This window comes from Ananas comosus, linkage group 21 (assembly GCF_001540865.1).
Source record: "Ananas comosus cultivar F153 linkage group 21, ASM154086v1, whole genome shotgun sequence".
In the NCBI taxonomy this organism is placed as follows: domain Eukaryota; kingdom Viridiplantae; phylum Streptophyta; class Magnoliopsida; order Poales; family Bromeliaceae; genus Ananas; species Ananas comosus.
In genome coordinates this window covers 3,380,924-3,453,012 of record NC_033641.1, presented here as the reverse complement: position 1 = coordinate 3,453,012, position 72,089 = coordinate 3,380,924, and the positions used below count along the sequence as shown (strand labels likewise).

The 72,089-nt window shown below is 38.3% G+C and overlaps 2 protein-coding genes across 4 annotated transcripts; one reads left to right on the top strand and one right to left on the bottom strand.

Moving 5' to 3' along the window:
• LOC109726765 (serine/threonine-protein phosphatase 7 long form homolog) lies at window positions 1,061-3,265 on the top strand. Its single transcript, XM_020256556.1, has 4 exons — window positions 1,061-1,371; window positions 1,920-2,016; window positions 2,095-2,525; window positions 2,614-3,265. Exons 1-4 carry the CDS (start codon window positions 1,061-1,063, stop codon window positions 2,654-2,656), a joined length of 882 nt encoding a protein of 293 aa, XP_020112145.1. The 3' UTR covers window positions 2,657-3,265.
• LOC109726495 (lysine--tRNA ligase, chloroplastic/mitochondrial-like) lies at window positions 12,732-70,357 on the bottom strand. 3 transcript variants are annotated; one of them, XM_020256106.1, is made up of 14 exons: window positions 69,906-70,353; window positions 54,160-54,372; window positions 53,638-53,749; window positions 52,410-52,455; window positions 51,331-51,388; window positions 50,705-50,773; window positions 48,931-49,038; window positions 42,274-42,366; window positions 41,714-41,818; window positions 39,332-39,538; window positions 38,060-38,154; window positions 18,516-18,606; window positions 13,461-13,634; window positions 12,732-13,074 (listed from the first exon to the last, which is right to left on the bottom strand). In XM_020256106.1, the coding sequence occupies exons 1-14, from the start codon at window positions 70,149-70,151 to the stop codon at window positions 12,982-12,984; spliced, it is 1,710 nt and encodes a 569-aa protein (XP_020111695.1). In that variant the 5' UTR covers window positions 70,152-70,353; the 3' UTR covers window positions 12,732-12,981. The 3 variants fall into 3 exon arrangements, 2 of the variants coding, with proteins under 2 accessions (XP_020111695.1, XP_020111694.1); XM_020256105.1 differs by having other exon boundaries at window positions 52,410-52,518; window positions 69,906-70,352; XR_002220536.1 differs by lacking the exons at window positions 12,732-13,074; window positions 13,461-13,634 and adding an exon at window positions 27,036-27,260 and having other exon boundaries at window positions 52,410-52,518; window positions 69,906-70,357.

Below are 72,089 nucleotides of genomic sequence, written 5' to 3'. Positions count from 1 at the left end.
GGCGGCATTTGATAGAGGTCGACGCTTCGGCGGTTCGAATGACTCAAATATGTTCCGAGAGTTTAATGGGGGGTCTTAAGGGTATCCGTTGCTCTTCCCAGTAAAACGCATTTGTCGCCGGAAACTTTTTACACAACTGAATAGTTATTTTGTAAAGCGTCGATAAAATGGTGAAAGTCTTACGACACGTATAGCACAAAAATACAAAGTTGGATTACGATGAATATGTGACGGCGCGGGAACATGTCATTCGATTTGGCGACTATGTGAGTTGTGAAGTCAACAAGGACACATCGTATTCAATGTTACCATATATGGAACAGACAGCGGATTGTATTCGGGAGAATAAGCTCAACGGGCATACCTTGCTCGCGATATTTTGGGGGGGAGTAGTTGCCGAGTGATATTCACAACTTAGATTTAAGATTATCACTAGTCTTTGTTCCATTGGTTACTGGTAGATGTGCTTTTGGTATCGCCAGACATACGCACCGCTTTCCATCAGTTTCCAGACGGCCGCTACTGCGCCAACGACCCTGGGCCCGACCATTGTACCGCCTCCAATTAGAAGAAAGAAAGGTCGACCACGATCAATCACTATTCGTAATATAAGTGGACGCACCAACCATGTGGTCGACGAACAAAAATGCAGCATTCTGTAACGCAGCCGGTCATTTATAGACAAATTACCTGGTCCACAGAATACAGGATGAGACCAATAGGACGTCGATGTAGGATTTGTTACTAACCTTACTGGTAGTATTTATAACTTTCAATTATTCCAATATTCAATACGCTATTTGCCTAATAGTTACTATTACAAATTCTTTAAAATTCCAGATGGCAGATCTAGAGGAGGCGGAGACCGAGTTTGATGCAGTCCGTCCTGACGCAGCCAGCATCTACATAGGTCTTTCATATATTATCCGACTGATGGTGAAGTAAGAATTTATTTCTCTATAAATTTGTTTAGTATTAATGAATATTAAATGTTGTGCTAACTATTTTTTGTCAACTGTAGGGAATATCGACGCGATGACCGCTTCGAGTTCGATAGAGCATGGCGCAAATTGAACCAGTTGTGGAATATGGATTCATCCAGCGGTGCTTAGATTTGCTTCACAGTCAGGATTCTACGGCATTTCTCGACTTATCTCTGAACGTCTGCCCAGCTCGATCTCTCTATCTGGGACTCTGGTCGAGAGATGTGCGACGGGAGAGACCACAGACCTTTCCCACTTCTTGCACGGAGAGTATGCCGATTACACTTCAGGACTGTGGCCGGGTTAATTTCAGGTCTTCGTGTCGATGGAGCGCCTGCACGGGCGCTACACAGCATCCGCGGATAGAGATTTGTCAGGAGCTGTTGAGGTCTGTCGGATGGCATCCGAGCCTGCTGTCAGGATCGATTAGCTTGGATCTACAGCATATATATACATTGGATGCTCCGGCTGGGATTAGTTTGCAACCACAGCCCGTGCATATATCGTTATATCAGATTGGCTGTAGTCTGTTTCCAAACCCACCGGTATATAGAGATTCATCTTAAGTGGGGCTACCACTTTTGGCGGATTTTGACGCATGTGGTGGTTTAGCCTGGGGCGTCGCAGCTTGGCCTATCTTTATCGCGCATTGGGACGGCGTCATTAAAGGACAAGGTTCGATGCTGTTGTTTTCGCGACATTAGTACAGGTAATATATAATAATTGTTATATAAAAATTCTCCTATTTAAGTTTACATGTCTAATTTATTGTAATTTATTATAGATTTGGGCATGGGACCATTCATGTCGGCCGACCTACTGGCGTTGGAGCTATTGCCGACTGGCTGATTGCCCTTTAGGTTGCGGTATAACAATTAAATTGATACATATTACATTTCTATAAATTTTGCAACTAACATACTTTTCAAATATCAGTTGGACGAATGCCGGCGGTTTACGTTTTGGGGCCAACGTTAGGACGACCGATATAGAGTTCTATAGAGATGAGCTAGATCAGCAGCGAGAGACACAGGTACGTATTAATGCAACCATTATTTCAATATTCAACCGTATTAATGCATTCTGCTGACTATTATTGGCTTTTTCACAGATTACATGGCGGCCGTACACAGATGCTGTATTAGAGGTGCTACCAGCATTCTGTGTACAGGGCAGTGAGGTATGGCGATCGCGGACCACGCTGATTTGTTTTCATATCGTCGAGCTTCACGTGCCCGATCGAGTCCTTCGGCAGTTTGGTCTCCTGCAGCATATACCTATTCATGTGGAGACCATCCGTCGCTTCACATCTCAGGGGCGGCCAGATGAGCATTGGGGCCACTTTCATGCTGCACACATCGAGAGATGGGAACAGCGATTACAGGCTATTATTGACCAGGATCCGATTGTCAGTGATGACCCGGTACAGGCGACCTCTATATATATGGAGTGGTATTGGCAGATTACGAGAAGATGGATTTCTCGTCCAGTACAGCGTCTACCATTGACATACACCCTCGCGGCCAGACCGAGAGAGCACTGGTATGATGACTCATATGTTAATTTTTTATATACATTATCTTATAGTTAATATATAATGCATCTAATGAGTTTTTTTTCTATAATGCAGGTGGACGCATTACAACAAGCTCAAATGGGCATCAGCGGGCTAGTTCATGATCGACCTTCTTACGATGCGATGATAGAGACATTAACGAGCATGGATGTCCAGATTGAGTCAGTACTGGAGTACATTCCTTCCATACCTGTCGCCGCTGATGTTGGAGGTCGAGATTTTGGTCAACCCTCGACATCGGGTCATCACAGGAGACACTCACCGACATCGACTGGATCATACTCGAGATCGAGCCTACGAGTATCACCATCTCCATCTCCTAGTGATGTTGCAGATTTGCCCGCCGCCCCTAGATTTACTTTATTGCCGCTGGACTTGGACTCACTTCCGCCGCCAGTCTCTCGAGAGCACTTTAGATCAGTCTACTCTCGACGTCATGTCGCGTCATCATCACAGGCCCGCCTAGCATCTACACCGGCCATTATCGAGGGTGATCGACCTGAGCCAGAGGATACTCAGGCGATTCCGGAGCATATCGAGGGCATTATCATTGCGGATCTCGATGAGATGGCCGGTATCGAGGCTCTTGATGATGTACCTATTGCTGAGCTCGATGTATAGGGTGGCCGTAGACGTGGACGTGGACGTGGCCGTGGCCGTGGCCGAGGATGTGGCCGAGGACGTCGAGGGAGAGGAAGATCGAGAGACTGATTGTATTTTTTTTATTTTGAGAATATACTTTGTATAATATTATATAATACATGATTTAGTTCATATTTGTATATTTCTAAGTGTTTTGTTTGATATTTTTATCCAGTTGATTGTATTTTGTTATTCCACTCGTGATGTTGTGTTTCTCGTTTGAATATTTCTTATCGTGAAAAAACTTGCCTCGAACTTGTTGAAATTGGCAGCAAAATTGAGTTTGCCTCAACCTGGTTCTGTTTGCTTCATATTTGTATATTTGTAAGTATTTTGTTTGATATTTTTATCCAGTTGATTGTATTTTGTTATTCCACTCGTGATGTTGTGTTTCTCGTTTGAATATTTCTTATCGTGAAAAAACTTGCCTCAAACTTGTTGAAATAGGCGCTAGAATTGAGCTCAACCTGGTACTGGTTACACTAAAGGCGGTGAATGGTTCACCGCCTTTAGTGCAAACTCCAGAAACCCGAAGAAAATGGCTAAGTCCTGGATTGGGTTCTTTTACACAGATAAGATGGTGAACCATTCACCGTCTTTATGGCAGTACAGATAAGACGGTAAACCATTCACCGTCTTATCTGTAGCCCCACCTTACTCTAAAGACGGCGAATAGTTCACCGCCTAATTAAGACGGTGAACCACTCACCGTCTTATCTGTGTTTTAGCCCCACCACGACTTGGCCAAATTAGGGCAGGTGGCAATTTACTCTAAAGACGGCGAATAGTTCACCGCCTAATTAAGACGGTGAACCACTCACCGTCTTATCTGTGTTTTAGGCCCCTTCTCGAGGACTTGGCGAAATTAGGCTGGCTAGAATGGCTTATCTGTGTTTTAGGCCCCCTTTCGAGGACTTGGCGAAATTAGGCTGGCTAGAATGGCTTATGACAAGATAAGACGGTAAACTATTTACCGTCTTTGTGAAGACGGTAAACGAGTGACCGTCTTCTCTAGCCACCTTGCGCCACGCGGGGAATTGCTGAGAAGGCGGTAGGGTGCGCGGGGAATTACTGAAAAGGCGGTATGGTAGGCCTTGAGAAGACGGTGAACCATTTACCGCCTTCAAGAGTCCTCCTTAAAGACGGTGAACGAGTCACCGTCTTTATGAGAAATGCTGACCTGGCGGCTGAGGTGGCGAGAGGAGGGTTAGTTTCACAAATAAAATTTTCACAGGGTTAGTTTGGCAAATATGAAATTTCACAGGGTTATTTTCGAAAAAAGTCCCTTCTAAAGTTTAAAAATAATGGCCGGCCGACTTGCACAAAACATCTACCAATTTTGAGATTTTATAAAAATAGGCCACTCTTTGAATTTTACAAATTTAGTGCGAAATTTTAGTAAACAAATTAAAATATTCGTTATTTCTTTTTTCTCTCTCATTTTCTTTTCGCTAGTTTATTTTTTTTCTTCCGTTCTGGTTCAACTTTGTTCTCGTTGTTTCTTCCTCTCCTTCTCCCTTTGTTTCCTCTCCCTTTTCTTCCTCCTCGACTGCCCCACATCGACGCCGCCCTCTCTCCTTTTTTTTTTTTTTTTTTTTTTTTTTTTTTTTTTTTTTTTTTTTTTTTTTTTTTTTTTTTCCTTCTGCTCCGATTCATCTCCCTCAACGCTATTTCTATCTCTCTCTTTTCCTTCTGCATCTTCTTTCTCCTCCTCCTCCACTCCTACATCAACGCCATACTCTGCTCTCTTACCTCACTCTTACCTCTGTCGATGCTCGCTCGGATATGGTATAGATCGTGGAGGTGAGCTTGCGGTAGAGCGCATGGCTGCGGATGGCAACGGCGACAAGGATACCAAAGGATTTAAGAATGAAGGGAGAGCGCATCGAGCAGAGGCGGTGGTTGTGGCAGATGGCGAGGAAGAGGACGTGATAGCGAAAAAAGATGTAGAGGGTCGAAGAAGAAAAAGAAGAAAGAGTAAAATGAAAAAATAATAAAAAATATTTGCTTTTCATGTGTCGTCGCTACTACAAGAAAGGCCAAAAACCAGAGAAGAAAGAAGAAAGTGATGAAGTTACACAGTTTGAGATAACAGTTGCACTCTTTGAGGCAAACATTATACTATTTGAGATAAAAATTACACTCTTTGAGTAAAAGTTGCAATGTTTGGTCAAAAATTATACTTTTTGAGCGAAAGTTGCACTGTGTGGTTGAAAGTTGCACTTTTTGAACGAAAGCTATACTCTTTAAACGAAAGTTGTACTCTTTAAGGACGACGGGTGAGCGCATCGGGCTGGGGCATGGCTGCGGCAGAGAGCGAGGAAGAAGGCACGATACTGAAAAAAAATGTAGAAAGTAGAAGAAACAAAAGAAGAAAGAGCAAAAATAAAAAATAAAAAATAGTTATTTTTCATGTGTTGTCGCTACTACAAGAAAGACAAGAGAGGCCAAGAATCAGAGAAGAAAGAAGAAGATGATGAAGTTGCACAGTTTGAGATTAAAGTTGCACTGTTTGAGAAAAAAATTATACTGTTTGAGATAAAAATTACACTCTTTGAGCGAAAGTTACAATGTTTGGCCGAAAGTTGTATTCTTTGAGCGAGAGTTGCACTTTTTTAGCGAAAATTGAACTGTTTGAGAAGAAAATTATAATTTTTGAGTGAAAGTTGCATTTTTTAAGACTAAAATTGCAGTCTTTTAGGTAAAAATTGCACTGTTTGAGATGAAAATTATATTATTTGAGTTAAAGTTGCACTGTTTGGGTGAAAGTTGCGCTTTTTGAGCGAAAGTTGTGCTCTTTAAGAAAAAGTTGTACTCTTTAAGGACGATAGGAGAGCGCATCGAGCGGGGGGGCGTGGCTGTGGCAGAAAGCGAGGGAGAGGGCACGATAGCAAAATAAATGCTGAGGGTAAAAGAAACAAAAGAAGATGAGTAAAAAGAAAAAAATAAAAAAAATTTATTTTTCATGTGTCGTCGCTACTACAAGAAAGGCCAAGAAGCAGAGAAGAAAGAAGAAAATGATGAAATTGCACAGTGTGTGATATACAAGTTGCACTAGACAAAAATTATACTGTTTGAGATAAAAATTACACTTTTTGAGTGAAAGTTGCAATGTTTGGCCGAGAATTGCATTCTTTGAGTGAAAGTTGCACTTTTTAAGCGAAGATTAAATTGTTTGAGAAGAAAATTATAATTTTTGAGTGAAAATTGTACTGTTTAAGACTAAAATTGCAGTCTTTTAAGCAAAAATTATATTTTTTGAGATGAAAATTATATATTTGAGCTAAAGTTGCAATACTGTTTGGGTAAAATTTGTACTTTTTTAGTGAAATTTGTACTTATCGAGTGAAAGTTGTGCTCTTTAAGTGAAAGTTGTACTCTTTAAGGACGACGAGAGAGTGCATCGGGCGGGGGCATAGCTGCGGCTAAAGGCGAGGGAGAGGGCGTGATAGCAAAAAAAAAATATAAATGGTAGAAAGAAAAAAAGAAGAAGAAAGAGTAATAATAATAATAATAAATAATGGTTATTTTTCATACGTTGTCGCTACTATAAGAAAGACCAAGAACTAGAGAAGAAAGAAGATGAAGATGAAGTTGCGCAGTTTGAGATAAAAGTTGGACTCTTTGAGGCAAAAATTATACTGTTTGAGATAAAAATTACACTTTTTGAGTGAAAGTTGCAATGTTTGGTTGAAAATTATATTTTTTGAGCGAAAGTTGCACATTTTAAGCGAAAATTAAACTATTTGCGAAGAAAATTACAATTTTTAAGTGAAAGTTACACTGTTTAAGACTTAAATTGTAGTCTTTTAGGCAAAAATTGTACTGTTTGAAATGAAAATTATATTTTTTGAACTAAAGTTGCACTGTTTGGGTGAAAGTAATACTTTTTGAGTGAAAGTGGTACTCTTTAAGCAAAAGTGGTACTCATTAAGCGAAAGTTGCATTGTTTGAGAAAAAAATACTAACTTTCTCTCAAAGAATGTAACTTTTGTTTTAAATAGTGCAACTTTCACTCAAAAAGTGCAATCTTTTTTTCAAATAGTATAACTTTTACTTAAAGAGTGCAATTTTCGCTCAAGAGCGCAACTTTCGCTCAAGAGTGCAACTTTCGTCCAAACAATATAATTTTCGTTTCAAAAAGTGCAATTTTTATCTCAAAGAATATAATTTTCGTCTTAAAAAGTGCAACTTGCTTATCAAACAGTGCAACTTTATCTTTGTTTTCTTTCTTCTCTATTTATTAGTCTTTCTTGTAGCAGTGATGAGACATAATGATCTTCTCAAGAAAAAAGATAATTTTCTTTACTCTTTTCTTTTTATTCTTTTTCTATTCTTTTTTTTTCTTTCATCATCTACAACTTTTTTTTGCTATCGTGCCCCCTCCCTCGCCCTTCGCCGCAGCCACCGCCCTCGTTAGATGCGCTCTCTCGTCATCCTTAATCCATCGGTATTCTTGTCGCCGTTGCCATCTACGGCCATGTGCCTCCGTGATTTATACCATATTCAAGCTGGTGTAGACAGAGGTGTGGAACAGGTAAGAGAGCGAAGCGTGGTGTCGATGTAAGGATGGTAGAAGGGGGGGGAGGAGAAGGAGAGGAAGAAACGACGAGGGAGATCAACTAGCATGGAAGGAGAAAAACAAATAAGCAAAAAGAAAAAAGAAAAAAAAAGAGAGTGCGGCGTCAATGTGAGGGCGGTGGAGGAGAAGGAGAAGGGAGAAAAACAAGAGAAGAAGAAAAAGATGAAAAAAACGAGGACGAAGACAAACCGGAACGGAAGAGAAAAGGAAAGAGAAAAAAAGAATAAGGGCATATTGATCAGTTTACGGATAAAAAATTTAAAAATTCAAATTGAGAATATAGAAAAAAGAAAATAAAATAAATTGGAGTGATTAATACTTTTCTTTAATGACTAACCATCAAAAAGGAAAGGAAACAAAACTATATTGTTCCCTTGTTTTCAACAATTTTTTGAATTAATTTTCAAAACGAAGAGATTCTAAAATCACTATAAATTGGACCAGCGGATTCAAAAAAGGATGAAAAAAAGGAGAGAGAGGGGCCTTAGGAGGAGGGTGCCTGCTCCTCCCTCTCTCTGGTTCGCACAGAGAGAGAGAGAGAGAGACAGAGGGAGTTAAGGTCCCTCTCTCGGACCAACAACATTTGTTAATATACACTACCTTTTAGAAAATATTAGCTAAATTAATACAAGAATTACTTAACCAATATATACCGCCTTTTAGTAAATGCCCTTTTAAATTTTTGGGTTAATTACACTGGTAGTCCCCAACCTTCGCACAAATTCTCACTTGAGTCTCCGACCTTTTTTCTATGCAATTGAGTCCCTAACCTCTTGATTTTATTACAATTACGTCCCAACCGTTAAAAAAAAGGTTAAAATTAACGGAATTGCCAGGTCAGTATCTATTTGGCAACCTTTTGCATTTCAATTTAGGTCCCTAAACTTTGCACTTTTGTCATTTTAGTCCCTAAAAATAAATATTCAAAAATTTAAATTTAAATTTAAAAATAATATTAAAATTAAAATTTTAAACTAACGAGAAATTAGAATTTTGAATTTGAATTTAAAGTCTAATTAAAATTTTGAATTGAAATTCAAATTTTAAATTTAAATTTTTAATTGAATCTAAATTTTGAATTCAAACTTAAAATTTTGATTTTGATTTTGATATCTCAATTTACATTTAAAATAAAAGTTTTGAAACCGAAATTTAAATTTATAATAGGAATTTAAATTTAAAATCATATTCAAAATTTTGATTTTAAATTTTAAATTTGAAGAAATTTAAATTTGAATTTAAGATTTAATTTTAATTCTAAATTTGAATTTAAACTTCGAATTCAAATTCACATTTTGAATTTGAAATTTCAAATCGAAGTTTGAAATTAAATAAGAATTTAGAATTCCAAATGTGAATTTGAATTTAAAATTAAATACAAAATCGGAATTTGAATTCCAATTTAAATTTGAATCCAAAATCAAAATTTAAATTTAAAATTTAAATATTAAATTAAATTTTTTTTTGAATTTATAACTTTAATGGGTTAATTACACCATTTGGTCCTTAACCTTTGCTCCGTTTTTCAATGTGGTCCCCAACCTTTTTTTTTTTTTGCAATTCGCTGACATGGCGCCACCGTGGCGCTGACATGGCACCTCCGTGGCACTGACGTGGTGCTGACGTTAGATTTTTCGTCAATTTTAAACAGTTATCTAACGGCTGTGACTTAATTGAAATGAAATCAAAATATTAGGGACTTGATTGCAAAAAAAAAAAAAAAAGTTGGGAACCAAATTAAAAAATAGTGTAAAGGTTAGGGACCATTAGCATAATTAACCCTAAATTTTTTCATGTAGCAATATTTGTTAATTGTTGCTAATTTCTCAGCATTAGCAACACTCTCTTCGTATGTAGCTAAAAGATTCTACAATATGGGCATAGGCAACAGTAAAATTTAAGTATTGCTAAAAGATTTAGTTTTATTTCTTACTCATCTAGCAATATTTATAAATGCAACTAAATCTAAACTTTCTTGTAGTATGGGTAGCATACTACCATTCTCTCCAAAAAAAAAAAAAAAAAAACATTTGATATATAACACACTTTTCTTAACATTTAATATATAACACAACATTTCTAATAGCAAAAAAGTTAAATTTTTAGAAAAATTCTCTTCTTATTGTAGAAGAATTTGGAATCCCATAGAAAAGAGAGATGTAATTTGGCGTGAGATGATCTCATTGGAATTATTTTTTTTGCTCGGTCAGATTGGAAGCTAAAAAGTTAAAAAAAATTGATAAAACTTTATTTAGAAGGGTTTTTTTTTGGTAAGGTATTAAAAAGTTACAAAAAAATATATAAGTTGACTTAAATATTGGAGGAATATATTAAGTTACTTTTAAATTTTAGAAGGATACGCTAGTATTTAACTTTATATTACTTATATCTAATTATAAAAATTATTTAACTTTATATTTCTTATATCTAATTATAAAAATTAATTATAATATTTTATTTATACTAGTTGAGTGCACGTGCAAATGTACGTAACAATTATTTTAATTTATTTCAAATCACAACCGTTTGTAGAATTGAATTTATAGATGTATAGTTCAAATTTGATATCAAAAATTAAATTTAATTCACGATTTAAACTCAAAATTTTAATTTTAATTTATAAATAAATTCAATTCCCGATTTAAAAAATTATCCAAAATTAATTTAAAATAGTTGAATAGGAATGCTATTTTTTCGATAAATTAAAATTATCCAAAATTAACTTAAAATAGATGGATATGAATATTATTTTTTAACAGATTGATGATAACCGTTCATTTTTAATTAATACAACTGTTCGTAAAATTGGATTTATAGATAGATAAAATTATCCAAAATTAATTTAAAATAGATAGATAGGAATGCTATTTTTTAACTATTGATCATAACTATTCATTTTTAATTCATTTTTAATTGACACAACGGTTTGTTGTTATTTTTAACAGATTGATAATAACCGTTTGTTCTTATTTGAAATTTTTTTAATAAACCGATCATACTTGTTTGTAGGGAATATTATTTTATTCTTTTTTAGATTTCGTTTGTCATTGTCAGAATTTTTATACTCTTTTCATATATAATATTGATTGATACGTATAGATATAAAACATTGCTTGTCCCCGTTTTGTTATCTCCTTCACTTTAGAAGTTGCTATCGCCCACTGCCCGCCCAATTTTTTGGTAACCCGCCGCCGCCCGCCATTGCGCACAAATTCCTAAATAAAAATTATCATTTGGCAACACAAATTTTATAATAATATTATTTTAAAATAACATAAGTAAACCATAAACTCTAAATTTTTAAAATTCTAACTAAACCCTAAGCCCTAAATTTGGAAAGATAGATTAAATTATAATGAAATTTTTGAAAACTTGGGGCATTTCTATGTAATAGAACTTTTTCTTATTTTTTGATTAAACAGGAATATAGCTTATTTTAGAAAAGCAAAGAGTGGCACCAGTCCAATTTAGTTCGTAACAAGTACATAGCTCAACAAAACAGTGACTAAAAAATCAAAAAAAAAAAAAAAAAAAAAAAAAAAAAAAACAACAACCAAGAAGACTCAACTCCCTAACACAGAATTCCATAGCCCTACCGTCCGTGTAAAGAACTCTTCTTTCCAAATTTTCGCTTTGGCAAAGGCGGTTGTTGGAAATTCTCATGTTCTGCTGCTCATTCCATACGTCCTAGCACGCTGTCATAAAACAGAGATCAAATGTTGTTTTGGATTGCCCTGGCAGTGCCATCGTCTCGACACCATCGATCTGCTATCGCTCCAGCAGAAATAGGCATCAGCTGCTGTGCGAGTAGGAGGATACTTTGGAGCAGCCAGCTCCACAGGGACTTAGCATAAGAGCAGCGAAAGAGTAGGTGATCTAGGGTATCTGCATTTGAGTTGCAAAGCACACAGATTGAGGCGCCATCCCAGCCTCGCTTAGTTAGTGTCTCAGCTGTCAAAACTCTATTCCTAATCCTCGCAGCTAGCCACATGAAAAGTTTGATTATGAGAGGAATCTTGAGTTTCCAAAGGAAAGGGATTTTTTAGAATCATTGATACCATCATAGATTAGAGCTCTGAACTGAAAACTTCTCTGTATTGGTCCATCGCCAAAAGAGCTGAGTCATCAATAGAGTCGGGTAGCCAAGTGCTGTGGATCAACGCTGCGAGCTGCTGAAGTTTATCCTGCTCCTCAAGGCATTTGAGGTGGGTTAAAACCCAGGTTGGCACGTGAAGTGAAGCGCTGAATCCATTTTTGTGACAGAGAGATGTTTAAGGGTCGCTACAGCATATAGGTTAGGAAAGCGGTTTCTCGGGGCGAAGTCCCCATGCCTTCTAGCATTCCAAAAGGACGTTACCTTTCCGTTGCCAAGAGAAGAGTTGACAGAAGCGTGAAATGGCGCCGCAAGGGTTGAGAATATTTCTCCATAGAACCATTTTTAATTAAACAAAATCACCTTTTCAATTAAACAAAATCACCACACTTTACGTGTAACTATCTCGGCGCCTAAATTGGAACACAGAGAGAAATAATTTACTGTATTTTGAATACGATGGCCGAATCACCGCGTTTAAACACAGCTATTAGTTTACCATATTCCTTAGTATTTGAATAAAGAAGAAAAAAAAAATTACAGTAAATATAATTTTGCTAGGCTATTTATAAAAAAAAAAAATTTGAGGGGGCACAATGCAAAAAAAAAAAAAGAAAGAAAAAGGGAACCCTAAGATCTGACTAGGAAAGATGACTCCAGACTCTTTTGAAGAAAAATTAGTTTTAAGATACATAACTCATGGCTTGTGGGTGACTCTCTTTAACTTAGCGAAGATCCGCTATTGAACTAATATTTCTACTCTTCAAAAAATTGATTTACGAATGAATTGCAACTACATCAATCCAAATGTTCCCTAAGGTTTGATTTCAGATTAATTTACTACGAAAAATAATATTCTCAGAAAAATTATTTTACTTTACAGTGTCTTTTATTACTTGAAAGAATTGGAAAGATCTCTTCATAATACAATGGGAGAGCATGAGACAAAATTTTGAAAAAGAACAAACATGAAGAGTAGCTTAAGTTAGTTAACTGCAATGTACCTGAGAGAAACAAGCCTTTCAACATGCAACCACAGTGGACCACTCCAGTAGTAATTAATCACCTCTAATGTTTCCTGTTTCCTTTTTCTGAATAAAAAACCCTATTGCTGAATCTTGAGGACAGGGAAAGCAATAACATCCCTTATACTTGCCGAGTTGGTTAGAAGCATTACTAGCCTATCGATACCAAGCCCCTGCAAAATGAGAAGAAAAGCTCAGGAAAAAAAAAAAAAAAAAAAACAGTTTGAAACGCATAAGATTCACAATTAAGTCCTCAACACGTTTTGTGTTTAGTGAGAACGCCGATTATGCTACTAGGGACAATCTTAGCGCACAAATTCTACTCGAATTTCAGTGGCTGATATTTCAGTAGTAGTGAAAGAAACTACAGAAAGTATACTTGTGACCAGGCCGAAATACTACATATTTATCGAGGCGGTTATATACCGATTACTGATAATTATCACGTGGTACATTACTTGATACAGTATGAAAAACATTGCAAGAAGTGAACTACGTAACTACGAGATGGAATAACAACACAGCAAACGAGAGATCCGAGCAGCCAAATTTATCATACCATTCCTGAAGCTGGGGGCATGCCATACTCTAAAGAAGTTACAAAGTCTTCATCAAGAGCAACTTCATAGGCATAATCATCAACACCACTTTGTACTTCGGTAGATTTTGATTCTGCAGTGAGGGCGGCGCGCTTCGCATTGTGCTGTTTTATTTGCTCTTCAAAGCGACTCCTCTGTAAGACAACAGCAGACTACCCTCATTAGAAGATCATGGTCGCTGCCAAAATGTTAAACAATTGTTGAAATATAACAACAGGCATGTTTCATGCCGTCACAACCCACGAGCCTACTCACAACAAAATTTGATCAGAGCATGCAACACACTAGGCAGTGTTTGGTTACATGTGATAAGCGTTTTACTAAGAATAACCATTTTCATTTTCCAGGCTTTCTTTTTTTTTGCAGAAAATAAAACTGAAAATTAAAAACACCTCTTTTTCCCTCGCTCTCGCTCACTCTCTTGATTTTCTTCTCGTTATGACTCGAAATTGTTTTTGTTTTACGCCAACCCAAACACCTAAAAACATAAATTTTCCTTTTACGGAAAACACTTTTCATCTGAAATTTGTTTTTTTTACAGTCATACGTTGAACCATACACCATCCAAGTGAGGCAAACTTAAAAAGCCTCTGCACAACCTTCAATGGGACAACATTCAAGCTTCAGCAAAATATATATTAAAACTGGTTTTAATTGCAGTTATGCCAAGCACTCGAGCCCACTTGAGATGATTTCTCAGATCTTGATATTCTAGGATGTGCCAATGTTTGAACCATCATCGAGACCTAACTGCATGGCTTGACAGGAATTTGCGAATAGAGCATTTCACTATGGAAGTTCAGTATAGAACCATACATTATGGAGAAAGTAGATAGGAGATTTTGCCTCAATGAAACCAAACCCTAAATCTGTACAAGCATTCAGAAGTTGAGCTTCGCTTGCAATTGATTGCCTAATTTTTCATCAGCCAAGACAGCTGCTAACATCATCATATAAAGTTATAAACCTAGGTTGCAGTCAAGTAGTAAATTATTGACTCATAGATACACTCAGGGAAAACAGCATTCTATTTCCAACATAGTACTAACAAAAATAGGGAACCTACTCTTCGCTTAGTTAGTAACAACAAACAACTTCAGAAAGAAGGCATGGCATGGCAAACCAGAGTTCTATCTCCCATGGTAAAATGAAGCGTAGGGCCCTGTTTACGGTTTATGGCAAGTTGGCAACGAAGGATGTTATAATCATAAACACAATACATAAAGATTTTGGATGTTTAGGAATTATCTGTACTTCAGTATACTAATGAAACCAAGTTACATGGACAGCTGAACACTGATATGGCATATGGACACGGCATGATGACATGATCATATCCCAATATGGCAGCTTTCAGAGAAAAGGGCAATAAACTACGGAAACAGCCAGGGTTATTCGTATATACGTAAATAAAAACATGCATATGTATGTTACGTTATCAATAGAGATAAGAGGTAAAAATATACAACAGGCATTGTATACATATCAGCCAGGACAAGTGCCCACACATATGCAAGCATATGTACGTAAATCTTTTATGCAGTCATGTAATTGGAGGGCTTATTTACCAATATCAGTGTAAATCCAATCATCTCTATAAGTAGACAGATATACAAATCTACATGTTTTAAGTTACGCAATCATTATATGACCTCTTCGTTTCAGAAAAATCAAAATAAACCCAAAACTAAAAAAATAAAAAAGATGCGTTTTCAGTATCCTGTGGCATGAACCACCACCACGTGTTGGTACGGCCCCCCGCACAGATGGCATGGGGTGGCACAAGCAATCCTTGCAAGCAACAAATTTAATCTACTTTGAAGAGACAAGAAATCCATATATAAGGATGCGTGTGTTAGAGAGAGAGCGAGAGAGTTCTTGATTGGTTCAAGCACTTCTTTAGTTGCTGACTCAACTCAGCGGATATGCATAGAAATAGGAGTAATTTTATGTATCACTTCGATTATACTACTGGCATATTAATACTAATAATTGGACTTCAGCATTTTGGACTGGTTGTTTGGGACCAATAAGTTGTTTGTAGTAGTAGTAGACTAAGTCATTACTTCAACATTTTGGGGCAATGAGTCTCAAATCATCTAGTGATCTTGGAATATATGTGTGATTGGTCCTGACGAGGCTGTCATAGCCTAAACAGAAATATAGCTAGCACATTAGCATTAAAACTTGGGTTTAAACATTTTTGGCCGGTAGTTTAGGCCCAAAAAGTTGGTGGTATTAGTAAGTTGGGTTTTTACAAACGATTCAACTTGCTAGCAGTAATAACTTATTGGGTTCAAACTATTGGCCAGAAATGCTTAAATCCAAATTATTCGTACCAAGGTTTAAAGTGCCCTAGCACGGAAGCATGCCGCTGTTTGCCTTGCACGGTACGGCACCAGCACGCTTCCGTGCAAACACATGGTACACTTGCATGCCGATGGATATGTATGAACTCCTACTGGCACGTTTTGGCATAAATTTATTTCAGTTTTTTTTGTTCCAATAAGCTCTCATAATAGTATTTTGAAAGATTTAATTAAATCATTATGAATATTTGCTATGTTAATTTACTAATTTTTTTGCATGTAAAATATAACTACACCTGATGCAGAATAAAAATTTTTACAGCTTAGAATGTTAAAAATGCAAAAACATCTTTCTTCTTTCTTTTGACCATATTATAGTTTTTCTTTTATAAAATACAAAAAAATAATTTTTTAAATAATTTTAAAAATTAATTGAAAAAATTATTTTAAAAAGTATTTGAAAAAATTATTTTTTTATTAATTTTTTTAAAAAATTATTAGATCTATCAAAAAAATTAAGCAATAAATTATATGACAAACAAATTAAATAAATTTAAGTATCAATTGATTTAATTTAGCTTTTAATTTTATTAGTATTTTTAATCTTCTAACGAAAAAATAAATTTTTATGTTTGATGTGTCTCAAAATTTATTTATTGAATTCGATTTTGTTCTCTTAATTCGTCAAAAATTTTGCAATGCGACAGATTTTGAAAAATAATTTATGAAAAAAATGGATGTCTGTGGTGGAAGCGAAGGGCTCATGCTGATAAAAGGGGTGCGGGGGGCTTCGCCCCCTGCGGTATGGATCGGATATATAAATTAAAAATTTGCTGTATATTGATAAACAAAAAAAATTAAGTCATAACTTTTTTGACCTACCGACCAAGTAGATCTTCGATTTGCAATGTCCTTGGGGGGTTTGGGATGCTTCATGGTATCCCAAAGAACAAAACAAAAAGGAAAAAAAAAAAGCAAAAAACCAAAAAAAAAAAAAGTGTGCTAGCACGGCAGTGCCGTGGCACGGACCTGCGTATCACTGTCTTGCGTGATACGCAGGTCCGTGCCGCAACACGGAGGGGGGTCCGAGACCATCCCTGTATTGTGCAACCTACGTGTCGCCCCGCACCGTACACAGGGCAGCACTTTAAACCTTGATTCGTACTAATATTGTGACACCCACTTTTGAAGGTGCTCACCCATTCCAAAACTACTCTAGTCCTAGGCTCGTTCAACCGTCTTAACCTTTGGGCTTAGCCACAGCCCAAACTATTATAATTTGATTTAGAGGTTTAGTCCTACTATACCTTATGTTAGGACTATTCCAAATTCTGGGGGTGTCACATTCCTATTCACAAGCATCAGACAATTTGAGACTCACCTCACTAGTCTTAGCTAAGTAGTGGGGAGCCGCACTCTTGCCTGTTATATGGCCCTATCTCAGCCTAGTCTCATCTCATACTTTTGACTAGTGATTGACTCTGATACCAACTATAGCACCCCGGAACTAATCCTACATTGGATGTTGAACCCATGATGCATTGGTATATAAAGGATAGGTATTTCTGTCAGTAATAACTAGCCTATAACATTTTGGGCTAGTGGATTAGGCCCAATAAGTTATTGGATCTAGAATACCGAATAAGTTATTGGATCTAGCTTACTATACTCATCAATTAACATACTTGTAAGCTTTTTTGTATGTAAAGTACAACTATACCTAATGCAGAATAAAAATTTTTACAGGTTTGAATTTTTTAAATACAAAGACATCTTTCTTTCTTTCTTTCGATCATTTTACAGTATTTCTTTCATAAAATAGAAAAAAATAATTTTTTAAATTATTTTAAAATTATTTGAAAAAATATTTTAAAAAGTATTTGAAAATTTTATTTTTAATTAAATTTTTCAAAGAATTATTAAATCTATCAAAAAAATTAAGCAATAAATTACATGACAAATAAATTAAATTAATTAAAGTATCAATTGATTTAATTTAGCTTTTAATTTTATTAGTATTTTCAACCTTCTAACGCAAAAAAATATTTTATATTTGATGTGCCTCAAAATTTATTTATTGAGTTTGATTTTGTTCCCATAATTTCACGATGCGACAAATTTTAATAAAATAATTTGCGAAGAAAAAATGAATGCCTGTGGTGGAAGCGGAGGGCTCGGGCGATGTGGGTCGGATATGTAAATTAAAAACTTGCCCGTATATTGATAAATAAAAAATTAATTATAATTTTTTTTACCTACCTAACAAATAGATTTTCAATTTGCAATGTCTTTGGGGGGTGTGGGTACCCAGGATGTTTGCGTACCCCAAAAGAAAAAAAAGGCAAAAAAAAAAAGCAAAAGGCAAAAAAAAAAAGAAGAAAAAGGGAACCAACACGATACATACTGCGGTACCTCCCGGGTATTGTGCTATCTCGCGCAACACCCAGGGCGGCACCGCGGGGGGCTTGTTAGAACCCCCCGTACCGTGCCCCCATCTTGGGGGCACAATACGTGCCGCCTTATCCCGTACGATACTAGGCACCACTTTAAACCCTGTATCCAATACAACAAAGTATACAAAAAGATACATGCATTTTAGATTACATATATGGGAAAGATGACAAAAGAAGAATGCACTCGTCGCAATAAAGTAAGAAGAGCTTGCAAGAATAAAGGTAACTGGAAATCAGTTCATATAAAAGATACCTGATCAATTGGATCTGTAAGTTCAGAGAATGCATTAGCAATCTCACGACCACAAATGAACAGTTCAAATCGTTCAGTCAATCCTGTATATCTGCAAAGATAATGGAGAACATACTTATTGATGATGTTTTGCGTAATTCAAGAGAAAGCATAGCTACTAGATTGCACCTACTTGATAATAGAGATAGCATGAAAATTTTAGTACTCAAAATATGCTCAAAGCTGTCATGATGCTGCATTATAATAGGAGAAAGTTTTCAGTCGAGGAGATAGTTAAAATGGATGTCATAGTTTGTGATGTTAAAGGGAAAACGAGGTTGATTTGCTATCCTTTTAATCTTTTTAGCTGCAATAGATAATAATGGAAGACAAAGGTTTTTACAAAATTATGTGATATAAGCATTTTATTTTTGTTTTTGAACAGATCAGTAACCAATAATTACCAGCATAACAACCCTATTTAAGACAACAAAATCAATCCTTAAATTCCATAAATCTAGAATAATGCAGTGCACAACTGTTTTCAAAAAGTTTCCGTCTATCCTAGCAAAGAACCGAAAATGAGGCAAAACCAAGATTGCCTACTGCACCCATGATCCCCAGAAGCTGTCCATACTCAGTCCTATAATCAACAAAACTATATTTAGCCAAAAGCCCTCACTTCACAGGAAGGTTTCACAAACAACAATGAATCATTGATTTGAGAGGATTCCGGATAGGATTGAATATTAGGAATTTCTCCTTACGGCATCTATCTGATAACGCTGCTTCTACGCAACCTTCATAAGAGTGTTACTATTGGTTTGATTTTGAGTATCTTACATTATGTTTGCTAGAAGAATTTTAGAAAAGATCTTAGGGTCATTATTGTGCTAATTATCACGTGCAGTTGCATTATCAACATAAAATAAATTAAGTGACCTCCATCGACCGTGGTAGGCTAATAGGTGCATTGATGCGGACGGGTCCCCTTTCGGGTGTACGAACGCCGTCGATGCCGTAAACGCAACTTGAGCATGTGGCTCAATCAATCAGGACTGGGTTCGGATTGAATCGCACCGGTTAGTTTCTAGAAGTATCTAAGATTATGTGATTTTATTTAAAAATCTATTTCTTTGGGTATAGTATCCCCGGCGTTCTACAGCCGTGAGATTTCAGCATCTGAGGCTTGTCGACACATCTGGAGAGTGTCGAGACAAGTCCGAGTAGTTTTGACGCGAAATAGACGCAAAACGGACTCAGTGTGACGCGAGAGAAGGGTTTTGACACTGAAATCTAGAAAGTGCAGGTTGTCAGTATTGAGTACCGGTACCACGCAGGAGTACCGGTACCCCAGTGTAATTTTTCGACTGCTGCTCTCGGGTTGCGATTATTGATGCTGGGTACCGGTACAGCATCGGGCTGGTACCGATACTCCAGGGTAGGTGAGGGCCTTTTGGTCAATTGCTACATCGTGGACTTCACCCTTATCCCTAGTGTATATATGTGTTGAGAGGCTGAGAGCCTGAGAGGGAGAGTTTATTTGCTGTTTCCTCTCTCTCTCTAGTTTTTGATTGTGGTTGAGGTGGTGTTCGTGGCTCGAGCTCGGATCGACGTCGACGTTACCCCGGGGAGTCGTTCGAGCGTGCGCGCATCGTGGTAACACAATTGGAGGCCGAGCGAGCGCGTGTTGTCCTCTCCTTCCGACTTCTCACCGTCGTTGGACTAGCTTTTCGAGGTGGTGAAGTTTACCGAAATCATCGGAATATCTTCTAAGTTTTAGTATAGTCGACATGTATTAATTGTGTAGTTTCTTGCTAGTATTCGAATTCATGGATTAGTGTTTAAATTTGAATTTGGAGTTAAGCTAGTAGTTCAATTTTACATGTTGAACTTGGAATTGACATAGAAAACTATTAGATTCTACACTGTCATTTTCTGAAAATTACCAGATTTAGCTTTAAGAGCTGTAGTTTGTTTGTATCGTCGCAGTTTGTACGTGGTGGATACTCAGATTAGTGTAGGATGAATTTACGCTCGTGCTGAGATGTCGAGCTTAATTTACAGTTGTGTATAGACTGTTTCGGACTGTCGGGTGCCGTCGCAGTTGACGGTGGACCTAGATTTCTGTACTTTGCATCAGATTGTGCCGAGGGCACGTGAGCTTTGGCTGTTAGACCAGTTAGACCCAGTTGCTTTGATTATAGCCTATGAGAGCTTGATTGAGCTCGGTAGAGACACGCTTGCATACTCGGTTGGGTAGCGCCCACGAGTGCCACTCCGGAGTCGGGCTTAATGCATTTGCGTTGATGTCGTAGTGTCCTGGTTGGACTTGCTCTCCACCAACAACCTAGCATGGTGGTAGTTGGTGTAGTTTCGACAGGTGGGACGGGTGCGTTCACAGTCCCTAGTGAGATTGGGTCAGAGATTGCATCAGAGTTACATCTACAAATAGATAGTGTTGGTTAGCAATAGTGTAGTGGCATATAGTGTAGAGTTTTTCCAGCTTCCTTTACCATCTTCCTGCATACTTCTGTAAACTTAGTAGGTGAGCCGTTGAGGTCGGTAGCGGTACCCACTGAGGACTACTTTTTGTAGTAGTTCTCACACCCAGTTGTTGACCTCTTTTTGTAGAGCCTTCTTCTGTGGCTGCTGCTGTTACTGATCCTGATCGTGGACAGGAAGTCGCGAGCTAGATCCCTTCCAGTTTTGTTGCTGTTTTAGAGGAGTACCAGCTACAGGTAGTTTTGGTTTTTGGTTCATGTACATATTGATATTAGATACTCGCTGGAGCGAGTGATGTTGTATCTGGAGGCTATGTATAGTGAACCTGATGTTTATTTACTTATGTTTACAGTTCTGCTAGTAGCTCTATACTACTAGTTATAGTTTTGTATGATTACAGGTACAGGTACAGCTATCGCTTCGTATACAGGAAAAATTCCTATGTATACAGCGGGTCTATTGGCGTGCCCGAAGAAACGTGTAATCCGGAGCGTGACATTGGGTAAGTTGAGATTTTAGTTATTCTGTTAGGATGGGTTGAGATTTTTATTCTGTTAGGATAGGTTGAGATTTTTTTTTAATTTTGTTAGGATAGTTGTTAAATTTTATTTGAGCTTATCCATCTGTTAGGAAAGCTTTTTAAATAAGCCTATGTATGGAACGATTAAAATATGAAGATGAATATTGCGATAACCATTGAGATGTGTTCTCTAATTTCCTTCGCATTTATGCGTCGACCGGAGTGAGTCCGTGGGGAGCGAGTCCCTTTATCTTTCTTTTGTTTTCTTTTATTTTATTGCCCGTGCATTCACTGCCACCAACGTCCCCACCATTGATGTCATCTCTGCCACCGCTGCCACCGTCACTTGGAGTCGACCGCCTACAACACTGCCACCCTATCATGACGCCCCGTTGCCGCCCGCAGACATCTCCACCACCGTCTTGCCTTGCTGCTACCGATTGCTAGGCCCGAGCCACCTCCCGATCATTTGGACGTCAATGATCAAACCGATGTCATCTAGCTTGTCCACCGAGCACAATTTTTTTTTCTTTTATCTTTCTAATCATCTTATCTCAATTCTCCCACTTATTCTCCCTCTTCCCGACCCCTTTCCTTTAAATAACCCCTCTTGTGTGCTTTGGCCATAGCCAAACGCCACTACTTATAGGCCTAAGGATACAATGAACCTAGCCACACAACTCACCCACTATCTCATAGTAATGAGCCCTCATGAATGCTAGGTGATCCCAAGAGTTACCTATGACTCTTGGATTTCCGTTGGGAGTTATGGAGGCATTAATTGCAGCAGTTACATAACCCTTCATCTCCCATGAAAGGTTGCTGGTTTTGGGCCTCCTTACAACTCGCTCTGCTAGCGAAGCTGGGCCAGGGACTTGGCCGCACTGAAGAATCACTAAGTCCCTGACAAGCAGCTGCTGACTGCAGACTGCAGAGTGCCCAGCAGCAGCAGTAGCAAGGCTGCTACCAGCAGCACTTACTGCTACTGCTAGCAACAGCAGCAGCTGCAGGGCAGCAATGTAAAGAGAAAGAAAAAGAGAAAAAAAAAAGAAAGAAAGAAAAGGAAAGAAAGAGAGTAGAATTCGAGGAAAGAGATGAAAATGAAAGAAAAGAAAGGGAGGAAGAAGGGAGAAAAGAAAGGAAAAGGAAGAATGAAATTGAATGAAATAGACATTGTGATTGGCGTAATTCGCACCTCTAAACTTCAATCGACGCTCGCAGGGTGTCCAGGAGTGTGAATGAGAGTGCTATACACATCCGGTTAGTTGCAATTTAAGGTAAATGGCGTCCAACTAGAGTGAATTGAGCTCAGAGTAGAAAATTTGCATTGTGATCGTAATTCTAACAACTTTGCTCTGATTAGTGGTTCCAAGCGATTGTGAGCCGGGGGAAAAGCACGTGAGGAGCATTTCTCTTGCTCGAGTCGACATAGCGAGTCGAGGTGGGTTCTGAGTCGCCGAAAATGGCGAATTTCCTTCTACACCTATTTGAGGATGAGATGTAGTACTTAAATTCGTGCACATGACTTACCTCCTATTGATCCTCATTTTATGAGAATTGAAGCATGAACTTAACATTGATACCTGATCACATAGGTTGTTAACTCCTCATAAGCATTTATGTGAACAACAAGTTATACCTGAGCATGGTGTCGGAAGCATAACGTAGGTTTCGATACATGGTTTGATTTGTCGATAGAGATGTTATTAGTGCGAAATTGAGTACTTATTCTCGAAGAGCAGGTAATGGAGGCCACACTTCTTCTCTTGGCATTCTACGCATTGACATGAGGTCTTTTCTTCTCGTTGTATTGTACATGTAATAGAGACCGAGGAGTTAGATTCTTTGAGACCGAGGGTTCATGAGACATTTGTGGCTCGAACCTTTGGACATCTTATCATTAAGTTGAGATCTTATTGTGTCTTGTGATCCTTTGTTCAATCCATTATTTCATTGTCGTGACATAATGATTGTTAGTATTTTTGAATGTAGCCATGCTAGTCGGTTGTGGGAGACCAGTTGACATTTTATACATCTTGGTGAATCATCTCTTATCTATTTCTCTTGTACCTGCCATGTCATTTGTGATAGAGGCCGCGGGTAGTGCGGCGGTAGAGTACAGCTACTTGACATAGAGAGCGCTTATGCACATGCTACTGTGATATTAACCTATTGTTTACTCCATGCCTACTCTGAGGATATAGGATTGGCATTGTGATATTGTTGACTATGAGATAGACCATAGCCTGCAAGGCCACTTTGAGTTTGACAGTGCTACTTGTTACGAGACTCAATAGGGGTCGTTCCCCTTCGAGTGCCGCTCCGGATGCTGGCCAGTATAGTTGAGATATGTGTGCCCAAGGGGCAGAGCCTAAGTGTCGACGATGCACCTACGGGAGTGCAATTCCGACACTAGGCGAGCGCAGGCTTGACCGGACATACGAGTCGGTCATTCCGATTGGGTATGATTATAGTATTTGTTGTAGTGGTTGCATTGATGTAGACACTATACAATTTTCTTTTCTTAACTCTCATTACCTATACGGAGGTCTATTTCTAACACATGCAGTTATTTAGTTACTGTTACCTGATACTTCCCTATACAGGTCATAGCGAGGTAGTCATTTACTGCACTTTACCTTTATTTGTTCATTTGTTCAGATTATTTACTTTTATTTGTTCAGATTTAGTTACTCATTTACAGCAGCTTTTACTATTCTTATATTAGTCTGGCCTCCAGTAGACCTAGCGGGAAGATCGTGGTTATCGCCGACCGTACCCACTGGGAATTACTGTTCAGTAGTTCGCACACCCTATTGTGTTTTTTTTTTTCAGGAGTACATACACCGACGGTTAATCGAGGTGAGAAGGATCGCGTAGTAGATAGAACCTTCTACCAGCCTATCTATACATTAGAAGGCCACCAGATAAAGTGCTCCGTTGTACTACATATGGGGCTGGCAAACGAGCGAGCCGGCTCGCGTTCGACTCGTGTTCGGCTCGATATTCGGCTGACATGGGACCTGTCTTTTGGGAACATGGCCATGTCGTTATGTTAAAAGCGACTTTTACGTAACAAAGCCCAAAATGTTTGAGAATCTTTGAAAGATTAGTTAATGTTGAACTTTTATACTAAGATTCTAGATATTTATTCATACTTAGTGGTATTTGTTCTAAATTTTGAATGGATGCGTAGCACTAAGTTCAAAACGCACAAAACGCAGGAAAGGCTAAGAAGCTTCAGAACCTAAGAAGCTAAAAGTTATGAGGCGAGGCTTGAAGAAGTTCTGAGGCTGAGCTGGGTGCTTATATATATGTACATATATACATATATACATATGTATATGTATATGTATGCATATATATATATATGTATATATATATGCATATATATATATATGTATATATATATACATATATATGTATATATACATATGTATATGTATGTATATACATATGTATATGTATGTATATACATATGTATATGTATGTATATATATACATATACATATGTATATATACATATATGTACTTATATATATATATATATGTATATATATATATATATATATATCTCAGGCCGATGATACCAATAAGGTACGCATACCCGAGGAAAGTATGTCACCGTATTCAAAAGCTAGGAATCTAAATAAGGTAATTAGTAAAAGTAGGCAATCTAGTATGATAAATTGGTTGATGGGTAAGTTGGGATCCCCTGGTGATAGTAAGATTCACTCCTGGTGGTAGTAGGATTGGTGTGTAGGGTAGTTAGTTGCCAATTTTTAAATACTCACGTTCCCCTAGATATGTGTATTCTCATATCATCGGGGTCGTATATATATATAAACTCGAAAAGCTCAAAAAGTTCGGATTAAGCTTGCTCGGCTCATTATGAGTTCGAGTCGAACTTTACTTAAAGCTCGGAAAATAAAACAAGTTCGAGTCGAGTAAATTAAAGCTCAGCTCGAGCTCGCNATATAATGTATTTTAATTATATATAGGCTTTAATTTAATTTGAGCCATTATTGTTGGTCCATAAAATAAACCCAATAAGTACAACCGTGCAATTGAGACCAACTCTAAATTTACATAACACACTTTCTCTTTCAGACTTTTACTGTTGCACATAACCCTAAAACATGATAACATTCAAATTTTCAAATCCCTATTTTTTTCCCTCTCTCTCTCTCTCTCTCTCTCTCTCTCTCTCTCTCTCTCACAGACCCTCATCCAGTCAGGAAGTCACCCTAGCTCACATTTCTTATAATTATTTTGTATTTTGAACTATTGGACATGTTGCATCAAATTGTAGGTAATGTTCTATAAAAATTAAACTATTGATTATATAATGTCGAGAATTTCAATCGGCTCGTTTAGAGCTCGAGCTCGGCTCGACTCGAAATTAGACTAGCTCGAGCTCGGCTCGAATTAATTTCAAGCCGAGCTTGAGCCTAGATTTAGGCTTGAAATTAATTTCAAGCCGAATTTGAGCTGACATAAGCTCGCTCGAGCTCGGCTCGTTTCCACCCCTAACTACATACGTGTATTGGCGAGGGCCAGGCCCCTTTCTCCTTGTACTTTGTTCTAAGGTTGTGTTTTTATCTGTAGTACATGTTGTGTGGCAGTTTAGCCTGTTGATAGTGGTCTGATACATGTCGTTTGTTATTCAGCACTACATCTTGCTGCTTGTGATGTGAGAATAGTTTGTTCGATCTCGCACGACTCTTGGAAACTGTTCTGTCTGTTCAGCGGGTCTGTTCGCGCCCTGTAGTCTTCTGCTGCGAGCTCGGGGTGTGACATTAACAAATTAATATAATATTCTATTTGCAACCTTCTTTGATGTTTAAAATTAAAAATTGTGTATTTGATTGTTTGATTAGTTTGTGGTATGTAATGTTTTAAAATTTTATTTAGTTTGTAGTATTGTCTAGTTTGTATGCGATGTTTCGGTTATTTATTTATTTTGTAGCATGCATGTTTCAATTATTTGCCAAATTTGTAGTATGAATGTTTCAATTATTTAGTGAGTTTTCATATGCCTATATCTTTTAACATATATTTGTTTACTAGAAAGTTGAAAGATGAATCCATCACAAGGAGAACCATCTACCCAGAAAGGAAAAAAAAATTAAAGCTACGTGGGATGCATCGTTGCTTAAATTTTTTTGAAGAAGTATGTGTTAAAGAGGTCAATGCCAGGAACCGACCTAATACTCATTTTAATAGAATTGGATGGTAAAATGTGGTTAATAAATTTAGAGAGAAAACAAAGAGCTTACGACAAAATACAATTGAAAAATAAATGGGATTCTCTTAGAAGGGATTGGGTTTTATGTATGCAATTAGTTGGTAAAGAGATAGGATTAGGATGGAATCATGCAAGGGGTACCATTGATGCCAGTCCTGTATGGTGCGAGGAGAAATTAAAGGTTAGTATAAATTTATTTTTTTAGCTTATTCATACTATATGTTTTCTTTACAATATTATGTAACCATATGATATATGTAGATACTACCTGAAGCTGCAAAGTTCCGTGACACGGGGTTGGAGAATACTGCACTACTACAAGTTATGTTTTCGAAAACCGTTGCTTTAGGTGACATGGCATGGACACCGGCTTTAGGGACAATGCCTCCCGATCCATATCGTTCACGTGATTTAGAGGAAGGTAATGGGGACTTGAATGACGATATCAATGTGGCAGCCATAAATCTTGAATCTGGTGATTCTGAGATTACTCCTTTAAGTGATAAAGGAAAGAAAAGAGTAAGAGATAGTCAAGAAAAAAAAAAGGCAAGAAAGATATAATTGGGACAGCTACTTATATGCAACAATAGTTATCCTTATATGCGATACAGTTGAGAGCTTTAATTCTCAAAGTAGCCGTTCAGTCATATCTAGGAGCTCGACCTATAGTTTTAAAGATTGTATGGATTTGTTGATGACGATGAATGAAATTACACGAATGAGTGCACTTTATATGTTTGCCATTCGCTTATTTAAAAAATCGATTAATCGAGAGGCATTCATAGACTTGAAAGAACCGGAAGTGCGACTCGTGTGGCTAAAGGATGAATTTGAAGAATATATGGCGACAAAAAAACTGGCAACTTAGGATGTTTTCCATTAGATCTCTGTTGTTGTACTAGTAATATTGTTTTAACATTAATGTGTGTTATTGTGTGTTTGTTGTGCTCTAATATGCTATTGTATTAGTAATATTATGTTGTTGTGCGTTTGTTGTTGTGTATTTGTAATATAATGTTGCTGTGTGTTTGTTATGCTTTTTAATATAATGTTGTATGCTACTGTATTAGTAATATTATGCTTTTTAATAGTAAGTTATATCTATATTTTTATATTGTAAATATCTAATAGTTTTAATTATTTTCTGTCCATATGTAGGTGAGTACTATCTTGTAGACACAGAGTATCCCAATATAAAAGGATATTTAGGACCTTACATTGGCAGAAATGTGAGATATCATATTCCTGACTTTAGGCAGAAGTCTCAACCACGAGGTTATAAAGAGGTGTTTAATCATGCACATTCATCCTTGAGGAATTTTATTGAACGATCATTTGGTGTACTTAAAGCACTATGACGTATATTACAAATGATGCAAGGTTATCCAGTGCCAACTCAATCAAAAATAGTGTCTGCAGCTATGGCACTTCACAACTTTATTAGGATGAGTTCGACACAAGATGAAGAGTTCAACAAATATGATCAAGATATGAATTATATGCCCAACATTGAAGAAGATGAAAGCAGTACAACTAGCTCGACACAGAATTATAGTGGAGTAACAGATGATTACATCATGACCCAAACTTGCGATCGTATTGCTGCATCATTGATGAGCACATTTAGATAAATTGTTATCCTAATGGATATTTATCATTATACACTTTTGTTATATTAAATAGTTATTAATAACTTGAAATATTGGCACACAATATTAATTAGTTTTAAAAATGACTAATGTTAGACAGCATTACAAAATCACTTCAGCAAAAAAATTTGCCAAATAGCTTTCTAAAATCACTTCAACAAAATCACTTTTCTATCAGACTCAGCTAAATGCTCTACAACTTTTGACAGAAATCACTTTTCCAAACCAAAATCAATTATGTAGAAATCACTTTTCTAGAATCTAGGCCAAACGGGTCCTATGCTGCACCCCTGGTCTGCCGAATAGCACTGATTGTTGAATTATCCACTTACTGTCTGTCGATCATGTTGCATAACTTTGTTTCATGCTTGTTAACAATATAAACACAATTACTAGATATTTTCCTAACTTCTTATATACTGTCATATGTAGTTATTCTTTGTCATCTCCGTCATATACCAAGTTTCCTTTTCATCTTCCTTCAAGATGGTAATGCACTGTTTCATCAAGAAGAAGGCGAGTGACATAGGGAAGGAGGTTTAGGAAGGAAAAGAAGTAGCACGCGATGAAGCACAGGAGATCATGGGACGAGCGAAAGAAGAATTGACGAGTGGCATATTTCACTAGTTGATCCCATATTACACTATTTGGAGCAAATGTTGCACTAATATGTCTGCATAATGAACTACATTTTGGGAATAATACACTGTTTGGGCTTTTGTTGCACCATTTTCGATTAGGTTGCACCCTTTGTCTACCGGATAGAACTGATTGTTGAATTATCCACTTACTGTCTGTCAGTCTGTTGCATGACTTAGTTTCACACTTTTTAACGATATAAACTTAATTATAAGATATTTTCCTTTTTATATACTGTCATCTATAGTTATTCTTTGTTATCTTCGTCATATGCTAAGTTTCCCTTTCATCTTCCTTCCGTATGTTAATATGTTGTTTCATCAGGAAGAAGTCCAGCGGCATAGGGGAGGAGGTTTACGAGCGAAAGAAGAATGACGAGGGGGTGGTATATTACACTAGTTGATCCCGTGTTGCACTCCTTGGAGCAAACATTGCACTAATATGTCTGCGTGAATAATACACCTTGGATTTTTGTTGCATCATTTTCGAGTATGTTGCACCCCTTGTCTACAGGGTAGCACTAATTGAATTATCCGCTAACTGTCTGTCGGTCACGTTGCATGACTTAATTTCATATTTTTAACAATATAAACACGATTATTAGATATTTTCCTTACTTTTTATATACTGTCATTTGTAGTTATTCTTCGTCATCTCTGTCATATGCCAAGTTTCCCTTTCATCTTCTTCAGGATAGTAATACACTATTTCATCAAGAAGAAGACCAGCGGCATGGAGGAGGTTTAAGAAGGAGAAGAAGCAGCACGGGATGAAACACAGGAGAGCGTGGGACGAGCGAAAGAAGAATGACGAGGGAGTGGCATATTGCACTGGTTGATCCCGCATTGCACTCTTTGGAGCAAATGCTGCACTAAGATGTCTGCATAATGGACTACGTTTTGGGAATAATACAATGTTTGGGCTTTTGTTGCACTATTTTCGATTATGTTGCACCCTTTGTATGCCGGGTAGCACTGATTGTTGAATTATCCACTTACTGTCTGTCGGTCCATTGCATGACTTAGTTTCATTCTTTTTAATGATATAAAAATAATTATTAGATATCTTCCTTGCTTTTTATATATTGTCGTCTGTAGTTATTCTTCGTTATCTCCGTCATATGCTAAGTTTCCCTTTCATCTTCCTTCAGGATGGTAATATGCTGTTTCATCAGGAAAAAGGCCGGCAAGATAGAGGAGGGGGGGTTTAGGAAGAAGAAGAAACAGCACAAGACAAAGTAGAGTGTGAGATAAGCAGATGAAGAATGATGAGGGAGTGGCGTATTGCACAGGTTGACCACGCGTTGCACTCTCCGGAGCAAGCGTTGCACCGGTATGTCTGCATAATGCACTATTTGAATTTTTCTTTCACCTGTTGCGGAGATGATGCACGACTTGTCTGCCTTGTTGTACACATTTACTTCTAAATATATCTTGCAAATATTTCTTTGGAATAATCCGAACAACAAACAACGAAGCTAATGAATAGCGCCGCACAATGTGGTTCGCATTCTGAAAAAACAACTAACGTGACCCGCCACAACGGGCATCTAATGCCTATGGCCGCGGGCCAAACTGTATTTTCTATGTATCTGAAAGGGTGGGGGTAGGGCAGACGGAGGGCATTTTCATCCAAGAGCATAAAATTCGGACCGAATCTACAAAAACGAAAAAGATGACGCACTTTGCAAAATCTTAAAACCACTGGATTTTTATGCAAATTAGCCAAAATATCTACTAGATTAGAAATATCTTTTGATTTATTCAATTCTTATTTGGTTTTCTTATCATATCAGAATTACAATATTAATTCTACGCCTATAAATAAGAGGTCTCTCTTCTTTTGTAAAAATGGTCAATTTAATTAATAAAAAAGTGAATTCTTCTTAATGATTTCTAGCAGAGTTAGAAAAGGAAGTACCTCTTCCCCTTGGAGGGAAGAGGCATTTGCTATCAATTGGTATCAAAACTACTGTTCGGAGCAAGAGATCCTAACAACTTGGCATCAAAGCTTTAGTTAGGAGCCATGTGGAAACCAATGTTGAAGTTTTCATTTTTTCCTTCGCATCTGCGTTTGATTCGAGATTAAGGATTCCAAAGCACTCGACATCCTACATACAATCTTCTCCCTATGTCCCCATGTCCAAATCTAGGGTTTCGATCTAAAGAGAGGCTTGCTATGGTTTTTGTTTGGTGGATTCAGTTAAGAAGAATAAAAATGAAGGAACTACGGTTTCTGCCCGAGAGGAAATAGTGGCGAATTGACAAACTGATAAGAAGTTCTCTTCTTTCATGTGGACTCCTCTAAGTCAACTTCCAATCACCATGGGTGCCTTACGAAAGATTTTGAAGTTGTTTGAACAGTTACAAGCCAAACCGAACAGTTGACTCCTGAACGAGTTCATTCTAACCTATTTTGAGATGATTTGGATCCAACGAAGTGCTCTCAACTTAATTAAATTTATTTCAATTAAATTGTATTGTAAAAAAGGAGTCTATGCATGGCATCTAAAAGACAACTCTCAAAATTCACCATTGTCTTATAATGATGAATCACATTGAGACGGAGCAGTATCAAATGACGTGTGGTGAAACAAAATAAGCAACCAATTACAAGCCATAGAGCAACTGCAAAATCAACAGATTCAAGCCTTACAAACTTCTACCCAACAGATAGAGCAAGAAGTTAAAACTTTCATAGCAAGTTTTCGACCAAAATATGGTATTTCATCATCAGCACCAAAAATACAATTGTAAGCAAGGATTTAAATGTCGTGGCACGGAGTCATGCCAGAAACTTGCCGGCACGGTACGGCATGGTGCGTGCCGGGCCGTAGCGATGAGCGCCGATCACAAAAAATGTGTGCCAACACGTAATAGTTGCCTTTAAATCCTTATACATCTTGGTTCCCCCAGGGTGAACCGTATAAGGTGAACAATGAGCCTCTCTCAAAATAGCCTCTCGGATCTCTGAATCCACAGGCACACACAGCCGGTCCCTGTACCGTAGTACTCCCGAACTGTCCACAGCAAAACCCTCAGCCTGCCCCCTGTCTAACTGCTCTCGAATCCTCAACAGGTACGGATCTCCACTCTGTTTCTCCCGGATCCTATCCAACAGAGTGGGCTGTAAAACCAGAGACATCAGTCTCGCAGTAGCTCCAGGGGACACTACGTCAAGCCTCAGCCGCTGGAACTCCTCGAGTAATGGCCTCTGCTCAGTGATCATCAAACTAAGGCTCTGCACTGATTTCCTGCTCAACGCATCTGCCACTACATTCGCCCTGCCGGGATGATACTGAATACTAATGTCATAGTCCTTCAGTAACTCTAACCACCGGCGCTGCCTCAGATTCAATTCCCTTTGAGTGAACAGATACTTGAGACTTTTATAATCGGTGAAAATCTCGCAGTGCTCGCCATACAAGTAATGTCGCCACAGCTTCAAAGCAAAGACTACCGCGGCAAGCTCCAAGTCATGCGTAGGGTAATTCTTCTCATAATCCTTTAACTGCCGTGAAGCATAATCAATTACCCTACCATGCTGCATCAACACACAACCCAGTCCACGGTGCGATGCATCACTATAGATCATGAATCCTTCCCCCATCACAGGAAGGGCAAGGATAGGAGCTGACGTCAACCTCAGTCTCAACTCATCAAAGCTCCTCTGACAATCCTCACTCCAGATGAATCTAATCCCCTTCCGCATCAAATAAGTAAGGGGTGTGGAAAGCTTCGCAAAACCTTCCACAAACCGACGGTAATATCCTGCTAGTCCTAGGAAACTCCGCACCTCAATCACCGTCGTCGGTCTAGGCCAATCCCGAATCGCCTCAATCTTGATGATCACTTTATTCAGCTCCCGGTAATCTACGCACAACCTGAGCGAACCATCCTTCTTTTTTACAAACAGCACTGGCGCTCCCCAAGGCGATACACTGGGTCTCACATACCCCTTATCCATCAGATCCTGAAGCTTAGAGTTTCAGATTGGAGATCATGTTTTCCTCAAAGTCTCGCCGTCCAGAGGGATTCGCCGATTTGGAGTACGTGGAAAGCTCAGTCCACGGTTTGTTGGCCCTTTCGAGGTATTGGAGCGAGTTGGACCGGTTGCCTACAGGATCGCCCTACCCCCGCGACTAGCTGGCATTCACAATGTCTTTTACGTCTCGGCATTGAGGAGATATGTTTTCGATCCTTCTCACATGATTGACTTCACTCCACTTGAGATTGGCGAGGATCTGAGATAGAGGACCGTTGCAGATTCTTGCTCGGGAGACGAAAGAATTGCGCAACCGGGTCATCGCGTATGTGAAGGTGCAGTGGAGTAATCACGAGGAGCGGGAGGCGACTTAGGAGCCTAAGACGGTGATGAGGGAGTCCTACCCCTATCTGTTCGATGCCCGGAGCTGATGTTTGTGCTAAGTTTCGAGGACGAAACTTTTTGTAGTGGAAAAGGATGTGAGATCCCTGGTGTTCTGCTGTTGAGGCTTGTCGACAACTCTGGAGAGTGTCGGGACAAGTCCGAGTCGCGTTGGCGTGAAATAGATGCAAAACGGACTCAGCCGGAACGCGAGAGCAGGACTTGGTATCAAAATCTGCGAAATTTCAGAATTTCTGCTTGTTGTACCGGTACAACCATCAAGGGCGTACCGGTACACTATTTGTACCGGTACAACGACAGGGGTGTACCAGTACACTTTGACAGATTTTGCGCAGCTGCTCTCGGGTTGCCATTTGTACCGGTACATTTGCCCGTGTACCGGTACACTTGAGTAGGTAAGGGGCTTTTTGGTCTTTTTCTTACCTCGTTGTTGTCACCCTCTTCCCCACTCCTTCATATACGTGGAGAGAGGCTGAGAGAGGAGTTTTCATGTAAACTTCTCTCTCTCTCTAGGTTGAAGCCGATCGGGTGGTGCTTGCCGAGGGAGTTGGCTCGCCGTCGACGTCGCGCCGCGGAGCCGTTTGAGCATACGGTTGCCGCCGTAGCATCGCAAGGAGGCCGGGCGAGCGTGGATCTTCGCCGTTATTGACGTCGCACTGGTGCTAGTCACTGTCAAGGTGGGTGTTCCGTCGAATTGCTTCTTCATTTCCAAGCATCATCAAATTCGAGCTAAGTGCTGATTTGCAGATTTTCCAGCGTCGACCGTTGGCGTTTCAGCTCGTTCTCGACGTAGGAGTGTCGGATTGCGACGAAACTTAGTTCGTTGGATTCAGGACTTCGAGAGGAATCCACGAAGCCCTTATTTGCTGGATTTGGTGAAGGTTTGCTGGGTCGGAACTCTAGTCTTCTCTGCTGCTGTTTTTGAGGCAGATTTGATGCTTATTGCCGGATTCTACGTGTAGAGTTGGCGGGAGCTTGACTTCTGGCCTTTGGAGGTTTTTGGTTGATCCAGCCGGGCGTTTCTTTGCTTCGGGACCTGGGATTAGCTCGTGAGGTAGGTTACATCGGTTTATTCCTACGTATCGTATTAGTCGACATGTATGATTTTCAGTTTTGTATTTCATGTGTAGCTCAATTTCGTCGATTATATCTTGATGAAATCCGATTTGAGAACATGATTAGTAAACCCTAAACATACATGTTAGACTTGGATTTGAGTTCGGAGAAAACGCGATAACGACCGGCACATGTAAACTACCTGATTTAGCCCTAGGGGCCGTTGTATTATTTTATACTGTTGCAGTATCCTCATAGTGAGTATTCCAGGTAGTTTAGTTTTCAGTTACGCTCGTGCTGGGATGCCGAGTGTATTTTTTTTACAGTAGCGTTCAGGCTGTTCCGGACTGTTGGGTGCCGTCGGGGTTGACGGTGGACCCGTATCGCCTTTTTGGCGTCGGATTGTGCCGAGGGCACGTTACCTGTTGGTTGCTAGACCAGTTTAAGTCGGTTACTAGACTTTGACTTTTGACAGCCTGATTGAGCTCGACAGAGATACGCTGCATACTCGGTTGGGTAGCTCCCACGAGTGCCACTCCGGAGACGGGCGCTGTGCTTTCGCGTTGGTGTCGCTCATGCCGGTTGGACTTGCTCTCCACGGAAGTCCCGAAGCAAAGGAACGCCCGGCTGGATCAACCGAAAACCTCCAAAGGCCAGAAGTCAAGCTCCCGCCAACTCTACACGTAGAATCCGGCAATAAGCATTAAATCTGCCTCAAAAACAGCAGCAGAGAAGACTAGAGTTCCGACCCAGCAAACCTTCACCAAATCCAGCAAATAAGGATTTCGTGGATTCCTCTCGAAGTCCCGAATCCAACGAACCAAATCTCGTCAAAATCCGACGCTCCTACGTCGAGTACGAGTCAAAACGCTGACGGTCAACAACGAAATTCTGCGAAACAACGCATAACTCGAATATGATGATGCTTGAAGTACTTGAAGCAATTGCAACGGAACACTCACCTCAAAGGTTAATCGAACCTCGATGCGGCGTCGAGAACGGCGAAAACGCATCCTCGCCCGGCCTCCTTGCGATGCTACGGCGGCAACCGTATGCTCAAATGGCTCCGCGGCGCGACGTCGACGGCGAACCAACTCCCTCGGCAAGCACCACTCGATCGGCTTCAACCTAGAGAGAGAGAGAGGAGAAGTTTGCATGAAAACTCCTCTCTCAGCCTCTCTCCACGTATATGAAGGAGTGGGGAATAGGGTGACAACAACGAGGTGAGAAAAAGACCAAAAAGCCCCTTACCTACACAAGTGTACCGGTACACGGGCAAATGTACCGGTACAAATGGCAACCCGAGAGCAGCTGTGCAAAATCTGTCAAAGTGTACCAGTACACCCCTGTCGTTGTACCGGTACAAATAGTGTACCGGTACGCCCTTGATGGTTGTACCAGTACAACAAGTAGAAATTCTGAAATTTCGCAGATTTTGATACCAAGTCCTGCTCTCGCGTTCCGGCTAAGTCCGTTTTGAGTCTGTTTCGCCCCAACGCGACTCGGACTTGTCCCAACACTCTCCAGCGTAGTCGACAAGCCTCAACAGCAGAACACCAGGGATCTCACATCCTCCCTCACTACAAAAAGTTTCGTCCTCGAAACTTAGCACAAATCTCAGCTCCGGGCATCGAACAGATAGGGGTAGGACTCCCTCATCACCGTCTCAGGCTCCCAAGTCGTCTCCCGCTCTTCGTGATTACTCCACTGCACCTTCACATACGCGATGACCCGGTTGCGCAATTCTTTCGTCTCCCGAGCAAGAATCCGCAACGGTCGCTCCTCGTATCTCAGATCCTCGCCAATCTCAAGTGGAGTGAAATCAATCACGTGAGAATGATCAAAAACATATCTCCTCAATGCCGAGACATGAAAGACATCGTGAATGCCAACTAGTCGCGGGGGTAGGGCGATCCTGTAGTCAACCGGTCCAACTCGCTCCAATACCTCGAAAGGGCCAACAAACCGTGGACTGAGCTTTCCACGTACTCCAAATCGGCGAATCCCTCTGGACGGCGAGACTCTGAGGAAAACATGATCTCCAATCTGAAACTCTAAGTCTCGTCTCCTGGTATCGGCGTAGCTCCTCTGGCGGCTCTGGGCTGTCAAAAGGTGTCGTCGAACAACTCTCACCTTTTCCTCAGCCTCCAGCAAAATCTCAGGCCCTAAAGTCCTCTCACCCACATCGCTCCAAAACAAAGGGAATCGACATCTACGTCCATACAACGCCTCAAACAGAGCCATCTGGATGCTCGTTTGATAGCTGTTGTTGTACGCAAACTCAACCAGTCTCAAATGTCAATACCACCCTCCTCCAAAGTCCAGGACACATGCTCTCAGCATGTCCTTTAGAGTCTGTATGGTCCTCTCTGACTGACCATCTGTCTGTAGGTGAAACGCCATGCTGAAATGCAGCTGAGTGCCCAAGGCTGTCTGTAGACTCCTCCAGAATTGAGATACAAACCTCGGGTCTCTGTCTGACACAATTGACACTGGCAATTTATTTTCTTTAGCAACAAAATATGCCAATTATTTATTATGTATTTTTATTAAATCTTTTGAACTTTTAATGAGAAAATTACTTACTAATTTCAAGAATAGAGAGTTTTGAGTTGTGCTATTGGCACGGGGCCTATATTGTGCCGATATCTTGCTGGCACGATATGGCACGGTAGATACGGCCCGTGCTGATGGGCACTTTAATCCTTAATTGTAAGTCAATCCAGATAAATCTCAATTGGTTGATATTGAGTCCAAAATTCACTTTGGTGTCAATCCAACTACTCTGCACATTATGGATCGACAAACAAAATTTCAAGCTCCTCCGCACAACCAGCCATCACCTCTAAGTCATTCTAGTTCTATTGTTGTCTTTACAAACTACTTTAGCCCCCTCAATTCCGCTACCACTCTCGATTACGCTATCGTTGCCCAAATCTGTTTGGCTATCTTGTCTGTCGTCGAATGTTTCAAAATCGCTGCCACTATCACAACCACATAATTCTCCTATTAATAAAATAATTGTTTCAGAGCCACTAGCCTCTCTACTTCCTCTTAAGCAACAGTCCTTCATCGCTTGTGACACCATCTGAGAATATTAGTTCTCAATAGATTTTTAATAGAGCTTATTTTCTTGATGACGTTAGAGTTCACCGATGATTGAGCCTACTGCCAGACAAAAATTGCTCGAACTTCATCATCAACTGTTGTAATAAATTGGCTCACATCTTTAGGACAAGGTGTGTTTTAAGGGAGAGGAATTCTTACGTTCACCCTAAACTCTAGAACACTTGGATATGTAGTCTATTCTTGATTAGATTAGAATAATTTTACTTAATAGATTAGAAAAGATATTTTATTTAAGATATCTACTAGTTTAGGAATATCTTTTAATTTATCCTTGAGCATTATGCAATATTTGGCTAAACATTACAATGAGCAAAGGATAAAAACCAATGTGTTAAAGAAAAAACAATCATGTGATCATCTTTAACTAACTCTATAATTGTATGAAGCAATATCAAAGGACATTGCGCTAAAATAGTTGTTGCCAAGCATATACCTGCGGTGTGGTTTCGCCAGAGGAGATATTTCTATTGGGTAGTCAAGAACAAATGTTGGTTGAATAAGTGTCGATTCAATAATGGTCTCAAAAACCTGAAACAAATTTAAGAACATACATGCAAAGTCAAAATAGATAAATGAGCAATAAAATGACAACTTGGACATTTTGATCCATACGTAATCAATCTTTGATTAAATTGATACAAACAAGCATGCTGGCTTCCTCACAGCAAGGATTTAAGTGTCGTGGCACGGGGTCGTGCCGGAAACTTGCCGGCACGGTACGGCACGGTGCGTGCCAAGCCGTGCCGATGTGTGCCGGTCAAAAAAATTCTTGTGTGCCGACACATAATGGCATGAAATATTTATTTTCTTTAGCAACAAAATATTCTAACTAACTAGTTATTATGTCTTTTTATCACATCTTTTGAACTTTATTGAGAAAATTACTTACTATCTGTATCGTGCCGGTATCTTATTGGCACGGTACGGCACGGTGGATACGGCCCGTGTCGACGGGCACTTAAAACCTTGCCTCACAGTAATTATTTTTTAAAAAAATGGAAAGACTAATTAGACGATATGAAAGAAAACAGAAGAAAATTTTCTACCGAAAGTGATTGTCCTTATTTTGCATTGATGAATACTGTGTAGGTTGTAGATAACTATCGCAAACTTTTTGTAGATTTGAAAAACTAGCAAAGCGGCCGCACAAAATGATCGGAACCAATACTCACACAACATGATTCTAATTTTACAAATTACAATTAAAAATTGATGATTTTTGACACAATCTTCTCCAAATTTCAACTGTAGGCCATTATACATTTTTGACATTAACAATCGCTCAAATGTGTCCTCTACCAAATAAAACAACTCTGAAATTTTGGCAGCATGTCTGTCTTCAACTTAGATATGCTAACATACTTCCTTGCTTAGCCTAAAACTAAACATATATATAAATATACTATTTAATGAATCGAAACAGGTTGGCTAGCATCATAATAGACAACTTCCATATTATTTTATGAAGAGAGAAGAATGCATCTTTAAAATCATGTTGCCGACCAAATATCATCATGACTTACCATAGAAGAAGAGAGAAGCCAGTTCAAAATGCTAATTAATGTGATAAACATTCCTTTTATGTAGTGACTGGAATTAACTCTTTTTTTTTGAGAGAGAGAGAGAAAGTGACTGGAATTAACTGTTATTCACAATTGAAGCGTATAAGGCACATTATTTTATCAAATAAAGAGATATGATTTACCTCATTAAGGACATGTCCAACTGATGGACATGTTCCTAACAATGTATCACTTTTATCTTCCATTTTAGTCCTGAGTATCCCTTGTGCAACTTCTTTAGCTGCTTCAACGTTGTCCCCGAACTCATTGAAGTCAACTCCAGTTGCTTCTTTCACAAGATTATGCATTGATTGCCTCCTCCATGGTCTTTGAAGAGATATTTTAGTTCCCTGCAGAACATTAAACAACTGCAACAGTTGAACCCAAATAGACAGAACTAGTAGAATACAAATAGACAATAGATTAAATTACAATGAAAGAACTTATAGCCCTTCAAATTATTCGTTTGCTAAACCAAACAAGTGCCAAGATTGAAGAAAGTAGAACAGAAGTTTTTAGTTATATGAAAACAATGCTGTACACCTTTGAATGGTTAATAAATTAGTCATAGACTTTTTTGTTAAGTTAGCAAAGTGTAAGTTGCTTTGCAACTTCTATTATTTCAATTAAAGAAGTCCTCACAGAAATTTTTGTACCACAACTCAGATGGAAAGTTAATTGGAAAATAGCCTGGCTTGGGTTGAGCCACTATGGCAAAAGCAATTTTAAATAAGTAAGCATCAAGAGATCAATCCTATGGCAGATCTCTTTTTCTTCTTTGTATATACTGTTTAGTGAGACTAGGATGTTTCTAGACCTTATAATCTTATGCTTTCACAAGTGATGTTGGGCAAGAAATGGTTTTAAGGTTACAAAAAAAATTAAATACTCAAAAACAATTGTTGTTACCACTAATTAGATAGATAACCGGAGAAAAGATAGAAATATATAATAAAATAATGGTACACATGCATAAAGGATGTTATGCAAATGAAATGAACTACTGTCTAATAGACTTCACAGAGTGCACCGATCAAGAGAATATGTTAAATTTTCATGAAAGAAAACACAAGAAAAAATAATATTAGATGATTAGATCAAAAATGTTTAATGCACAATATCAAAGACATTTCTATTTAAGGACGACACTAACCAGGAGCTGATCAGAGAAGCAAATCTTCTATGATCAAGGGCAAGGATAGCAGTGCCGCCCCGTGCCGTGCGGCACGGGGCGTGCCGTGCCGTGCCCCCAAGAAGGGGGCACGGCACAGGGGGGGTCTCGGACCCCCCCCATGTGCCTCGGCACATGCCCCGTGCCGCTCGAGACAGAGCGGCACGGGTGCATGTGCCGCGGCACAGTGCCGCCCGTGCCAGCTTTTTTTTTTTTTGTTTTTTTTGCTTTTTTTTTTTTGGTTTTGTCTCTTTTTTTTTGTTCTCTGGGATACAGAGCCTTCGCCCGGCCATCTATATTGCCTTTTGTTCACTTTTCTTTTATTTTTTTTGACATTGTGTTGTCTTTTTGTCAACTTTTTTTTTTCTTTTTGGCTGATGCCTTTTTTTTTTTTTTGCCTTTTGGCTTTTTCTTTTGACTTTTTCTTTTTTCTTTTGTTAAATTAAAAATTATAATTTAACTTCTTATTTAACAATATAAAAGCAAATTTTTAGTTGATAAATCCGATCCATACCGCGGGGGGCTTCGCTTCCACCACAGACATCCATTTTTTCTTCGCAAATCATTTTGTCAAAATTTGTCGCACCGCGAAGTTTTCGATGAATCAGGGGAACAAAAATTGATCTCCTAAACAAATTTTGATTAGATATTTTTTAAAAGAATAAAAAAAATATGGATGTAATTGCGGTACTATTCTCGTTGTTCTAGTTATTATATACTTCCTAATCGAATCAATATATAGATTTTGAAACGTTTTTAGAAAAAATAAAATTTTCTATCATTTTATCTGTTATAATTTTTTAAATTATAAAAAAATTAAAAACAAAAGAATTTTCAATTGTTACAGCAAGTATAGTTGTACTTTTCAAATAAAAAAAAATAAAAACAAAAGAATTTTAATTTATATTCTACATCAGGTATAGTTGTACTTTATATACAAAATGCTTACATGCATGTTAATTGATGAGTATAATAAGCTATACATAGCAAAAATTAATAATAACTTGCCTAAATCTTTCAAAATAACATTATAAAAGCTTACTGGAACCAAAAAAATTTAAATAAATTCGTGCCAAAGCGTGCCAGTAGGAGGTCGTGCGTATCTGTCGGCACGCAAGCGTGCCACGTGTCGGCACGCAAGCGTGCCCGTGCCGTACCGTGCCAGGGCTGTAACGGCACGCCCCCGTGCCACGGCACTTTAAACCTTGATCAAGGGCATAACATATGTCGAAAACATATACAAACGCATATGCACGTGCGCTAATCCAGCTCAGTTAGTGTTTTTCCAGGGAAATGACACTAGCAAACTGTAGAAGTAGAATGGCTGAAAGTAAAACCATAAGTAGAAAGTTACCTGATAATCAATGTTGAGCTTTCCATGAACCGCCAGAGCACATCGAGTCACGATTTCCTCAGCCATAGTCATCATGCTTTCATAGTCTGAATATGCTTCATACATCTGAATTTCATCATAGGATCAACAACTATCGGTACTCTGTGGGAAGTATTAACCTAAGTACAAAGACCAAGGAAAGCCCAACGTACTCTAAATTTCGAAAGAATTTAGATCTTGATAATTCCCACTGAGAATCAATCTAGTGTGCTTAGTTAAGTGTTTTGTAACAATTAGATCTTCAATAGAGAAAGCAAGCAATTTATCTTTACAGATAGTTATAAGTAATTTCTAGCCAAAAAAAAAAAAAGCTAGTTGACTTCGTTTTGAATCCCCAAATGAACAAGCAGCTTATACCAATCCAAAATTATAAAAATTCTGAGACCACTTGTTATATGTGAGAAGGAACTCCGAAAGAGAATAACTTTTCTATTTCTTGCATGTATATTCATGTGTTTGTGTGTATGTATGTGTCTTTCCGATTCAAACAAGTCCAGTGATAAATTGTATAGAAAGAGGACCTCAATAGTGGTAAACTCAGGATTATGGCGAGTAGATATGCCTTCATTCCGGAAAATTCTTCCAATCTCATAAACCTTCTCAAGGCCCCCTACCTGCCATTTGTATTCATAAGGAGAGATAATAATTAAAAGGTACATAGACATTATGTCCGCAAATATAAAAGAAAGGGAATGTCAAACAAAATTGCAAGTTATAATCTAAATGAAGTCTCCATGAACCTACAATTCATCAAATATGAAGAAGTTACCAGTATCTAGTTTCACAAAAGACCTCATCAAAGAAATACAGCCTGAAGGGTCTTCCCTTTTACATAACAAGTCCAAATAAGCATGCAGAAGAACAAACATACAGGTTTCGGACATTCAAACATGAATATTGTTTAATTTATTTTTATGCATCCTCAAAGGAAGATATCAATAATTAAACTTCCTATATAACGATACTAAGTGCAAATGCTTCTCACACATTCTGGCAGTTTCAACAATTAAGAATTTGCCTACTTTGTATAATTTACAAATAAAAACCAGCTACTTGCTAAAATTCTTAAGCATGCACAAGAATGTGTATTGAGGTCTTAGAAATTCACCCATGTATGGCATGACAACCAATTATTACTATGATTTAATTATTTTAGGCACATAGGCGTGACAAGTAATTTTTACTACGATTTAATTCTTTTAGGCACATAGATGCAGGACAACCAATTATTACTATAGTTTTATTCAAGCACGCATAAGGATCTTACATCCTAGTAAAGCATATTCACATGTATCCTAATCTCCTCGCAGTTGCATTGAAGTATTGAACCTTTGCAAATAGTAGAATTCCAGTGAGAAATAATATTTAAGACTATTTTGATGATTCTGGCTGTGTTTGAGGGGGGTTTGAGCGTTTTCGGCACGAAAACAAACTCCGAAAAACAAAATATGCAAAAATGTAGGTTTGCTGCTAGCACTGATATTTGAAATATGGGGTACCAATACTCAACTATGAGGATAGCTTGGAGAGCTCTTGCTTCTTCTTCCTCTTCATTTTCTTCTCCTATTTTCTCTCACCCTCTTCTTCTTCGTCTTCTTCTCTTTTTCCTCCTTGAAAATGCAACCACCACAAGCTAGGAGTTGGAGCTAGAGTCTTGGAAGAGAAGCAACTTGGAGCTTCCAATACTCAACCCTAGCATCTCGAACTTGGTTTGGAGCTTCGATAAGGTTAGTAACCAAGTCTAAACTCTCAAATTAGATGGATTTGAGAGTAAATTGAGGATTTTCTAGTTTATATTAAACTAGGGCAAAAATTGCGGATCTCTTAATGTCAGGATTATTGTTGGAAATTATGGGTTAGGACTTAGGAACATTACTGTAGGTTGGAATTGAAGCCCCAACAACTTGATTTGAAGAAATTGCAAGGATTTCTTGGCTTAAGATATGTTCACCTATTTTCTATGTGATATTTGGTGAACTTAGGATGAAGATTTTTGGAGATTGTAACCCTTGAAAAATTCTCTTTAGGGTTAGGAGAGAAGAGTGGACAATTTAGTTCATGAAATCGATGAGTTTTCGCCAACTATCCAATGGGTTCGACCTAACAGAAATCGGTGAACTCCCCCCCATCTGTCTTCTACTCCCTTTATTGACTCTAATTCTTGTTTTAACATAAAATTAGAAAGATGATCTATTACATGATATTGCCACTATATGCATGTTGGTTGGAAACTCTATATTATATGCCTTGCATAGCATGATGCATAAACTTCATTGGTACATGAACTTCATTGAGGCTTGGCCATCTACTTAATTATTGTATAAGTACTTCAGTCTCCATATATGATGTTGTTGAGTTGAGATGCATATACTTCTTATAGTCATGGACACTTGTTATACTACTTGTTCAAATAACTTTTTATTGGCGAGTTGAGACATCTATGGGTAAAGATGAGAATTCTTATCACCAAGGATCAAGTATATAAGATTGATTGTCTTTGGACATCATGCATGAGACCACCGCGTGCAAGAGCCTACTATGCTCATCTAGTGCATCGCTTGATAGGGTCGCTCCCTACAAGCAAAGCCCTTCGAAGGTATTGCCATAGCAACACACGCTCGCCTTTACTTTTTGAGCGCCAGTTGGGCGCCATGGGGGAGCCACAGCTCCATATATGGGGTACCTACTACCTACCATAGGTCCATGAGGTATGGCATAGGCTAGGACTATACCTTGATCCTGAGTAAGTCCTCAAGCCACCGTTTGGTTGGGGGTTAAGGGGTGGAATAACCCCTTAACCCCCAATTAATATCCAAACACCACCCTTAAGGGGTGGGGTTTACTAACCCCACCCTCCCTCCCATCTTTAATCCCGCACGCTTCCCAAGATTCCACTTTTCTCTTTCTCCTCTGTTGCTTCTTCTTCTTCCTTCCCATTCTCACCCCGAAGCTTCACGTCTTGCTCCCCAAGCTTAACCTCCGGATCCCCTTCACCTCCGCCCAAAGCTCCTTCCCCTCCACCTCCACCTCCGCCCGAAGCCTCTCCACGTCCGCTCGAAGCTCCTCCACCTCCGCCCGAAGCTCCTGCACATCCTTCACCAGCGCCAGCCCCTCGATCTCCCCGATCACCGCCCTCCGGCCCGCATCCCGGATCTCGAGGACGCCAAAGTCGGTGGGGAACGCCGCGGCGGGGTTCCGCCGCTCGATCCATTGCCACGCCCCCGGCGGTGCCCGGTGCTCCTCCTCCAGGTAGGCGCGGTGCTCTGCCGCGCGCCGGTACGTAGTCCGTGAACTGGACGACGTAGTTCCGGGACGGGGTTAGGGTTTCGTCGTCGGAAGAGGGGCGAGGAGGAGAGGGAGCGCATAAATTAAATATTTTATAATAAAATAAATAAATATAGAATAATTAACTGCTAATATAATAAGTTTATACCAACAACTTACTTTTTTAACATATATTCTCAGTTCATAATTAATCAAGCACGCTAGGGAGATTTTAAATTAGGAGACACTAACTACACAAAACTATTTGCAATAAAAGAATTTATAAAATAAAAAAATTTATAAAATAATTAAATTTATTTTACTCATTAAAACTAATTGCCATCAAAGAATTTATAAAATAAAAGCAAATTATTTAATTCAAATGATTAAAGTGAGGGTATTTTAGTAATTTTACTCTCTTTATCAATCATTATCCTTCTTATCCCACCTACTCCAACCAAACACTATTTTTCACTATCCTAAACTAACTCCAACCCCCAACCAAACATAAAAAAACTTTAACTGCACCTTAACCGTGAACTTAACCCTATTCCTGGAATAGCTACTTTTTCCTTAACCCCGAACCAAACGGTAGCCAAGAGATTGGGTTAAACATTGGTACTTGAACATTAAAAGATAATTGATGCAAACATGATAGATGAGTTCATATAGTTAATACTTTACTAACATAGAGGGATGGCAGTAGCATATGGTTTTAGTTCCTTTATTTCAGTTATTGCAATTCCAGTATTCCTTATTATTCACACCTTAGTTGACCCGGTAGAAAAGTACGCCCCTCTCGACGACAGTACCCACTAGAAACTATTTTCCACAGTTCTCACTACTATTGTTTGTTGGTTTTCTTTTCAGAGCCGTCTAGCACGAGGAAGGCCTGAAAACTATTTTCATGATAGATGAGTTCATATAGTTAATACTTTACTAACATAGAAGGATGGCAGTAGCATATGATTATAGTTCCTTTATTTCAGTTATTGTAATTCCAGTATTCCTTATTATTCATACCTTAGTTGACCTAGTAAAAGAGTACGCCCCTCTCGACGGCAGTACCCACTGGAAACTATTTTTCACAATTTCACTCCTATTGTTTGTTGGTTTTCTTTTCAGAGCCGTCTAGCGCGGGAAAGGCCTAAAATCGCGGCAAAGGTGTTACGAGTAGCTAAAGTCATCCCACCAACTTGGACTACATAGAGGTTGTCCTATTTACATTTAGGAGTTTATGTGAAAGAGGCATTGTATGTATTTTTAGACTAGATACATGTGAGAGCCATTTTGGAGATGTGGTGTACTTGGAGTTATGCTTATATTGGATTGTATTTCTCCTATGTAGAATTAAGGTTATGTGGATGTATATTAAATATTTTAAGTTACTTTAATTTGTGTTTCATATGCTCAGGATAACGAACTTGTAGGATATATATTATATTTTGGTGACTGTTGATTGATTATAGACACCTTGTGGGGCGGCCTTGTACACACGATGGCTCTGTGCACGTGCCTGGGTAAGCTTCCGCTATGGTTCCTGGGCGTGACAATTTGCCTCTGATATCATATATAACAATCTAAATGTCAAATACTAGAACTTCGCCAATTAGCAAAGTTGCTATTTGAGTTGGTGGTGAAACATATTATTGGTATTTGGATGTTACTGGGCTGAGTTGGATATGTTCTGGCGCAAAATGAATGTGAAAATGAAATCCAAAAACGTAATTCGCTGAAACTGAAGTTTCAAAGCACTTTCAGACCCCCAAAAGTTACTTTGGGCACCCAAAAGTGTAGAGCTGAGGAGAGGTGTTTTGGAGATTCTGAACCCTGCTGCGAACGCTTGAAAGTTTTGGGTGGAGTACTATACGCCCAAAATTAATTGGTGCACCCGAAAGTTTGAGGTCACTGCACAGGGTGACGTTGGTTTGTGGAGTTGTTTTGGTGTGGTGCTTTAGGGAGGTTTCGAGAAGCCAAGATCGACATACTTCGGATTGGAATATTGGTCAGGTAGGTATTTGTTGCCGAAATCGGCAGATCAATTACTATGTCTATGCCTATATATTCCAGTTGAGATTGTGTGATCTAATGATCTGTTAAGCCTGCTAGTGTGCTATTTATTGTTTTGTCTTGCTACGAAGAGCAGACTATAGTTAGCATTTGGTGGCACTATACTGACATAATAAACGTTATACTGTGATATTAGAAATCAAAGCCGATACTAGTCATTAGCCATTGCCTTGAGATATACAATATGTTGTGGTGCATGTGGTACTGATATGAGCTTAGCAAATGTGAAAATGTGAAAGTGACAAGAGGCAGGTGGAAAGTAGAATGTAAAGGTGAAAGTGAAAGCTCATATGATCTGTTGACCATAACATATGACTATAGCCTGCTAGAGTTGAATGAGCTCAACTATATATTTGTATACTCATAGGGTCGCTTCCCAGTGAGACGGTCCTCTGAAGGTAAACCAGGCAGCTGTGCGAGTGATCAAGCTGCGTAACTATGCGAGGGTTCGAGCTACCTAGTTGAGAGCCTTAGTAGTGCAAATGGGAATGGTTCGCTGTTCCACTAGGTGAGGCACAGGCTAGACCAGACTGATATGTCGGTCGATGTGATTGAGCGATGTGACATTTAGTATCAGTTGTTCAAGTTGGTACATATGAGATGCTATATAGTTCACAATTCGTATTGATGGAGGCAAGATAGTAGGTACTTGCTTAAAGTTCATTATACTATGTGATTGCTTCTTTAGTTCAGTTTATACAATTGATGCCGCGAGCAGACCTAGTGGTATAGGTCGTCGCTATCGCCGACTATACCCACTAGAAAATATATTTTTCTAGTGGGTATAGTCGAGCAGACCTAGTGGTATAGGTCGTCGCTATCGCCGACTATACCCACTAAAAAATTTTTCAGTTCTCACGCCCCCCCATTATTATTTTTCTTTTAGAGCCCTCAATACCAGCTGTTGATCGAGATAAGAAGATCGCAGGCTAAATAGCATCTCTTACCTAGGACGAGTACTAGAGGAGAACCAAACATGGGACATACAACTAGCTATACAAATTGGGCCCAGTTGGGCAGATGATGATGTATTATATTGTGGTTATACAGTTGTAGCTATAGTGAGATAGTTGTATGTACACTCTGCTACAAGTTTTTATATATACACACTATGTATATATTTTGGATAGATTGATTGTTCAACGCTTCGTGTATGCGGGGTGCATCCTCATGCATATAGCGGGTCTATTGGCATACCCAGCGGGGTTCTGCTGTAACCCGAGGCGTGACACTAAATGCCCCATCAAGACAAGTATCTTATTGGGTTTCAACCACGTCGGACAAAATGCATAAATCCAAGCTACCAATTTTACAGTAAAGGCTCTAGTAGCCTCCCATCATCTTCCAATGTGGTACTGGGGTGTGACAAACCCCCATCACTCAAGCCCTAATGTCGTTGTTAACCACATTCAAGCATAATCCAGAATTCCAGATTTTATGATAGCATAAAACAAAAATTTCATGTTATAATAACAAAATGAAATGGCATATCACACGAGTTATAGTGGATAACTTGCTTCTACACAAGCATGCAACTAATGTATAGAATGCATGAGCTAATTCATCCATTCTTGTGTGTAAAGTTTATTTCAATCATCATGCAAACGTGAATGGACGAATCTCTTTTTCCGGTAAACTGTCTTACTAACAATTGTTCTACAAAGCCAACTTCATGATAGATCTGAAACTTCATGTACACATATTGAATGACAAAGTCATTACTGTTTAAATGTAAGGTTCATTACTGTTTAAAAGCAAGTGTTTGCCCAACACATAAAAACTATTAGCTTCTCAATGTGGAAGTAATTGGAGAAAAATTATTTAAATAGGCACTACAACCTCACCAGCATTCGCTTCAAGTGTAACTCTGTTGCGATTCTCAAATAAAGATCTCTTCCAAGTGAGTTATGGTAAGTGACGAAAGGCCTCGCTTCTGCACCACCAGCTGCTCCCTGATTTACCAGTTGAAGTCTTGTAAACGACAGTCATAAATTGTCCAGGGAAAATAATACTGCTCTATTGATATGAAAAAAACCACTGAAGAAGTTTCCAAGAGATTTCAAGCTTGTACAGTTTCAGCCACAAGAAACTAAGGTGAATCTGACATCACTACAGCGGTTGATCTTACTTTGAAGTATATAAGAAATAAGAAAGTAGGCCTAAATATTTGATTATGGTAATTTACCAAAAAAGCAGCAAAGATTGGTCAAAGAGAAAATCTAAAATCTGAAGAAGTTTCCCAATATAAGAAACGCAGCATTTAATTTAGAGAAGAAAGAAAGAAAGAGAAAGCTCGTTAATCACAAGCAATAACTGCTGCCTAAGTGCGTAAGTTCTAATTTAGATAAAACACAGAATATATGCAGGGAAGTCCTCAATTGCATCCAGTAAGTGCCGCATGATTATCATGCTTATCAGATTATGCAAGTTTCAAAGAACACTTAATACAATATAATCACAGTACCATTCTTCTGTGCATTATAAACAAGATAAAATTAAAATTGTATGTAAGGATGCCCATAATATAAGAATGCAGTGTTATTCCCTTAAAATCACCAGTTGCAGAGACCAGAGTGATGTTATCGCATACTTATATAGCTAAATGCCAATGATAAAATACCCTCCGCAACCCAGTAAAATTTCTTAATCAACTAAATAGTTCTGCATTGTGTTTCTAATTCACTCAAAGTTTACTCTAAGAGTCTAAGGTTACATTGATACACTCAATACCACAACTTAATTCAATAAATTCACATAAGTTATATGAATAACTTTCCTCCCTTCAGCTCTATCTTGGTAATGTGCATAATTAAAAGAACGTTAGACTGTTTTGTATTTAATTTTGACCCAATCTTTTCTTTTTCTGTTTTCTTTATGGTCTTCCACGTGAATTTAACCATCTCTTACATGGTGTGCCAAAAAATCTCTGCTGAACATGACAACAGTCATAAACAATATGAAATATCTTATTCTCAACTGGAAATTTTTCCAGCAATTATTTGCCTTGTTCTACTTAATGATTAGTCAATCATCTTAATAGACCAAACAAATCAAAAGTTGAATGAGAACTTTAACCAAGATCCAACATTTCACATGAAGCTCTGCACAAGCAGTTAGACAGTAATGCAACAAAGTTAAGCTAGTGTATCACGTTAGCACCTCCCTCACAGATAGGCATGGCTAGATTGGGTTTTATTTTCAGTCAGAGACCTCATGAGAACAAGTTTTTAGTCAAAAAACCTTCATCAGTAAGAAAAAAAAAATAATCTCAATGAGCATAAATGTAAGCAAATATATTTTTCCACTCACTTACGTCTTTATCTTTTTTCTGTGTTTCTCTATCCTTTCTTCTTCTTCCAATAAAACAACCTCTAACTCTCAATTATAAGCTTTTCAATTAAAATTTAAACATGAACATGCAAAAGTTTTGAGACAACATCATAGATGTGAAGACTAATTTTGAATAACTATAGTCGTTCATTTGAATTTATCTCTGTATTGGTTTCATATTTCCATGAAAATGCTTGTCCAGCGTCATCACTAAGTACGGCAGATAACAGGTTCATCATTAAAAGGTAAAAAAAACTTGGAGCAGAAAGACAAGTACATGTGGTAGACCTGCAGAACTGGAGTCTCAACTTCAATGAACCCCAAAGATTCCATTGTCTTGCGGATCTCAGACACAATCTACATTAATAAACTATGAGATCTTCCAAACACTTATTAAATAAGAACACAACGAGGATAAACAGTAAAATAATCAAGATGCACAATAGCTACAACAAGGATGGTTTATCTTCATATACGTATAGATGTGCAAAAGTGACTACAAGGATAAACCCAATGAAATAAGAAGTTTCGTAAAGTTAGGCGTGGTATATAAGTAATAAACTTCCATAATACATTAACCTTGTTTGGATGTTGGAATAAATTGTCCGCTGATTCCTTATTTAGTATGAAGAATTTCTTATGTAATTGGAAAGTAGGAGTTTGATTTTGCTGCTTTACACACCTTGGCATCCACGATTTGGTAGGATGGTATATTTCACCTACAAGGTGATTTATCTTATTGTGAAAAAATTGACTTGAAGGCCGAGTATGCTATTCCATTCGACCATACTCTTAGCTTCCAATCATAATAGAAAACCTCATACCTAATAGGATATCATTGGAAAACTTATTCTGACATACAAATAGGACCAATAAGAAATTATTCTGAATACAGTATGCTATATGTCCACCACCTTTGCTCGTATTCGGAATACATCAGCAACCTCAGGATTTGCGATCATGTCTACATATCTGAGTGTGAAGATAAATTCATGATTACACAGGGTTCACAAAAGCTCAACCAGGAAATAAACATAATTTCTTGAAAGGACGAAGTATTATGTGGCTATTGCAACACATGAACAGCAGAATTTAGATGTCTAAACTAATAACAGTCAACTCCACATTGAGTCAATAGGATATAGCATAGGCATAACAGAATCAATATGAAAGGCACTGGAAAGCATCGCATCACATACCTCCTGAGCATGCAAACAAGCAGCCTACTAAAAAGAGATACTGGTAGAGGATGATGTTAAGTAACTGAACATTTATGAAGGATTAATGTGCCGGTTGGCAAAGTGTAAGCCCCGTAGCAATGATACAGCTAGAAACTATCTTCTTTTCAAACATTCGAAGAGTTTAAGATTGGTTTCCAAACTTGTCTTATTCCAAAAATTAGAAAATCAGCTAGCATATTCTTTGCTTAGAGCCTTAAAAGTGTTTATTCCAACCATAAGTTGCTCTAGCACATTCTTCCATGAAGATTCCATGAATGTGCTACAGATTGCCTCGTTTGTTTTAGCTCTAAATTTCTATAAGCATCTATAACATCGCCCCAACCAGCCACCCAAAAAAAAAAGGAAACACAAATTTTAAATGTATGTTTACTAGTCTATCAGCATTTCTTGAACCATCCTAAAAAAATGAGATCACACAAGCTTCTTTCCTTTTTGCTAGCCAAATGTTAGGTTGGTGCTGCTCACCGAAGAGAAGCACTTCTAGGAGTTAGGGCAAAGCGGCACTTGGACCACAACAAGGATATACTGAGATTTTATGTTGACATAAGAGTTAAAGAATAAACATGGTGCCACATTTCTAGGCAAAGCATCATAGAAATTCTATGAATATTTTTAGCATTCCTAAATTCTATGAATATTTTTAGCATTCCTAAACATTGAAAGAACAAGTTTAGTATTGGAATAGCAGTTAATGCTGTAGGCAGAGGAACATCATACATATTATTAAAAAAGGTAAGAAGGTAATATCCAACCTCTGCCGGTACCGTTTATCCACATCATTTAGGCCGTGGTATTTATCTGGTAGAGGGAGTAAAGATTTTGTAAGGATTTTGAAATACTTCACATAAACAGATAGCTCCCCTGCAACAAACAAATCTACAATTAATCAACTTAATGTTCAAGCATCTTTAAAAATGCAGATGATATTGGTTCCAATAGCATGTGTATCAGTGGTAAAATTTTTTATAGTCCCAACAAGTGCCTATAAGGAGCTATTTGGTTGCATGCATTTCCAACTGCAGTGCAATTATTAAATTTTTGTTTGGTTTGGTGCAGTTAGGCCCAACTGCTGTAGTTGCATCTGCACGAGAAAGCCCAACTGCTGCAGTTGGGCCGGAGTCGGCTCACCCATTAAAAAAATAAATAAAGTGATTTTTTTTCATACGCTTTTTTTTAACTTTTTTTTTTTCAAAAATACCTATTCATGAAATCTGCTAGGATTTTAATAATGTTTGTTAGGGTTCAATAAATTATACTTATACGCTTCTTTTTTTAACTTTTTTTTTCCACGAATACCTATTCATGAAATCTGCTAGGATTTAATAATATCTGTTAAGGTTCAATAATTTNATCTGCACGAGAAGGTCCAACTGCAGCAATTGGGCCGGAGTTGGCTCACTCATTAAAAAAAAAAAAAAAAATTGTGATGATTTTTTTTTCATTCGCTTCCTTTTTCAACTTTTTTTTTTTTTTTTTGACCAAATTTATAATATATTTGCATTTAAAATTCATTAAATTCATACATAATTTTATAATATATAAATTATATATAGATATAAAAGTCTTAATCAATAATTAAAAGATCTCATGATTATGCTATGTTCAGAAGAGGTAATCTCACCTTTCTATCTAAAAATTGACAGAATTTACAAATACAAATCTCAACTGCAGCCTATCAAACAGAAGAAATGTAACCGCAGCAGTTGCAACTGCATAAGACCAAACAGACTAGGTGAAGCTATGACTGCAGCATTTGCAACTGCATGTACTTCCAACTACACTGTTTTTATAACTGCATCCAACCAAACGGCTCCTAAGTGTACTTGCTTACAAAAATTAGGCAGGAAAAAAAAATAGCCTTCCAACAATACATCTCCTACTAGGAAGCATATTCTGTAATTGAAAATAAAAAGAAGCGTAAAAAAGTTTTGAAGTCTGAGGCAATGAATAAGATATAAAGGAGTTTGCCTCACAGATCACCTTTTTCTGTCTTCTTAATGGAACCACTTGCACCCAAAATATCACCAATATCTACAAATGTCTTCAATTGTTCAAAAAGATCATCTGTGAGGCTTTCCTTCTCGCAGTATAACTGCCACCAGAATGCAACATATTAGAGGAGGAAATGAAACACACAAATGCACATATACGTACTACTTTTAACAGAATACAAGAGTAGAGTGTATGGATGACTTATAAATGTGCAGTTCTTGAAGAAACACTTGAATAGAAAAATTTAAACAAAGAACCAATATCTTTAATCAACAAAAAATGTTTTATTAACACATTTTGTAGCAACCATCCACTAAATTAGAAAGCAATAAGGAATATTAAATGGATTTGTTAATGGATCTGCATTCACAAAGTATGCAGGTCCAACCAGAAAAAGGCAAGATCATTACTCATGTACTCAAAATATGTAAGATAAGTAGAAAAGATGAAAATAGAAAAACAGCCCTAACATGTCCAGATGGAATATAAGTTCAATAGAATTAGACTAACCTGAATTGTGCCCGAATCGTCCCTTAAAGTCAAGAAAGCAAGTTTTCCAAATGCCCTCCGAGCAATGACTCTTCCAGATATTGACACTGAAACTTCCTTACACTCTTCACCAGATGCCAAATGATCATAAGCATCTTGAAGCTCCTTTGCTGTATTACTTCTGTCCCACTTATATGCATACGGCTCATAACCTTTACTCCTTAATTCTTCTACCTAAACAAACATAACTTAATATTGAAGAAACTGACAGGTAAATACAGATATTCATTGGCTAACATATGCTGCAGAAACAAAGCTTTTCCAATGTTCTATAGCATGAAGATTGAAAGGATATAAGTGAAGTTGAGACTAAAGGTAACTCATCGAGTCCCCAACTTGAATTACTTTTTCTTTTTCTCATTTTGAAAAGAAGACCTAGAATCAAATAAATGGCAACCAATAGTTTAAGTTCATCAGGGTTAAAGATAGGTTGGGTTTAGTACGACGTCAACAAGAATGTCCCAGATATTCTTTCTGAAAGATCAGCAGGTTTAAGCATGTCCACCTTCTAGGCAATATTTAACTATCACATATGTTATAGTATAGATGTATATAGCTCGAGAGCATCCACTTCTGTATAGAATGTGGTCGAAAGCATTTGATAGCTAAATAACTGATTGATTTCTGAAGTCTTCTGGACCGAGTTCTTTGTGAGTACTACAGTTAGACTACTTTCACTACTACAACTTTCATTGTCATTCGTTTGTAATTGTTTTGCATCTTATTCAAAGTGTTTTAGAGGTTTCAGCTGGACTAATCAACCTTAGCTCTCAAAGACACAATACAATGAATGACAACAAATTGATATTCGGGTTTAGCATGACATTTTATTGCTGCTATTATTTTTGGGCTGTTACGAAACTACTTTAATCATTTCTAGTTAAGACAAGTCACTTGACTATCTTGTCCCCAAATGGTCTATCAAGTGCATATGATCAAGATTCTACCGTATAATTTGGTCCAAAGTGTAACTCAAGTACTAAATTAGCTCAAAAAGTTAAACTCAGAGGTAACATGACTAATATAACATGGCAAGTGCTACCTATTATAAATGGATCGTGTGGGGTTGACGCAACACAACCCACTTCAGCCAATTTGATGAAACACAGTCAATGTAAACAACTCAAAATGAGTCATCAAACCTATTAAATCATTTTACAACATCAAAATCATGTTTTCATTTTAACCAACTAATCACCTTTTCTACACCGTCCACGTCAACTTTTTATCATGACATAATGAGCGTTTTCTTGGTTTACTGAATTAACCGAAAGTACGATAGACTTATTTGGTATTAAAACTATATCGGCAAAAATTTCCACAAAATCCCGCCTAAGAAAAGGTAAAGCATGTGTTTCTATTGGGATGAAATAGTGTATGTTCATCATGTCCATAATTGCAGTCCTTGTAAATTACTGTAAAGGAAAAGACAATCAAAAGCTAACCAAATTATGAACCTATAAACGATTGGCAACTTGGTTACCTGAACTTTCTAAATTTAAATTTCAATATCTAACCTTTCTAAACTTCTGCTTTCATTATGCCACTGCTATCTATGAAAACTCAAGAAAATATTAATTGCACCCACCACATCAGTACATATATGCACAGATCTACCATCTACCTCCTTTTTGCCTCATACGTCAATCTCTACCACCCAGTGGAATTGCGGTCTTTTCTTCATTTAAAATTTGGATGGTTTGCGTCAAAGTATGGGATGGGATGGAGAGAAGATGACAATGCAATGCACAGATGCACAAGGTGCATGCAATAATTTGTCAAGCTATTGGGGATAGGTATTGATATCAATATTTAGAAAGGTTAGGCAGTGAATTTAATGTTCAAAAACCAATTTGCAAACTTCAGCCACTCAGGTAGCCTTAGTATGTTTTTTTTAGTTATTCTGAAACATACTCTAGAAACCCGTACTAGCATTGAGCGCATGGTAGGATGTCATGATAATGCAAGTCAGAGATGAACCAAATCAATAAAGAATTCACATCTTATGCGAGAAAGCAAGAATTGCAGAGGCTATCACACGTAACTAGGGTTATCAATCAATCAATTGAGCTTGTCTCCACAAGAAATAAAATAAAATTATGAAAGTAAAAGTTTGCTCAACATTTATCTTAGACAAAATCTAGAGATGCTACAATGACCTAAAATTACGAAAAATACCTTTACTCACACAACTTTACTTTCAAGCCTCAAATTTCTAGGGAATCATCCTATCGATGTCACCAAATAATAAATGATAGGAGTGTAGTATCTCCTATAATCTTATATATATATAGAGAGAGAGAGAGAGAGCCCGGCTACTATACTCTTATGAGTACGATCGCCTTTGTACTCCTAAGTTGTTTTCGATGATAGAGCTTCCGAATCGACGATCCATACCGTTAAACATTATCTAGAGCATTTAAAACTTATAGAAATCAAATTTTATAATTTTTCGATATCATTTACCTTACGATCAAAACCTCACAAAATTGACAATTTTTAACGGCTGGATGAGATATTTGCTAGTTTAACAGTGAAAAAGAGTCGGAATAGGTTGAATTTTTGATAGAAAACTCTATTCACTACCTAAATAAAGATCAATAACTCCGATCTTAAATTGAAGGATCCGATCATCGATTCGGAAGCTCCATCATCGAAAACAACTTATGAGTACGAAGGCTCCAATACTCATAAGAGCATAGTAGCCCTACTCTATATATATATNTTGTAGAGATCAAATTTTATAATTTTTCGACATCATTAACTTTTCGATCAAAAGGTCACAAAATTGACAATTTTTAACGGCCGGTATGGGATACTTGCTAGTTTAACGGTGTAAAAGAATCGGAATTTGTTGAACTTTTGATAGAAAATTCTATTCACTACCTAGATAAAGATCAATAACTTCGATCTTAAATTGAAGAATCGGACTTTGTTGAATTTTAACCGTTCATTTTATACCCGCTTGATGGACCTTATAATGATTTCGAAAAATTACGAAATTTATTTTCTAGAAGTTTCAAATACTCTAGAATCTAGATCATGTTTAACGGTGTGGATCGTCTATTCGAAAGCTCCAACATCGAAAACAACTTATGAGTACGAAGGGCTCTATACTCATAAGAGCATAGTAGCCCTACTCTATATATATATATATATATATATATATAGAGTAGGGCTACTATGCTCTTATGAGTATAGAGCCCTTCGTACTCATAAGTTGTTTTCGATGTTGGAGCTTTCGAATAGACGATCCACACCGTTAAACATGATCTAGATTCTAGAGTATTTGAAACTTCTAGAAAATAAATTTCGTAATTTTTCGAAATCATTATAAGGTCCATCAAGCGGGTATAAAATGAACGGTTAAAATTCAACAAAGTCCGATTCTTCAATTTAAGATCGAAGTTATTGATCTTTATCTAGGTAGTGAATAGAATTTTCTATCAAAAGTTCAACAAATTCCGATTCTTTTACACCGTTAAACTAGCAAGTATCCCATACCGGCCGTTAAAAATTGTCAATTTTGTGACCTTTTGATCGAAAAGTTAATGATGTCGAAAAATTATAAAATTTGATCTCTACAAGTTTTAAATGCTGTAAATAACGTTTAACGGTATGGATCGTCGATTTGAAAGCTCTATCATCGAAAACGACTTATGAGTACGAGGGCGATCGTACTCATAAGAGTATAGTAGCCGGACTATATATATATATATATATATATAGGAGAATGTGGAGGACGTGCATGAAGCCACGTCAACTCTCCCTAAAAAATCGTAAAGTTTATTCAGAGAATTATAAACAATTTGTGAATGACGCATCCTTTCACTCAGTTGTTTTGTTGGCACCCTTTAGTGAAAGGATAGTTTTTTAATTTAAGACTTAAATAGTTATCAAATATATTAATGACATCTTTATATTCATTTTGATCTAAATTGTATAACAATTTAAATATATTGGATTAAAAAACATCTCCATAAATATTTTTATGATATTAAATTTAAAATACCAATAACTATATAAACTTTTATTTAACAAATAGTATATTAAATTTACAAGATTGTTTCTTAGTTATTACTACTTTTTTACTTTATAGACCATATATTGTATACTATAAACTATGATATAGTTCATAATCTATTAATAATGTATGTTAAAATAAATTTTAAATTCTGCACAAAGCGATGATAAGACTTAATACAAGACTTTGCACTAGATAAAGCTGAAAAAAAAAAGACAATTTCTTGTAGACATCCCAGGATCTAATAACTAAAGGCTTGTTTTTTGGCTCTTTTATCATATATTTCCAGTGAGACAAAACAAATTATTTTCTCAATTACTCATAGGTCTAAATACTTTGGAAACAAAATGTTGGCATTCGGTAAAACCAAATCGAGTGTGGCCATGATCGGGCTCGATCCGACGGTTATTATATTGTCTAATTGGACTAGGATTAATCTCGCTTTTAAATTGGAAAGCTAATTAGAGATATATTCTAGCCATATTAGGATAACAATCATAAACCGATTAGGCCCAATCTTTTACTTCTCTATTGAGGTTTCATGATCCCTTATAAATATACGGGCTATCTCTCATAAAAAATAATAAGAAATAATACAAGAAAAATAGAGACAAAATACTCATAAATTCGTAAGTAATTTGTGAGCCATCTTGTGAGAGAGAGAAACCATATCCTCCACTAACCTATTGTTCTAAAAGGTCTTGAACGGTGGATTAGAGGTTGTGCTCGTTTGTAGTTCGATCTACCGCCGGTATGGAGCGTTAGAAGACCTTCGTGGACGATCCGAGTACACGTGAATCAATCTCTACGATCCGGGCTCATCACGTTCTAGTGCGAGTCGCTTCCGCAAAAGGTATGAACGAATACTTCCGCTGCGTTCTACATTGGTATCAGAGCCTTATTAGGTTGATTTCGTGCCCTAAATTGACTTTTAACGAGATTGCATGCATTGTTTTATATCTACCTTCGTTTGAATTTTTTCTTGCATGCTTAGAGTGTTAATGGCGGATTTTTCTAGGGTGGATATTTTTACATGATTTTTACACATCTTGCAGCACCTTTTTTGTAGATTAAACCTACAAACTTTGATTTAATTTGGTTTTGTATTTTATGAGAAAAACGAAACCCTAAATCGAAACTTTGCGGATGGCTTGTTTGATGTGTAATGCATATCTCATTATGAAACTTGCATGATATAGTAGAGCTCTTCGCAAGCTTTCTATTGATATATTTCTTACGAGATTTGGAGTCCTATGTTTAAATCTATGAATTTTACGAGTTTTTCCCCAAAAAAAAAAAGTTTCTTCCTGTGGGGAAAGAAACCCACGTGCCCGTGCATAGAGCACGAAGGCCCACTTTGGGTCGGCCCCATACGGGCCCGCGCGTTGCTACTACAGCAGACTCCCAAAACAAAAAAAAAAAGGGAGGGGGCGCTCCTACCCCGTGGCCCACGAGGGCTTGCAGCCCGGGCAGGCCCACAGCCCGCGCCGGCCTGCAGGCTGCACAGGCCTGCAGGCCCGTAGCATGGGCTGCAGGAAGGCTACAAATTTTTTTTAGCACGAATTTTTTTTTATATAATAAATAATTTCTTTTTTAAGCATATTAGATGGTTTAATGTGCATTTGTGACATAAGATGCATGCATTTAAAATATTATGATATTTTCATGCCTTTATAATGTATGGACAAAATCTTTTGGCACAATATAAATTTTTTATGCATGCTATATCAAGTGGGAGTTTTTTTTATTTTGGTAGAGTAAATTATATATTTTACTCCCAAATATTTTGTGCAACTTAATTAAATAATTAAAAATTTGACGTTGGGTGTGTGATGTGATTATGAGCATAAAGAAATTTTTCTTTACGCACCTATAATCTAATTATTAGTTTATTTAATTAGAGATGCGACAAAATTGAATATACGTATCGTGTGCCAATTTTTAAAATATCTTTTTCTGCGCATTGTGTGAACTTAGTGAGATTAAATGGCCTTCAAACAATTTGTCGCGGATTTGATCAAAGGTAAAAAGTTGGACGGTGACAATTATGATATTTGGCACCGTAAAATTCAATATCTCCATAAGATTGATGACTCTAATATTGGCGCTTTTATTCGCTCACTTGAGGCAGAGGAGGCAACTCCAATATCTCCTGGGGATAGTGTGTAGTACACTGAACTTTGGCAAATTGCGAAGTTCGAGTGTTAGAATAGTAATTGAAACTATTCTATGACTTTTGAAGGATTGTCGGGAAGTTTTCAGCAAGTTACTGAAGCAAGCAAGTAGTCGAAAGTGGAAGAGTGCATTGCAAATGGCACTATTCAACTGTAGTACTCTGAACTTGGTCAATTGCAAAGTTCGAGAGTGGGATTGGTATTGAGAGTTAACCCACATCTTTTAAAGAGTTGAAATGAGGTTTTGACAAGTTACAAGAGTGATCGAGTAGCCAGAAGATCGAAAGTGCATTGCAAGGGCAGATTTCTGCATTTTGCATTGGAGTACCGGTACCAGCACCTCGGGGTACCTGTAAGGTACCGGACTTCTAAAATCATGAAGTTACGGTGTACATTTGGTTGGAGAGCCATTAGAATGGTTTCGATGAAGTTCGGTGAAGTTCGGGAGCATTCGGGCGTTTCGGTGCGCGTAGGCGCGGAAACGGGACCCGAAAGGCTATGTTGGGCCATGAACTAAATCTGGCATTAGCGTGGATGAAAAGATGATGAAAACACGCTCGAAAATATGTTTGGAGAGTCTCAGTTCGATTTGAAAAGAATCGGAGATCAAACGAGCGAAACGAGCGAAAATAGAGAAGAAACGGTGAAAAAGCTGAAAATTTGGCTAAGTCCTAAAATGCTATTTTTCTGGACCTACGGGGACCGGTCCCTCAAGTCCAGGGACCGGTCCCTTATACAAAAAATGGCCCCGCAGGGGCAATGCAGTAACATGAAGTTGAGGGGCTTATTTGCAACTTTTGCATAATAAGGTTATATGAGAAGGGTTTTTTCTCATTTCTCTCCCACTCTCCCTCACAAATGAGCCCAAAGCATATCCCCCTCCCTCTCTAAGCTCTTTTCTCTCTCAAAAAGGGGTGGATTTTGGAGGAGGGATTGGTGGAGAAGAAGCAAAGACTCTTGATCATCATCTTCATCTTCTTCTTCTTAGCCATTGGAGCTAGTTCTTGAGGTAAGCTTTAAGAGCTTTAATGGTATCTCGTTAGAGTTTGGGTTTTAAGCTCTAAGGATGGTTTTGTGGGAACGCTAGCATCCTAAATAGATGATTAGAGCTTGAATCCAAAGCTCTAATGGTGGATGTTTATCTAGTTGCAACCTAAGGCTCCAAAATGGGGTTTTGGGAAATCTAGGGTTTTGATCTAAATTGAGTGGTTGTAAACCTAATTGCTAGGTGTTCCGACGCGTTGGCGAAGTCGGTTCGGCGATTCGTCGAGCCGATGCAAAGATATTGAGGAAAAGGACCTTCCGGCATTCGTTTCCGCCTGGAGGGCCGAGGTGGCGTCCATAAATCGCAGGATCGGATTCCGAGTGTCGTAGCAAGAAACCGAAGACCTTTAATTTTCGGATCGCGGATCGGAGGTCGTTCGGTGGTCACGCGTGAATTGGGTCGAGCCGAGCGGCGTGCGTCGCGGGAGGCCGATTGCGAGTGACGACGAGCAATCGGAACGCTATAAAAGGTGGGCGGTGACCATCCCGAAGCAGTTGAACTGCTCCCTATATCTAAGTTATCGTTGATCAAGTTACATATTGTGATATCGCATTATAGGGTGCTAGATGGTATTGTTACATGTTATAGCATGCTAGTGGTAGTGTAGTGTTATTTGCTTAATACTTGTACCTAGTATGCATGAGATTGGGACATAGTGTTGTGAAACCCTATAATGAAATGATTAATGTGGATTAAACTCTAGTTAGTGTTGAACACAAAGAACGAGTGGCATTTGGACTAGTGTAACTGTTATGCATAATAGGGTATTAAATAGTTGCATTTCCATTAATTCTTGCATGATCCTTAGTAGTGTAGCAACATGAGTTGGCACTTGACTTAGGATGCATGAGAATAGGGGAATTGTGACCTAGAATCCTATAGTGGTAAAGTAAATAATGAACTTAACCTTGTGTTGACGAGAACCAAAGAACGAGTGGCATCTATATAAGTAAATAACTTGACTAGTGGCACGATAAGTAAAGTATAGAGGAAACACTTGTTGCATGTTGAAATTAGGGATGAACTAGTTCCCAAGTGATGTTGTCTAGAGTGGTAGGGTATCCTCAGTGACGGGGATTTGATCATACTCATATGTCTGTTCGAAGCTTGAGGTGGTCGCTCCATGCAAGCAGTGCACTCTGGAGTTGTCACACGATAGGGATAGCCTTTTTGGGTCCCGAGGGGTAGCCTTTTTGGGTCCCGCAGACGGCCTCGGGTAAGTGAGTAGATTCTCACTATGTGTGAGCGGTTCCTCACCTACGAGATTGAGAGTTGGGTGAGTGAGTAGATTCTGACGATGTGTGAGCGGTTCCTCACCTACGAGATTGAGATTTAGTTGTGATACCTATATTGAGAGTTGGGCGAGTGAGCGGATCCTCCCCTTTGAGATTAGGTTGAGGGATAGCCTTTTTGGGTCCCGTAGATGGTCTTGGGCGAGTTAGCGGATCCTTACCAGTGTGACTGAGAGTAGATGTGGCACCTGTAGGTGAGCCGTGGGATTGAGACGTGAGATTGAGAGCGAGCCTCCGGGCTAACCGAGTGATTGGGTAAACTATTGAACAAGTATTCTTGTTGAACATAGTAGTGTGGTAGTTAGCCTTTCACTATGTAGTTCATGCATTCATAGCATTGGATTGAGACATAGTTGGATACTCGCATTGTTTTATACTATGTCGATACTGCTTTCATTTCCGCATATCTATCTATCTGTCGTTCTATGCCTGCTTAGACCTAGTGGGGAGATCCGTGGAGTTGGCGGCCGAACCCACTGGGAACTATGGAAGATAGTTCTCACCCCACTTTTTGCAGGACCGAGTTCTAGCGCGCCGGTCGAGGATCGTGGTAAGGGCTTAGCGCCCTAGAGGTTGTAGTAGTTTACTTTCCTACTTCGCATTAGAGCCACCTTGTACATGCTTGAGAGTTGATGATGTATAGGGTGAGATGAGTTGGAGAATTGTAAACTTTATGTTTATGTTTTGGAAGAATGAATATGTATCTAGATGTGGAGGTGAACTTGTATCATATTTTGGGAGATATAAATGTAAAGTTAATCAAATGTATTCAGTTGAATGGATGTAATAGAATAGTATCTCTCTTTGTTCACTTGTTTATTACTTGTGATGCCTGCTCTTGCATTGTTCAGCACTGGTTGTGCTCTCGCTATTGTTGCTCGATTGTGTATGTATTCAAGTTGTTTTCCTGGGCACTTGTTGTACACGATCGCGTTGTTTAGCCTTGGGCGGACAGGGGAGGTGCCGTCCGTTCGGCGTCTGTCTGACGCGCCCGAGCCGGGCAAAATTGGTAGCGGTCTCGGGGCGTGACAGTACCGGTACCCAGCACAGACTGCTGGGTGGCAGCAATGTGATTTTGGTCTTTTTACTTCCCAAACTTATCCTAAATCTCCCAGCTCGAGCCCTAGCTGATCCTTATCACTTCTGAGGTGGAGAAAACAGGGAAGGGCCTTTCCTCTTTCTCTCTCTAGGTTTTCTCTCATGTAAAAGGGAAATCTAGTGATTTAGCTTTAATCCTTCGCCTCTCTTGATACTTGCTGGTTAGGAAGCTTCGAAGCTGTTATAGAAGGACTGAGGGAGAAGCTCTGGAGGCTTTTCGCAGCCTAAACTCAGAGAGAAGCTGAGTTAAAGTCTTGTGAGGTAAGTGATTCAACTAGCTACTAAGTTTGAGTGGTTAGTAGTGATGTGAGCATGTTTTAGTTGCTTTGATAGCAGCTGGTTTGGGAGATGCTACCAACAGCTATGGAAGGAAGTTTACGGTGGTTTTGCAACTCTAATCCAGGGGAAAAGCTCAGTTGAAGTTATTGGAAGGTATACTACCAACTAGCTTTCTAGTTAGATGTCTTGGTAGTAATTTTGATGCCATTTTGATGCTAAACCACAGCAGGCTTGCAGCCAGGGATTAGACTCCTTTGAGCTGAATTTGGTGACTATCGTGAGCTAATTTGGAGTGCTTCAATCTGCGTGGAAGTGAAGGTTTAGCTTTGGTCTAAACTTAGGTGAGATTCTAGTTTCTTTTATGTATATTTATAGGGGTGTTGATGCGGTTTTGAGACTTACAGCAGATTTGCTGCAGGAAGTAGGGCTACTTTGAATTGAAGTTTGTAACTTCCGAAAGGTTAGATTTGGGTGTTCTAACCTGATTTGGCGAGGAATCAAGATTGGATTTCATATCAGGAATAATTCTACCTAAATGAGATGTCTATATTAACTATAATATAGAGAAGTGCGAGTTAAGCTCTTAGCTGAATTCTGAGTAATTGTTAGGATGTTTGGAGGCTTCGGATCACTTGGAACGAAGTTTTGGTGATTCTTAAAAGTTGGTTTTAAGTGTTCCAATCCGATTCGAAGTAAGTTCAAGTGCAGATTCTAATTGAAGCAATTGGAAACTAGAGAACACCTTCGCTTGCAGAATTGACGAGAGCCGACAACAATTATGTGGGTCTGACCTTCCCGAAATGGGTGAATTCTCTCTCTGTCTCCTTTGACATTATAAGTTGAAGTCATTGCATATTTATGTGAACATATGTGTATTTGAGAGAATTGAGACATGCATCAATGTGCATATCATATTGGATACAATAGCACCTCTATGCAATAGAGGAAGAACTATGAAATTGCCTCTTTCACGTAGATCAATTGCTCTATTACCATGCATTCATGAGATTAGTAGTGTGTACAAACAAGTTAAGCAGGACATCGTTCAAAAGGGGAGGAATTGTAAAACCAGGAAGTAACATTTAGCTCTATTGGACAACGAGGGAATGATGTACTTGAGATGAAATTATGCAATTCTATGTTGTAGACATAGTGCTTGAACTCTCAGTCTATCTTATATAATGAGGTTATGCATACATTCATGTGGAATCATGTAAGAGTATATTGGACAATGTTTCACATACTTGTGTTGACCAATAGGTTATTGTTTTCAACTTATAAAACTAGCATGAACTTTGTGTTTTGAATATGATCTAGTTAAGTGATCAGAACTTGGCATTATGACCTAACATGAATGTACACTGTTAAATATAATCCAGTGGAATGACTAGAATAACCATGATGTATACTTGTATAATCAAGCAAAAATACCTGCATGTGACTTATTTACTCCAAGTAGCAGAGGCTTATGTGGAACTTTAGAATATGTGCCATGAGTCGTATGAACCTAGAATGAGTCATTGAGTATAACCTTAGTAAACCACTTTCCTTATATATAGGGAGTAGTGAGAGGACTCTATGTGAGTATGTATGGGTATAGCCCATTATGATGTAAAGAATATACTTGTTTAAGTATACTAGCTATTGGTAGAATTATGTCAACAAGTAGTTGATAGTGGCTTACGATCTGGTACTACAATGTCGACCTTGCGTCGAGTTGAGATTCCATGCCAGAGACATGATGAAATTGTGATACCTATGCTATGGATTATGCTTGCATACCATTGTACTCATTCGCACACGCTTGTGGGGGTCACGCCCTCCAAGCCGGCACTCCGGAGTTAGCCTAGCGACAGATTGCTCGCTTATGTACGATTTGAGCCCCGAAGTGGATTGTTGTGAGTAGTGTTGACTTCCACGGGGCCATTAGGCACGGCGCGGCTGGGACTTTATCCTGTGTAAGTCTCTTGTGAATTGGGTTATTATGAATTACTTTAACCTTAGACAGACATAGTAGTAAGGATACTTTATGTCATTAGTCGAGAAAACTTAGTAATGAACATACTAAAAGGTTGACATCCTGATTAGTTAGTAGTATAGTGACAGTATGTTTACACTCTTGCTAGTGTAGGAAATTAACTACATGATGTCATCAGATAGCTCATTGATAATAAGGATATTTTGTATACGGTCTGACATATAGCTAGTTAAACTGTCAATTTGCCTAATTGGTAAAACTTGTCATGATGAACTAGTACATAAAACAGATTAATAAACATATCTTGAGAAGAATACCATGATTGATTTGCTTCAGTACCTGTTGCATTTACTTGCTTATCTATTATTGTTTACAAATGCCACAGTTGGTCTAGTGGTGTACTTCACCACTCTCAGCGGCTTATCCACTGGGAACTATTGTTTAATAGTTCTCATGCCCTTTTGTTGGTTGTTTTATACAGAGCCTTCCACAGCGGAAAAGGCTAGGGTTCCTGGAGAGGGGTCAGCAGTTAGCTAGAGCCTTCTCGATGTTAAATAAATGAACCTCTACCAGTTTATTTTGATTTAGTTCAGTATTATATCTTGGACTTATGTAGAATGTACTTTGCTTTTACATTGTATAAAGTTTTGGGTTGTATAAGTTTAAACTTTTAGTTGTGCTCTGATTACTTAGTTAAGTTATGATCTTTTTACTATATTGTTCATTCTCTTTATAGACGCCCGGTGTATATTGTGGTTGTTTGGTGTACACGGCGGGTCTGTGCACGTTACTGCGAACTTCCGCTGAAGTCCAGGGCATGACATAGTGGAAGCGACTTACCTTTAGAATAGGAGCCTCAACTTCGTAGGAGTACATGTGTGGGTGTTCCCCGTCGTCATTTTGAGATTGAGGGAAAAGCTTTCATGGTTGCTGCACATGATGATAATGAGCCTAGGTCTTTCCAAGGGGCTCTCTCATCACCTACTCGTAAGGAATGGTTGGATGCAATGGTGGAGAAAATAGAATCGATAAAGTCAAATCATGTCTGGGACTTGATTGACTTACCGTTAGGGCGCAAAACTATTGAAAAGAAATGGGTTCTCAAGGTTAAACGCAAGACAAACGGTTCAATCGATAGGTATAAGGCTCGCCTGATAGCAAAAGGCTTTACCCAACGAGAAGGTGTTGATTACAAGGAAACCTTCTCTCCTGTTGTAAGGTTTGCTTCGATCTGCTTAATTTTGGCCATTATCGCGTATTTGGATTTGGAACTTTACCAAATGGACGTTAAAACTGCATTTCTCAATAGAAAATTGGATGAGGAGATCTATATAGATCAGCCTACTGGCTTCGTTGTAGAGGGTGAGGAGCATAAAGTTTGCAAGCTTCGACGATCCATCTATAGATTGAAGTAGTCATCTAGAAGTAGTACATTCGATTTCATCAAGCTATCACTGAAGATGGGTTTACGATGATTGAAATAGATCGCTGTGTATGTTAAACGGTCCAAAAGATATTTTTCTAATCCTTTCTTTACATTTTGATGACTTCCTATTGGCTGGGAATGATAAGAAGATGATTGTCGCCACTCAGATGTGGTTGTCTTCCAATTTTGAGATAAAGGACATGGGTGAAGCGAATTATATGCTCGAAGTCAAGATCCTACGAGATCGTTCAAAGAAACTTTTAGATTTGTCTCAAGAGACTAATCTAAAAAAAGTTTTTGAACGATTTCAGATGCACAATTGCAAACCCATTGGCACTACTATTACTAAAGGTGAGAATCTAAACCTTAAACAATGCCCTAAAACTCCTGAAGTGAAAAATAAGATGAATCGAATTCCATATGCTAGTGTGATCGGGAGCCTGATGTATGCTATGATGCGTACTCAGCGTGATATATGCTATGTTGTGAGCCTGGTTAGCCGTTTTCAGTCCAATCTGGGATTGGACCACTGGAAGGCAATTAAGATTAGCTCACGTACATATATATTCTATATTGTTGTAGAACGGATTGAAAGTATGCCGCAGGCTGATTAGTCCTCTCAAACGGTCAATCATTCTTTTCGGCACTGTAGAGAGCGAGCGAAAATTGAGGCATTAATGAAAGCCGTCTTGGTTGGCACCAAGATGAGGTCATAAGCAAAAACGCATAGGAATAGTCCCACGATTTGTATGGCCTGTACATTAAGAGCAGGATATGAGCTCACCGTTTGGCGCTTGAGATAGCGAGCAAATGGAGGACTCAGGCTAGACACTCCAGGAGTGACTAAGCTAAGATCCTATGACATTGAGAAAGACATACGCTCATTAAGTTTCTCTGTCATAACATGTATTTCATACTACATGTGCTAGGCGACCAAATGAATAAGATGAGTGAATGGATCCATGCTTCCTCAACATGTGAGTTCTTATGGACATCATTTTGAAGCGATATCTTATATATGTTAGATGCCCTTAGTGACTTTTGACTATGTCATTAAGTAAAAGAATTGATGTTGCTACTTTGGCATATTTCCTACGGCTATGAGTGATGTGGCTTTACGAGACATTGCTGGGAAAGCAATTAGTTCTCAACTCGGTGGCATGAAGGCTCAAGGAAGGCGAGTTGAATTACATTAAGACACTTTGACTAATTATCGACAGGTTATGTCACTTCAGCATAGCGAGACAATTATGAGTATAGTGTCATAACGTGCACAATAGAGGTTAGCATGGCTCTTTGAGGGATTAGAGATGTTGAATCTATTATAATCCAATGGTCTAGCGCATCACGAGTCTAATATTCTCTTTTGATGGTTGATGTATCTATGCTAGTCGTATGCGATTTCTAATATAGAGATCCCAAAATGCAGGTTGACTTGGCGGTCGCACTGTTCATTTCCCTGTATGAATGGAATCAATAGTGGTGTAATGTTGAGGAACTGGTTACAATGGTATCGATCCCGTCAGGTGCAAATAGGAGATATTGGCATTCGGTTAAACCGAATCGGGTGCGCCCATGATCGGGCTCGATTCGACGATTATTTTATTGTCTAATTGGACTAGGATTAATCCCGATTGTAAATTGAAAAGCTAATTAGATATATATTCTAGCCATATTAGGATAACAATCATAAACCGATTAGGCCTAATTTTTTGCTTCCCTATTAAGATTTTATGATCCCTTATATAAATATACGGGCTATCTCTCATAAGAAATAACAAGAAATAATACAGAAAAATAGAGACAAAATACTCATAAATTCGTGAGTAATTTGTGAGCCATCTTGTGAGAGAGAGAGAAACCACATACTCCATTAACCTATTGTTTTAGAGGGTCTTGAACGGTGGATTAGAGGTCGTGCTCGTCTGTAGTTCGATCTACTGCGGGTTTGGAGGGTTAGAAGACCTTCGTGGACGATCCGAGAACACGTGAATCAATCTCTACGATCTAGGCTTCTCACGTTCTAGCGCGAGTCGCTTCCGCAAAGGTACGAACGAGTACTTCCGCTGCATTCTGCATTGGTCATTTACGAGCATATTTTGAATCACTTTACATTATTTTGTGTTTTACTTGGATTCTAGTAATCAAAACCCAATACAGCATTTATGTCCTTACTATGCCGTCTTGTTTTCGCTCCCACAGCTCTCCACCTTTTGACTCCAACTTTTGAAATCAGAGAATGTAAAAGAAGCAAGAGAGAGAAGTAAATTTTACCACAATCATCAACACAAACCATGTGCAGGTTAACAACAGAAGTTGACAGGAACATTTTTACCCACAAATCAAGACAACGAAGGAAGAAAGTTCTAATTAAGAAAAGCAAAGACTGGCCTTCTTGAGCCGAATGGCGCGGACGGACTCGCGGTCGGACGTGGAGGAGGGACTCCGGCGGCGGCGGTCCGACGTCGCAGGGGCTGGAGTGGCAGCGGCTGGAGCGGCGGCGGCGGAGGAGCAGCACCTGATTTGGTGGAATCTGAATCTGGTCCTGGAGGCGGTGGGGACGGCGGCGGCGGCAGCCATGGAGGCGAATCCGATAAGGTGGGAAGAAGCCCTCCACACTCTGAGGGCGTCCATCATGCGGATGAATCGTAGCCAACGACGATGATTTACGATCTGGACGGCGATGAGGATGATAATAGCTCGGATCAGTAGTTCATTGACGACAGATTTGAGCACTTGAGGTGAAGCTGGGAGCGAAAGGGGGTGTGGACAGAAACAGAGGGGACGAGGGGAAGAGAAACAAGAGCGAACAGGATTGGAGAGGGGTTTAAGTTTAACTCGTTTGGATACACTAAAAATAAAACGTAGCATAATTATATCATGCGGTACCTATAAAAAAATTTAGCGTGTGCACAGAATAAAAATTTATACTAATAGTTCACCATCTTCACAATAAATTTTATAAAGACGGTGAACAATTCACCGTCTTTGTAAAAAATCCCTAACGTGGCCCCCATGTGGCGAAAGGAGGACTAATTTAACAAATAAAATTTTGACAAGATCATTTTGCCAATTTCGAGTTTGTAGAAGATCATTTTATAAAAAAGCCCTCCTTATTCCACCTTTTATTTTCAAACACTGTATTTAGTACTCGAGAACAGAAATTTTTAAATTTTTAAAATACGTTGGTATAAGGCTAGAACTATTGTTTCATCATTTTTCATTTTTTTTCTTGGAACAAGTTTGTTCCGAGATAGGAACAAGGTTAATTAAAGTTTAAATTTAACTTTAATTATAGTATTAAATCATTAATTAACCTAATTAATATATTCAAACTATTATTTATTACTTAAATAATAAAATAATTTATTTATTTATTATTTATAATTAATTATTAATAAGTTAAAGTATTTATCCATAAACTAATAATATTTCTATTAATCTAATTAATTTTTTTGTTACTGGTTATCTAGGTAAAATAATTTACTAACTAATTAAAAAGTTAAATTATTTTTTATATTTAATTAATTAATTAATATGTTTTTATTATCTTATATAATATTCGTAGCTAATAAATTTATTAATTTATTAAATTATTTTTAAGTAATATTTTAATATTAATTAATTAGATAAAATAATTTTAATTTAAAATTATAACTCTTATTCCCTTTCTTCCCATCTAACCATTCAAACACTATTTATCTTATTCTTAGAAACTACCCAATTTTCATCCAAATATAAAATTTGTCTCGTTCCTACTTATACTTGAACTTGTATCTATCTCTGAAATAAGCAGTTTTTACTTGTATCCGAACCAAACGCATAAGATTTGTAAGCCTTCAAAAAAAAATTATTTTTTTATAGTTAAACTACACTACTTTTTAAAGCTGACTAAAATAATAATGGCCAATTTGCATAAAAAATCCACTAGTTTTGGGCTTTTGCAAAAGTGGGCCATCTTTTTCGTTTTTGCAGATTCGGTCCGATTTTTTAGCAAACTGACCAAAATATCCTTGTACCTTTTTCTCTCTCCTCTTTTTTTTTCTCTCGTTCTTTTTTTTTTTCTCTTCCCAGAGAGCGGCGGAGGCAAAGGCGGAGACGGAGACGGAGGCGGAGGCGGAGGCGGTCCGCTTCGGTTTTGTCCAGCACATCCTTACCCTCGTCGTGCACTCCCCCGCCTTCCTTGCCTCCGACCCCACCGAGGCCGCGCTGCGACTTTTTTTTTTCCCTTTCCGACCCTTCTTCGCAGCCTCCGACGACGACGCCTATCTCACCCTCTCTCGCCCTTCTCGCCCTTTCCCTCTCCCTCTTCCTTCGCCTCCTCCGCCGCCTCCAACGACGACGCCTCTCCGCTGACATCGGCGCCGCGAAGGTCACCGGGGGTGCCGCACTCGGAGCGGGGATCTTTAGCGGCGTCGTCGCCGGCGTCGTGACCGTTGGCGGAGAGGCGTAACAAAAAAAAAATTATAGAAGAGGAAGAAGAAAAAAATAAAGAAAAAAAAATTATATAAGAATGAAGATGTCACGCCCCGGATAACACGTTTCCCTGGGTACGCCAACAGACCCGCCGTATAC

Excerpts from the sequence above, each read along its gene's own strand:
- LOC109726495 (XM_020256105.1), bottom strand. The coding sequence starts at position 70,151 with ATGATGGACGCCCTCAGAGTGTGGAGGGCTTCTTCCCACCTTATCGGA. Across the intron at positions 52,519-53,637 it reads CATTAAGAAGACAGAAAAAG|GGGAGCTATCTGTTTATGTG; the intron begins GTGATCTGTGAG and ends TGTTTGTTGCAG. Across the intron at positions 42,367-48,930 it reads TACACTTGAAGCGAATGCTG|GTAGGGGGCCTTGAGAAGGT; the intron begins GTGAGGTTGTAG and ends TACAAATGGCAG.
- LOC109726765 (XM_020256556.1), top strand. The coding sequence starts at position 1,061 with ATGGCGCAAATTGAACCAGTTGTGGAATATGGATTCATCCAGCGGTGC. Across the intron at positions 1,372-1,919 it reads ATTTGTCAGGAGCTGTTGAG|TTGGACGAATGCCGGCGGTT; the intron begins GTCTGTCGGATG and ends TTCAAATATCAG. Across the intron at positions 2,526-2,613 it reads GCCAGACCGAGAGAGCACTG|GTGGACGCATTACAACAAGC; the intron begins GTATGATGACTC and ends TCTATAATGCAG.